General features: G+C 34.5%; 4 protein-coding genes and 2 non-coding genes across 10 annotated transcripts; 4 read left to right on the top strand and 2 right to left on the bottom strand.

Moving 5' to 3' along the window:
- Window positions 1-241: 241 nt before the first annotated feature.
- On the bottom strand, window positions 242-10238 carry LOC102628636 (signal peptide peptidase-like 5). 2 transcript variants are annotated; one of them, XM_006478822.4, is made up of 14 exons: window positions 9945-10236; window positions 8317-8472; window positions 7811-7922; window positions 7600-7719; window positions 6833-6987; window positions 5467-5646; window positions 4717-4751; window positions 4423-4579; window positions 3288-3341; window positions 3120-3212; window positions 2137-2279; window positions 1557-1627; window positions 745-828; window positions 242-639 (listed from the first exon to the last, which is right to left on the bottom strand). In XM_006478822.4, exons 1-14 carry the CDS (start codon window positions 10080-10082, stop codon window positions 539-541), a joined length of 1599 nt encoding a protein of 532 aa, XP_006478885.2. In that variant the 5' UTR covers window positions 10083-10236; the 3' UTR covers window positions 242-538. The 2 variants fall into 2 exon arrangements, with proteins under 2 accessions (XP_006478885.2, XP_024954181.2); XM_025098413.2 differs by lacking the exons at window positions 4423-4579; window positions 4717-4751 and having other exon boundaries at window positions 9945-10238.
- Window positions 10239-11809: 1571 nt separating this feature from the next.
- LOC102628340 (prolyl 4-hydroxylase 1) lies at window positions 11810-18195 on the top strand. The gene is made up of 12 exons (XM_006478821.4): window positions 11810-12018; window positions 12212-12259; window positions 12702-12761; window positions 12926-12978; window positions 13709-13774; window positions 13928-14002; window positions 15158-15232; window positions 15844-15914; window positions 16006-16057; window positions 16179-16268; window positions 17033-17125; window positions 17757-18195. Exons 1-12 carry the CDS (start codon window positions 11949-11951, stop codon window positions 17862-17864), a joined length of 861 nt encoding a protein of 286 aa, XP_006478884.2. The 5' UTR covers window positions 11810-11948; the 3' UTR covers window positions 17865-18195.
- Window positions 18196-19257: 1062 nt separating this feature from the next.
- Window positions 19258-21106, bottom strand: LOC102628054 (UDP-glycosyltransferase 76B1-like). The gene is made up of 2 exons (XM_015530586.3): window positions 20341-21106; window positions 19258-20262 (listed from the first exon to the last, which is right to left on the bottom strand). The coding sequence occupies exons 1-2, from the start codon at window positions 20864-20866 to the stop codon at window positions 19376-19378; spliced, it is 1413 nt and encodes a 470-aa protein (XP_015386072.2). The 5' UTR covers window positions 20867-21106; the 3' UTR covers window positions 19258-19375.
- A 1857-nt stretch (window positions 21107-22963) lies between these two features.
- Window positions 22964-33180, top strand: LOC102627760 (uncharacterized). Of its 4 annotated transcripts, none has more exons than XM_025099095.2 (7): window positions 22964-23356; window positions 23577-23772; window positions 23952-24024; window positions 26198-26247; window positions 27462-27575; window positions 27983-28074; window positions 30399-31780. In XM_025099095.2, exons 1-7 carry the CDS (start codon window positions 23065-23067, stop codon window positions 30548-30550), a joined length of 969 nt encoding a protein of 322 aa, XP_024954863.2. In that variant the 5' UTR covers window positions 22964-23064; the 3' UTR covers window positions 30551-31780. The 4 variants fall into 4 exon arrangements, with proteins under 4 accessions (XP_024954863.2, XP_024954859.2, XP_024954861.2 ...); XM_025099091.2 differs by lacking the exon at window positions 30399-31780 and adding an exon at window positions 32830-33180 and having other exon boundaries at window positions 22965-23356; XM_025099093.2 differs by lacking the exon at window positions 30399-31780 and adding an exon at window positions 28182-28638 and having other exon boundaries at window positions 22966-23356.
- On the top strand, window positions 24947-25030 carry LOC112498435 (small nucleolar RNA Z122). Its single transcript, XR_003065751.1, has one exon. It is a non-coding gene; the product is annotated as a small nucleolar RNA Z122 (small nucleolar RNA).
- Window positions 25265-25348, top strand: LOC112498438 (small nucleolar RNA Z122). Its single transcript, XR_003065754.2, has one exon. It is a non-coding gene; the product is annotated as a small nucleolar RNA Z122 (small nucleolar RNA).
- Window positions 33181-60948: the final 27768 nt, after the last annotated feature.

Raw genomic sequence — 60948 nt, 5'->3', positions numbered from 1 at the left:
ATTTTCCAGATCTGGTAATTATTGAAAATGGATAATAGGCCTATAGTCTATAGTAGTTTTAGATGAAGCCTGGTTTTAAGAAAAAAACTATTTTCTTAAATTTACTCCACAGAAATCACATATATCGTTCCAGCCTATCATGATCTAGGCAGGCACAAAAAATGCATAAACATCAGAATCATGCAGTTTCAGCCACAATGTCTGATTAACAATGCAAAAAAATGAAATTAAAAAAAGAAAAGAAAAGAACTTGCACATGTTGCAATATATTCCAAGAATATAATGCTGTGACAAGAATTGAGCTACAGTCAATAGATATAAGCAACGAGAATATACACAGGCATAAAATAAATCCTAATGGCAAATTGTCTGTAGACCTTATATGGCTACCACTTCTTTTATCACTGTATCCTTCATCCCAAGTTGACCCAAAAGAAAACCTTGAGTCAACAGCAAACCCCATTGCATGCCCAGCTTTTTGCAGTGCGGGCTGGGTTTTGATTTCTGTTAAGAGTGATTAAAAACCAATTCTGATTCTTCATGCTTCTACTGGACGATTCATATCTGAAGATGGTTCCCTACTATAATCCCAAAGATGTTTCAGCTCCCCTCTCGCCAAACCCAGTATTACAGTAAGTCCTGGTAATGCAAAATCAAGAGGTAAGTGAAAAGAACTTCCTTTTATTTATACAGGGATGATGTACTACTACTCCCTGTCCAACTAGAATCACACAACATTATTACCTAGCGTACAGGGAACAAGATATAGAAGTGCTGGCTGGCCGTGCCCGTTCATTAGATATAACCCTAGGTATGTAAGGAAGAGACCTGCAGTGCAAAAGAAATTTAAAGAAATACGACAGCAAGAAGACTTCTTCATGTACACTTGCAACTAATTGCCACCAGGGCACGTACAGTAAGATAAAAAATGAATAGAAAATTGAGCTTCAGTGTGCCACATGCCAAATTATTAAAAGGAGAGGAAATGGAAGTGGTGATATCTAACATAATCTTTTGAGAACTTCACAGATATGCGCATGAGTTCTATCCCTGATTGCAGCTACCTTGAATAGAAGCTAAACAACTACTATGAAAAGAAACAAAAATTTGGACCTCCATTTTGACATACAGATAATAAAAATACGCTTCCAGGTTACCAAGAATTTTATATTGCAGCAGGACAAGATGATAAAAGTTTGTCATCATTACTTGTCTGGGACATTTAATAGATTCTAATATTTGTCATATGTAATAAGCTCATCAATCAAAAGACAATGAAGTGAAGGTGATAATCAAATGTGACCCAAGCAAATTTTGAGAACATACACATTTGCGTTAGAATTCAAAGCACAAGTTATGGATCAAAACAAAAGATCATTACAAGAAACATTTAAAACAAGTATAATTGAGTTAACTTGGGTTAACATTCATTTAAAACAGCCTATATATCCTAAAGTTAAAAAGCTTGTGATTGAGCACAAAATAAGTAAGAAATAACAATGAAGTAATATATAAAGGAATAATAATAATGTAAACCACTATGCTAAGGTACTTACCAAAACCATAGCCAATTATCAACCAGAGAAAATATCCTTTTACCACACCTGTCTTGTTTTCCTTGTCATATCTGAGACAATCAAACACAGAAAGAGAAACAGGAAAAAAAAAACCCAAAGTCAAAACAAGGGCAACATCCTTCTGACACCAGCCTAATCAAAAACTCAAAAGCCAAGAAATAAAACCCAGACACAATGTGAACCCAAAAAAAAAAAAACCCACAAATAAAGTCAAATTTTTCTGCCTTGAATCTGGTGCCAATTCATATAAGATCTTGAAGCAACTTCTTGATCAAAGTCATTGCCCACAACTTCCAAATCCTAGCATTATGAGAGGGCACCAAAAAGTACTAGTAGTAATAATAATAATAATAATTTTAATAATACTAAGATAATAAAACTTTGATGCTGATGATAAAACTCTAAAGATAGGCTATTGGTTGAACTAAAAGGATCCCTGTTCTCCCAGATTACACGGCAAACTATACACAAAAAATTTATGGATATCTCCTGTAATTCCACTCTTTTCAGGAAGAAGGCATCATATCATGGATCCTGAATGCATTTTAACATTGAGTACCTGAATGCAAAACAAATTAGCAAACCAGGAAAGAGAATGTCCCCGAAGCCAATCATATCATAACCACCCCAAGGGTCAAAAAGTCGAGGGATTCTTAAAAGCATGGGAATAGATTCTCCACCACTGTTGTCACCTCGAGCAACCTACATCAATAGAATAAACCCATAAGAAAATTTCTTACAGCACTTTCACTCAGCTAAAGTTTTTTATCCTTTGTTGATATGTAAATACAATCTACCAGTCTAATAGGATGTAAATAATACAAAAAACTAAAAGCATACAAATAAAGCAAGTCTAGACATTTAAAAAAAAAAAAAAAGAAATTCAGATGAATCAATTTACTAATATCAACTCAATTGTTTTTACTCGTGCAGAAAGCTTGCTGTCACCCAAAAAATAAGACTATTAGTTGAGACTACATATCCATCCTTATATCCTTCGGATTAACCCAGTTTCTATGTGTGGGACTGTGCCATTCCCCTAACCCAATCATATGGGACTGTGCCATTCCCCTAACCCAATCATATGACAACCTCATCATGTCTGGCCCACCCTGATGGGTCACACCTTCCCTATGGTCAATAGAGATGGGAATAGGGCACCCATAGTAAATAAAAACCTAGGTCTTCTCTGATGCATCACAAATCAAACACTTGTCATCAACCCAAAACAGTCTACTGGCAGGATTTCCTACATAGACACCATTATAGGCCCTAGATCCAATTTCTAACCCTCAATGCTGTAATCAGCAAATAAAATAATATAACAAAATAGGCACTAGATCCAATTTCAAACCAACGTAACCATTTTTTTTTTCCCTTTTCATGCCTGGTATAAAAGGAAGTGTGTTTTAGTAATGACAACAAGATAATTAATGTAATCTTATTTGCAGGTAGGAAAAAGAAGCAGGAATTAGCATGATTCCTTTTTTTTTCTCGTGAAGGGGGAAAAAAAGGAGAAGCAAAATTAATGTTAAAACTTACTGCAATCATAACGCTTTCATGGAAAATTAGTGGTGAGACGAAGACCCAAAAGATGTCATAAACAAATGCGCAGCACAAAAGCACCGAAGCAACCTGAATTATGATTCTCAATCAGGGCATAGGTACAGGAGATGAGTCCTTATTAGAAAACCAACAGTACTAAGGTACCTTGATATTAGGTAATCGAGCCATTTGCAAAACTGTTATCATCAAACAGATGCCCTGTCAACAAAAGTTCCATTATTAGGGTAGTCAATGGGAGGGAAGTGGAAGATTTTTGATAATATTTCAACCAGGCCATGAAACAGCCAATAGAAAGAAAATGTAATAAAAGCAACACTAGCAGCAAAAGTATTAATTTTAATAATCATTTCAAATTAAGGTTATGGAAGACAAACTGAATGATCCAAACTATGAGACAAGACAGTTTCAGGACTGTTTCCCTGCATCCCCGCAGATGCGTGTACAAGTGACACATTAAAAGAGAAAGAAGATGATAGAATTTTTTTGACTTTTCACTTCAAGGGTCTCCCTAGATTAAAACTTTTTTCTTGCTTAGAAGGGCAAAAGCTCAAGAACACGGGTCTTAACAGACAACCTTACCCCAAAAGGAAATCAAGAAGGGACAGTTTAGAAGGGACAGACTTAAAAACCTGAAAAGTTCGAAAGGGCAAATGGACAAGAAATTCCCTCTACAGGAGAAAAAGACCCGCATAATTTTGTGAATCCATTTTTGTGCTTTCATTGTAGGAAAAACGTGCTTGAAGTACCAAATACCTCATAATGCATGAAGATATTAAGTTTTTAATTCAACTCTAGTATCACAATGAGTATGATTGCCAACCAAAACCATTCGTGTTTTTAGTGTAATAACACAGTGGTATAATTAGAATGTGACAATGTTAAAATCTTCTCCTCCACCCCTTCTGCATATATACCCCAGCAAATATATCAAAAAGCAGAAGAAAACCTTTTTAATGCCCTATATCATTTCAGATTGGACCATGATCACTAAAGAAATTGCTCTCATGTTTCGGGAAAGATGTGTAAACATGAACATTATGGTTTGATACTGTATTGCTATGACTCAAATGAGACCACTAGAGGGGAAAACAACTTGTTTTCAAACTCCTGTCAATTTCCAAAGTTGATGAGCATCATTTAAAAAGCTAGTTTTTTAAAAAGGAAAAATTATATTCAAAGATGTTTTAAATAAAGCTATTATATGGTTAATTGGCATATATCTCTGCAACAATAGACAATACCTAAAAATCTAATGAGCAGACACATAGCCAAGACTTACAAGAATATCTTGACCAACCCAAGAATATGATGCCTGCCTCCGTACAGCCCAGACAACAGCAAACACAACACAGAAGAGCAACACCACAAGCGAAAGAACAGAAACCTCATCCAAGAGAGGCAAATGCACAGTCTTCCGCCCACAATTTCTACATTTACTGAACAGCAAATAAAATGTTTACGTATAAATAAGAATGACAAGAAAACTTGTTTTCTTTTCAATGGTCGGAGCAAAAGAGAACTACTAATACGAATCAGCAACTTGATGGATCAAAAGCAAAAAAACTGCACATACCTCAACACTAGTGTTACAATAATATTATGCATTCCCTGAAAAGTAATTAATAAGCATAACAAGTTAATTGGTACAACATATCATCAGCAAAAAGAAAATTGCAACAATGAGAAAAAATAAACAATGTTATTCTATAATGTTTAGATGCGCGTTTCACAAAAATGGACCACAAGCTAGATATTACAACAGCAAAAAATGCTTGCTAGTGCCCTCATATAATTATCGTCTAGAAAATAATTACATCCCACCAGTAAATTTTCAAATAAAGGTACTCACATTTTCAACAATACACATAAAAAAAAATGTAGCACACTCATATCATACTTTGGAAAGAAATTTAAAATAATTTGTAGGCCCGCCACAAACTGAATATCCAAAATCCACACAGCTTGTTTGACAAGTACATATACCAATGAAGAAAGTTATCTTTTCATATAAATTTAGCGTTGCTAACAAAAATTTTGAATTAGCTATTCTAGAACCAAGGAAAAAGAAATGAATGATAACATTCAAAAACCTGAAAGGTCAAGAACTGTACCAATGACCAAAAAACAAAAGGCTGCAGGACAAGATTATTTTATCACTTCTCCTCAAATAAGCTATTCTACATGCTAAAAACAAAATAACACATGTTTTTGACTACAGATGAGATCATGCATTTAATAATGTTCATTCAGACTATCATGCAGTCATTATCTTATTCTGGCAGCACAAAAGTAAAAAAGATATACTACAAAACAAGTGTGCTACCTCAATGCCGCCAATACAGAAGAGAACAACCAGTAGCCACACAAACCAAGATGACATGAAGAAGTAAAGCAGCACCAGAAAAGTGGATGCTACTATAACAAAAACTATAGCACCCTTTGCAGTGATATCAAGGACTTCCTTCTCAGAATCATCTTTGACTGCTTCAAGATTGGAAGATTCCTAGACAAAGAAAAAAGAAAGCCTAAACTTAGAAATTGCTTCTTATGATCAAAGTGCATATATAACAATTGAGGGGGGGGGGGGGGATTCAAAAAAATTCCAAGTTAATCAGTAAATGAAAAGAGTCAGCATGTGACACCTAAGAAAGCAAGCATATCAAATTGAAATGTAAATACAAGCACAGGTGGTTTTACAGGTTATGGACATCTATATATTTCCAACAATAGTCCAGTGATAGCAGCCCTTATTTCTTAGTGAACCATTACTGATTCCTGATATCACGAACATAAATGGTATCAATGCCCTCCAAGCTCTGGGCATGGTTGAACAAATCTTAGAGCAAGGTCAACTAAGTCTCAATTCTGGCAAAATCTAGAATGCAACATTACCATCTACAACATGCCTAAACTGATTTCAGGAGGTGGCACCACGTCTTCAATCCTTTTACCTAAACAAGTCCTAAGTGGTTCCTCAAATTATAATGTTGATCTTGATGTGAAATATGGTTATAACCCCCACAGTTTCCTACTGCAAGACCCTACAACCTTGATAGAAACTGGTTGGATACTACCAGGTAGGTGATTCAAAGGGTTTTAACCCTGAGCTCTTGGTTGAATCCAAAGATCTTAACAAACATTTCAGGTTAACAGTCACCCACAACTTACAATCACAAGAATGAATCAAGAGAGCAATTAGACAGTGCATCAACAAAAGTGTCAAGTAAGGAAATGGTAGGTGAGGCAATGTTCATCAGGGCAGTTTGAAACCAAATACGAACAGTGCAATCAACAATTTCATTTATACTAAAGCCCCTACAGGTTATTCATTCATATCAAGATATAATTGCTCTCTTTCATCCCCACCACGTCATTTTAGGCTGCCATTATTCACTGGGCGGTGCTCTAAAGGTCTTTAGGAGCTGGTGAAGTGTACTAGGCAAAGGTTAGCCTGGGTCCATTTGTTCTCATTTGCAGGTCAGATCTAACTACTGCACAACCAAATAAGTGTTTTGCACACAAGAAATATCGCTGTAGCTTATGTCAACATATCAATGAGATAGGCAATCCAACCAAAGAACTGGATTATCCACATGTACACACACACCCCCCAACAACAACAACAACAACAAGAAATAAATAAGAAAGTAAGAAAAAATAGAAGGAAGGTGGAGAGATGTGTTATAAACCTTTGGTGATAATTCATTATAGCGCTCATCAGTCTGCTCACTAGTTAAAAGTGACCAAAGTGCAGCAGCGATAATTGTTCCGACAGCCATCATCCAGAGGAATATAACTGCAAAGTCCACATCTGGACGATTTGGCGCATATAGTAAAAGTTCCACTGCATTGGAAAATTATATGCTCAGCCATAAAAGATCACAAAAGAAAAATAAACCCAACAATTTAAGAGTACAATCACGCTAGGGATAAATGCAAATGTTGTTAGAAACCAAGTTTATTATGACAACTATGAGCATGATATACAAAGTGCACATACGCAGACACTATTTGATAACCTTTGTATCAGACATACTCATGATCAAGTATGTACGGGATGCATACTAGCTGAAATTTGGCTTATCTGACTGCCTGATTTCTACTGCTGAAAATGCAGAAATACCAGACATCTATGAAACTTCTAAGACTAAGATAACAACTAAGAGTCCCGAGCTTAAAATATAAAGCAGAACTATAGTTTGTACAAGTTCGAATTCATACCAGATTTTCTATTACGTGATCCTGCCCTTTGAACAAAACGATAACATTTTTTCACCTTTAATAACTAATATATTGACTGCATACAGCAAGATATTACTGATAAGACATTTACAAAATTCTTCAATTGTTTTAAATTTAAGAAGAAGGAAATGTGATCTGAAAAATGATACAGTAGATTTGTTTGAAAAAAAATGAAATCAAAGTTTGACATTGTAGAAAAAATCGAGGACCTCACCTCTCTGTTTATCTGCAATAGATTTGTTAAGAGCATCTCCTCTTGACTTTGGAATCATCAATACAGGTATCGAGATGTTTAAAGCAGTATCATTTTCAGAACAAACCATCTTGTAAAGATCTGAAAAAGTGCAGAAAAATGCCAGAAAAGTCAACAATTTAGTTTTATCAAAAAATTTATTCATATTCACATGATAACTAAAAGTTTAAACCTTCTTCGTCATTTATCACAACCAGAGCTGCAGCACCTGCAGCTTGAGCTACTTCTGCCTTAGTCGTGAAGGCACAATCACCACGCATAGACAAAGCAATAGAGCCAGATAGCTACACAACGGCAAGAGAGCACATGATTCAGAAATTGAATTTGAAATACTATTAAGGTGAATTTTCTTGTTGTCCATTTTTTAAACAGAAATTCGAAGTACGATGTTTCTCATAATTTTCCACGTTCTCAAAATTATCCACCAAGTTCAGGAAACTGAGGAAGGAAATGGTCTTTCAGTCTCCACCAACTTTAAATTTTAAAACAATGGTTTATAATCCAAATTCCAGACAACGGATAAGAGTCTCTTTTTTTTCTGAAAGGAGGGAAAAAGATTCTTTGAAACAAGAAAACAGAGAGAAGGAGAGAAGCTATAGAAGAAAACTTAATGTTGGATGGTTATATGCTAAGTAAATGTGGCAAGTTCAATCAAGTAAAACAAATGCCAAGCCAAACCTTCGAAGCAGTGGAACAGCAGTTTAAAGGATTTGATAAAACAGCAGGCAGTTTAAAAGCCTTTGCAGCATCAGAAGGCAAAGGCAATCCAAATCTTGCAGTTAACCCTGCAAAGCTTTCACCTTCAACATTATCAACCCAATTCTTAACCTTGACCTGTCAATTAGGAAATTTAGATTCTGTCCAACCAAACGGATGTTTTATTTCAAAAACAAAATAAAGAAACTGCGAAAAGGAGTTTGTGCAGGAAGTTCAGATGTAAAATGCATGACAAACTATATGTAAAGCACAAAAGTGGACATAATTTTATTTTCTCAAGTAAATATAATGTTTCCTCACATACGCGATTGAGAGGGAGTCACTGAATGACCCTTTAAATTGCTTCACACATGCACGCACACCCACACTCCTCGCCTGTTAATACTTCATTACCTTGATTTATTTATATTTGTCCTTGTCTTTCTAAAATTCACCTTTTTATTTCCTCATTAATCCTTGTCTCTCTAAAAGTCACCTTTTTATTTCCTCATTAATTTATTCCCCTATCTCAATTTGGATTGGCTTGATTTTGATAAAAACTCCACCACATTAATGGAAGAAATCAAAGAGAAAGATTTAGAGATTTTTGCTTTTACATGTTTATTATCTTATTGGCGTTACATCTTTAGCCCAAAGTTTAACCTCTTGGTTATCATTTAACAAAAAGTATTTAAGATCCATAACCACAAACATATCAAAAAAATCACATACAACTAATTGTGAACTAAGTAATACAAAAAGGGAATTCTGGCACATGACCACTTGGTCAAATAAGCTATATTACCACGTTGGGTAATCACTTCACTGACAAGTTTTAATCTCATAGGTAAGTACCAACAATATGGTTTAAACTCCCTCCTCAAATAGGATTTGAGCTCTAATAAACACAATCATGATACTGTAACTTTATTCTACTCTGATGTTCCCCCCCCCTAATTTACTACAAACTAAGAAATATGAATTCTCAAGATATCTGATGAAGTGCTTTGCTAGTTTACAACTGTTGTCTGTGGATAGATGTATTATTGATTGGTTTAAACTGAAAAAAAAAAAGGGAAAGAAAAGAAACCTTAAAGTCTTATATGCAATTATGTATCATTGCCGAACTCTAATATAAATACTAACTTTTTGAAAAATGCTCCAAGTTACCATTATTTTATATGCATTTCCCATATTTACAATTTAAAAAGTAAATAATTTCTATGTTTGAACTCAAGATTCAATTCGAAATATACATCTTCTATTCATTGACAAGAAGAAAGAAAAGAGAACTCTCAACAAGCTTGTTGATATTTCAACAATGCAGTAGTCATCAAACACAGTCTTGAGTTGTTAAGCTAACTTCTTAGTATTTTTCAATCAGTGAGAGACTGTTTAAGCAAGCATTTTGCCTTTTTGTTATTCTCGAAGTCAATCATCAAATTGGTGCGTAAAAAACTAATAATACGGTCCCTTTGTACCAAAAATCACAGTAAACAAGAGCAGTTTTTCAACTCAATTTGAACAAATTTTGTAATTCACAATCAGATCGGCAATTCATTAAGCACAATTGAAATTGACTGCCCTGATTTGAGGAAAAGGAAGGTTACCAATTGGAGCTTATTGTTACAGCCAGGGATATTAGGAGAGGAATCGTCATCGTCAAGTGTCACATCGCCGGCAGCCGCAAACGACAGACCAACCACAAACAAGCAAATGAAAGTCGCCATGCGACGCGCCATCGCCATCCCGATCAAATGATTTTTTTCTTTTTCCGACGAACAAATCTGATAAATACTCGATGAGTGATCTAATTTAATTCGTCAGGACACGTCGGAAGTTGGAGGTTGGAACTGAACAAAAAATAAAAAAGTTAAAAGACTGCTATTGGATAGAGCGAGATGCTGGCTTGGCTGCTTCGACGTTGTCAGTAATTTTATTTTTTTATCTTATTTTATTTTATTTTATTTTTTAGAAGAACAATTTTATTTTTATTAATTTCAAAGAAAATAATTTTATTTTAATTTAGTTGGTCTTAAAAATTAGGTTAATTTCATTTTACTCCGGATGAAATGCAGTATCTATAATATTTCGAACTTCTGGGTGACACTCAGGTCAATTTCAATCCATTTGATCATTGCATAGACAAATTTCAACTCAGTTGAGTGTTGGGATGGCATGGGTTAGTACTACTTAATGACACGTGGGGACATGGCAAAAGTTTAGGGCGGGATGTTTCGAAGTGTAATCATAATTCCATCTCAATTATCCAAATGATTTGAATACACCAATGTGAGCCCTAATTTGCAAGATGTTACGATGTTACGAGTACAGTAAAAATCACGGATTAGCATTCAGTATTGGGATAAGTTTTTATTGAAGACTGAATTAATAATTAAAATTATTTTAAATTTTAAATTTTTATTTATTTTAACAAATAACTATTTATTTAATTTTAATAAAAAATTTAGCACAACACCGAATTCTTATCTGAAACTTATTTTTAAAAATTAATTTTTATCTAAAAAAATGTCTGAAGATTATTAATCCATGTGTCAAATTTTAACTTTATGATTAGAACTATTACAATCCACTAATCTTGAGGTTTTAGATTGCTATATAATAAAATTATACTCCCTTGAATTATCCAAAGTATTCTTATTAATTAGGAAACAAAATCATTAATTTTAAAGATATTATTATTATTATTTATTCTATTAAAATAACAAAATATTTATTTTAGTAATAAATTATTATTTATTTACAATAAAAAATATTTTATATACATGTGTTAAAAATGTGTAAATAAAATTCATTTAATAATCAAAATGACCCTTAAGATAAGATGATTTTGTTAAAATTATTTTAAAAAAAAATTTACAAAATACTCACATTAGCTTTTCACTTTTCAAAATTATTTCTAAACTCTTAAAAGTAATTTCAAATGAACTCTTACTGTTATACTATTTAATAGATGAATATCATATTAGTCATGACTCAAGTTGATCTAATATTACTTATATTATAACAATAATTTTTTTAGGGACTCCAATAATTGATTCTAATTACTAAGTATCACCCATTATTTTTTAAACATACAAAATGATTAAAAATTTGACACTGTGGTAAAACGAAAAATAAAATAAATATATCTATCTTAGTTATCAATTATATTATAAACACAATAAAAAATATTATATATATTTATAAATATGTAAATAAATTTTATTTATAATTTTTCTAATTATTTACATTCCAATGCCAATTTAACCATAAGATTTGCTGAACAAAAACTTTTTTTTTTAAATTCACAATATTTTTAAGAATAAATTTTTATTAAATATTTAATTATTTTAACAGCATAAAAAACAACAATTATTTTAAAAATTTACAATATTAACAAGCTGCCCAAATTTTACAACTCGAAATTCTATTTATTAGTATAAGAAATAAAGATACCAAATCCAGTGAACAATCAACGGAAAGGGCAGTAAATTGACTAAAATTGTGGGCTTCCACTTTCGTCAACTGTTGTCTGTTAAAAATAAATAAATTTAAAGAAAATCGTATCTTCGACTTAGAGTTGGGTAGATTCTTGCAGAAATTCCGAGGGCATGGTCATGGCTCCCTCCATGAAAATCGTCTTCGGTCTCCTTACATTTGTCACTTTTGGAATGATCATCGGTACGCATCGTTTCTTGTCTATTACTTTTGCTATATTATTATTATTGTGACTATCATCATTTTTTTTATTCTAATCATAATTATTATGATCAATATTTAACAATTAAAACTCATTATAATTATAATATATTTGATAGATTTTAAGTGAAATCTTTAGATTGAACGAGAAATGGTGATCTTTTTCAAACTGCAGGTGCTTTGTTTCAGTTAGCATTTATACGAAAGCTCGAAGACTCGTACGGTAATTGATTGATCTTTCGTATTCGATAAACTCTAAAATAAGTGAGCTAAACGAATCAGTGGAGTCCAATCAATTCTTTCTGTTCTGCCGTTAAAGTTTACATTTTGCTAATATTATTTGTTTTTCTTGGAATATTTCTATCAGGCATCTGTAAATCCAGAATTGTAGATTTTGTACTCGAATAAAGTCATCAATATAGTGTTATTGTATTGCTGCTTTGTCGATGTTAATTTGAATTGTTAGCTTTTTTGCTTCTCTAAAATGTGGACGGTACTAAAAGACCAAAAACATTCATACTTCAATACATTTTTTTTTTTAGTGCATTGAAGTTTGTGGTTTTAGTCTTTCAGCTCTGTTTGGATGTTGAAAAGATGCAGACATTTGCTCATATATGCTCTTCTTTCATATTAGATGGATTACTTAAGAAACATGTCCATTACAGGCACCGATTTTCCGTCATTTATGAGACGTCAGAAAAATGGATATCTTCAGTTGCCTAGAGGTTAGTAAGGGAATTCAGAAAAATCCTTCAACTGTGTAGTGGGCAGATGTGGTTTGTGTTTATTCATAGTGCATATTCCTACTCTTCAAGTTTGTCCTGCCTTATCGGCTTTTCAGTTGACATATTCTGAAAATGTCATTTTATTCTCCATTTTCTTTTTCCAGGTGTTACTTTTTGGGATAATGATAAAGAAGCTGAATTATTACGTCTTGGATATGTATGTATGCCTTTTTTTTAAAAAAAATTTAAATCAGAATGTTTTATTGTTTTCTGTCAAGAAGTTGTACCTCAGCATTTGAGATTGTAGATTAAAAAGAAAGAGGATCAGTGGATAAGAAAAATCTTGTGGTATTTTGAATAGTGTTTGAAGATATATTGGCCAGTATACTTAATTTTTCATTCTTACAATTTAAAATCAGAATCATGAAGCGGAGTTGCAAGTAATTCTATATGTCCTATACTTTTTTTTTTCATTTTTAAAGGAATTTATTGTTACCAATCAAAATTGTGATAGTTGCTGAATGCAATATGTTTCAATCTAATATTTCACAGTTACGCAATGTAGTAATTCACAGGCAGCGGATTAGTATGGTAGGATTTTGATAATACATAGGATGCTCATAGTATAAGCTTGTAGATTGTGTTCTACGATACGTTGTCCTTGCATGCTGATGATTGTTTGTTTCATTATTCTTTTTTATTCTCTTCTCGGGGCTTAGGTGGGATCGGGTGGGGCGTTATCTTTATTTTATAATATATTGTTTATGCTGGTGTTATGGGATTGATGCTGTTGTTACAAGATTGCAGTGAGGCATAAGTGCTTTATTTCTGGAATTGCCACCCATAAGATTGTACTAATGCTTTTTTTCCCCCCCCCCCCCCCCTCTTCCTTTTGTTCTCGATCAGGCTGGTGAAATTTGATATTTCCTCTTATTGTGTTGATGTAGGTCAAACCTGAAGTAATTAGCTGGTCGCCCAGAATTTTAGTCCTTCATAACTTTTTGAGCATGGAGGTATGCATTGATGACACTTACACTTATCCCTATATGCACTTAGGGCAGGGTCAATATTATTTGTTTGCTTAATAAACTATTGAGCAATACCATATGGCAGATGGGCTTTATGCATGCTGTAGGTCTAAGTTCATAACTTGGTGGCCTCTGCAGGAATGCGACTATCTTAGTGCCATTGCCCGTCCTCATCTTCAAGTCTCCACTGTTGTGGATACAAAAACAGGGAAGGTATATCTATCAGACTTCCATCCGCCATTTAAGTTAAAATCTGATGGCCTATTGTTTTATATCTATGGTAAAGAGCTTTACTATCTATTTTTGATTCCATAGGATCGTAGTTCATTATCAAATCATTGCTTATTTTCTATTTACTAGTTCATGGAGGACTATGATTTTGATTTAAAGAAACGTTCTTTTGTGAGTACAAGATATGAATAATTGCTTCACAGTTATTGAGTGCATATTGAATTAAGCATGATAGTAACTCAAAATATATATTAAAGTATCTCATTTTATCTATGGTCATCTTCTGTCAAAATGATATAGATTGTCAAAGAGACATCCAAACCAAAATTAAGGCTAATTGCCCATGGGGCTACTAACCTCATTCTAGGAAATATTAAATTTAGTAAACTACTTGAAACAAATAATACCAAGGAGAACCAGCAGTTTGTTAAATTGCTATCTAAAATTTTTAGCCGATTTATAAACTACTTAAAACTGCAGTTAGCCCCTATACTGAAACTTGACAATGTTTTTGAATTTCATTGGTGTTTGGTTTGATTTTGCTCAAGTTTCTTATTGCTTGCGCCAATTTAATTTTGTCTTCTTTGCAAATAACATAAACTGTCTAATATCTTACCTGTTGAGTATCTTTCCTCATAACTGACTAACAAATGGTCATTATTCTTGGACTATGGATGCTAAATGAATGCCTGAATCCAACTTGGTTGAACATTCAAAATTAAACCAAAAGAAAACATGTGTATTGACTCACAAGCCAACTACGTATAATGATCATGTGTAACTTCTTTTCAGCAAGTTCTATTCCCATGCAGGATTGGTTTTATTGAAATTCCATTTAAACCTTGCTTGATATAACAAACCTTGTCACTTTTGTTATTTCCTTGTTTAAAGACTTCAAATACCCGCTGCAATTTTACTTTAAACTTGCATTCTGTCAAACATGAGGCAAAATATAGAATCTACAGAATGAAGTAATGGTTGTTAGTTATGCCCGGTTGTTAACTTTTTATGTAAATTCGGAATTCAGTATCTAGCTTGGAGGTTCAGTGATGAAACATATTTGTATCCTTTTGAATTTATTTGTTTATTATACTTGCATTGATTGATAAATTGAATTTCTTACATTTTCCTTTTCAGGGAATCAAGAGTAATGTAAGGACAAGTTCTGGTATGTTTTTGAGTCCGGAAGAGAAAAAGTACCCAATGATACAGGTTTAGTTCATTTCTGAGTTACTTCTCATCAACTTCTATCACTGTAGAATTGGTCCTCATTCTTGTATGAGCTGCTTTATAAGATCCAAATGCTTTTTATTGATCTTTATGTGCAATTTCTGCAATACTGATGCATGGTTTATTGGTTTAAATAATTAATCCTCATTCTTGTCTGAGCTGCTTTATAAAATCCAAATCCTAGTTACTTTTAGCTTCATTGATCATGTGACAATCTGTCTAGCATTGACTTTTTCCTAGATGCCAGTCTCATTACAGTTGCCTCAAATTCAATAGCTGGACCTTCAGTTGTAAGAGGATGCAACGTAATGGTATACAAAAGTGTTGATCAGCCTATGTACTCTCTCTTTCACTGAAGAGATTTATAGTACATCATGTCCTTTTCTATTTTGTGTGTGTTAACTACTTGTACTTGGCTCATCTAAATATTCCTTGAAGCTACTGGCCTTGGTTTGTGTGATAGTTTCTTGTAGTTGGTTTGGTTCATATTACTTAAAAACTGTTGCACTTGATTTTGTAACAATGGCAAAAATGCCACTGCTCTAAACCTTTTCCCTTTTCTTTTCCACTTTTCATTTTTTTGTCATTAACAGGCAATTGAAAAAAGGATTTCTGTCTTTTCTCAAGTACCAGTAGAAAATGGGGAGCTCATCCAAGTTTTAAGGTAGGAATCTGATTTTTTTAATAAAACTATTATGTATATACAGAAAAACTGATACATCTTAGTATCAAGGCTAACATCTGCAGCAGCACAGGTATGAAAAAGATCAGTATTACAAGCCCCATCACGATTACTTTTCAGACACTGTAAGTTATTTTCCTTTATGACTTCTGTTAGCCTATTTCTCTTGTCAATATATGCTCTGTTCTTGTGATATCTGAGACTCAGTTCTTCATCTTCTTTCTGTTCTTTTTTCCCTTTTGACAGTTCAACTTGAAGCGTGGCGGTCAGCGGATAGCAACAATGCTTATGTATTTAAGTGATAATGTTGAAGGGGGAGAAACATATTTTCCTATGGTAATGACTGATTAGAATCTGATGCCTAACGTCTGTTGTATTATTTTCGGGTTATTGAACTTTTGTTTCATGTAACGCCTAAACCTTTCCGGCTTTCCCATTGCACATAATTTATGCGCAACCTATCCATCCCTTATACGTCCCTATGGTTATTGAACTACGTTTATTAATAATTTATCAAAATATATTTACATATTATTTCATCATGTATTTCAGTAGAATATAGCGAGAGTGATCTGCATTATCTGAATAAGTTTCTACATCAGTTTTCTGGAGACAATAGTACCTGTTAGTATGTTTGTCAAGTATGGTAGTAAGATTTGATGAGGTACTGAGTATTGACCCAGTTAATGGATGTCTTTGGCAATGAAAGATGATCATCTTAGTCATATTAACATTATCGACTTCTGTTATTGGAAAGCATCTAAAACATGAAATATGTTTGCTCTTCACATGATATAAATTAGATTCCATGACTTGTTCTCAATCCATAATTCTAATTATGCCATCTTGCTCTTGAACATCCTGTTGCTAGTTTCCTTTGAGCTCATTTTGGTTACCAAAGTAATCATATAAAAGATAAAATGTCATTGAATGCCAATGTAATTGATGTTATGATTGGTTTTCCAAAATTATTTTGCTTGCACATCGTAAATTTAAAGTTCAGAAACATGAATTCTATGAATTTAATTTTGCCAGTGATATTTTTCTTCTTTTTTCAATAAATTTTCATTTTCTTGGTTCTATGCATATGTCAATCTTAGGCTGGTTCGGGTGAATGTAGCTGTGGTGGGAAGGTTGTGAAAGGGCTGTCTGTAAAACCAGTTCAAGGAGATGCGGTGCTTTTTTGGAGCATGGTTTGTCTTTCAATACTTCTCATTAAATAGTCTGCCCATAAAATTGTCCTCCACTGCTGTGGCACTTTTATGTCTTCAAAAATTAAGTAGATACCTTGGAAGCACCTTGTTCACTGCAATTAGCTGCTGATTACTCCAGTTCATAATTGGCTCGCTCTGTTTGTCCATAAAATTGATCATTTTTTTATGTTGTCATTGCAATCTCTGAGGAGGCAACAAGTGATCACTTGTCCTACCTGTTTCCTTTGTGCTCGCCACAATTTCTGCATTAAATGATTTCTATTTTTTACTCGGAAAATATTAAAGGATCATTTTTCGATTTCATTCAAGGACCAAAACTTACGACCATGTTGGGTTTCTTGGCCTTATATTCTAGGCCCTGAAATTTATACCTCTTGAAAGTGACTACTACCGTAGCATGTTGTCCTGCTAAATTGAAAGTTCTCTTCTACTGAATTTATTCCTGTGACCTTTTGCGTTTATTAAAAAAAAAAATGAATGGGTTTTGTAAGTTTATGAAAAGGATACCCTTTTTATTAAAAAGGAATATGAGTAAAACTGGCCCTTTTTATTGAATTTTGTTGATTCATCATTCCAAACTTCATTCGGTCGTTTTTATTGGTACTCTCAGGGGCTAGACGGGCAGTCAGATCCAAGTAGCTTGCATGGAGGATGTGAGGTTCTTTCAGGAGAGAAGTGGTCAGCTACAAAATGGATGAGGCAAAGAGCTACCTCTTGATTTTTATCAGTTTGGCCATTTTTTCAACTACTGAATGGCTCCCCGGGTATACATCTGGATTAGAGAATATGAATTATATTTTAACCATAGATAATAAATAAGTTTAACATAGAATTTATAAGTTATATTGGTGTCTAAATTGCCAAACCCACATGATGAACCATACTATCTTCATGCCAGATTAGTGGTTTGCCGCAATTCTGATATCAATGCATACCGTGTCATGACTGTTAGCAAACTTTTTGTGATTGCTTTAGTAATCTTAGGCTGCGAAACCTCTTTTAGAGGTTTAATTCAATATGATGATAAATAGAGCCTTGTCTCAGACCCAGCCAATCGCCTGCAGCTTTATTATTTAACAAAGACGAAGGAGATATTTATAAGCAGTTTATGATCCATGTTCTATGGAACCCATTTATATTTTAATGCTTATTAATGTCAAATTTGAATGTTGTTGGGTATTCGTCTTCGAGCTTACCAAACTTTTTGAACCAGGATATGACTTACCCAATGGATGGATGAATTAAGTTTTAGTGCCTATTTGATACGGCTTATTTAATGGTTATAAATGTTTATTTAATCTCATAAACTCTTATCATAATTTTTATTTTTGTTTGGTTGTTTTTTTAATAGAGCTTTTGAAGCTTAAATAAGTTATTTTGTCTTTATTAATAAAATCTTAAATTTTGGGCTTTTGGGAGTAGAGGTTAAAAAATTAATTTTAAATGTTAAAATATCTAAAATACCCTTTATTTATTTAACAGTTTTATTTTATTCTTTTCATAATATAACTTTAAAAAGTTTGTCTATTAAAGTAATTTCATAAATTTTTAATAAAAATTCTTATTGACAACTAAACAACTAAAGTTTTTTGGGTAAAAACTTTATTTATAAAAGTTCTACTAATAAAAACTCTACGTAAATAAGTTGGACTTGAAAAACTGTATCAAACAGAGTCTTAGTAAATTTTAGGCACCGATGGTGGCTATTCTTCTTCAACCATATATGGTATCATACTATCATATGTTCAAACCCTCACTCACCAACGGTTCCAATACCATTTGTCCATCCATTACATTTTTCCACCCGTCAATTTCAGATTCCCATTTCAGTTTCATGTACTGCATCTGAAATTTGTTGAATGACAATATTGTTATTAAAAAAAAAAACTACAAATGAAACTTGTCAATCTTGGTGCGCGCATGAAATTAGGGGGAAAAAAAAACGTGTTTGACGGAAGTGTTAAGGCATTCAATAAAATAATTGAGTATAGACTGGGTGATAACGAACCAAAGGAAGATGTTTAAAAATCATTTGATAAAGCTCTTATGGGCTAATATTTTAATAAAATTATATGCTTGGAAATATGCATGCGTTAGTAGGCAAGGGAAGATTAGTAAAACCTGACTGAAGCTATATTATTGAGTAACTTCATGTAACTTCATGAGAACATGGACTGCACGATAATTTATTTTATTACACAATGAGTGAAGATAGATTTGGAAAATTAACTAGAAGGACAGTATGTGATCAATCAATCTCTCCAGAGATTGATGCGAGGAACCTCCTTTCCTTAGACAAAAATCCACTTTCTCCTTCAAGTGCATAATCCTCGCTCTCATTTCCTGGCCCTCAGCTTCAACCATTACTCTTCTGATTGCTCTTTCAATCTCCATTCTCTCCAACTTCCACTCTGAGTGCAATCCAACTCTCCAAAAATGACTTACATATCTAGCATTCACCATTTGGTCCGGAAGATAAGGCTGGCAAATCATGGGGACTCCTTCGCACATACTCTCCAATGTTGAATTCCAACCACTGTGTGTCCAAAACCCTCCAACAGCAGGATGAGCCAGCACTTCTTGCTGAGGAGCCCATTTCACTATACACCCCCTTCCATCTAGCATTTCCAAGAACCCTTTCGGTAATGGTTCGACCCATTCTGCTCCGCTGACTAATCCTGGTCGAACCACCCAGAGAAAGGGCATCCTGCTATTGGCCACCCCCCAGGCTATCTCCAAAAAACCATCCTTGTTAATAGCAATAACACTACCAAAGCTTATATAAACTACAGACTTAGGTGTTTGTTTGTCTAGCCAGGAAATGGATCTTTGGTAATCTTGAGATGATAAGCTGACTGAAGAAGCCGGAGAGCACTTGTGGAGTGGACCTATTGGGAAAATTGGGATGGAAAGATACTTTTGGTGTGCCAATCCCAGTCCAGCTTGTTCAAGGTCTCGATAGGAGTTCCATATCACTCCTGAAGAGGCCATTATCTGAGTATCAATAGCTGATACAAATCTATAAACATTTTCTTGATCCATTGTTTCAAGAACTTGAATATCTTTGACTCTCAGCGGTGGAAACTCTGTCACAGGAGTTTCTAATGATTGGTGATCTGAGGGGAAAAACAAATGGAAAATTAGTAACATTCCTGAGAATTTATCAATCAAAAGAAAAGCTTATTGATGTACACCTTGTACCGGAAGGTAAGCCCTTTCCCTTAGAATTGGATAGGCAGTAAAAGCAAGAAAGCCAGAGACACCGCAAGTTTGTAGCACGATCGTGGGGAGCTTAAAGTCAGCAGCAACGGTATGTGTGAAGAACCAGAACGCATCCGTAATTAAGCAGCAGGGCGAAGAATCATTATTCTGATCAGCCTTTGACTTCATCAATATCTCAGCCAAACAATCCCGAAATGGCACGATGCACTTGTCATTGATGGCCGTAAAGAAAACAGCAACATCCTCAGCGGAGGCTTCAGTTTCCGAGAAGCCATCAGGGAATGAATGGAAATCAAAATGAGGGTAGTTACAAGAGAAATAATTAGTCGAAGATAAGTTGAATTCGGTGTGAATTATGGTGACTGAAAATCCTTTGCTATAGAGGATGCTTGCAAGATGAAGCATTGGGTTTATGTGGCCTTGGAATGGCAGTGGGAAAAGTATCACTCCCCTTCCATTTCTTGGCACCATTCTGCAGGAATCATTTCGGCCCTCCATATGGTCTCGTGCTTCTTGCTCCTCACATCCCACTCTCTATGTGTATATATATTTAATCATAGAATACGATACTAATCGAAACACATACATTTATCTCGTACACTACGAGGTTATTTTATGCAGTCTACATCACAGTTTGAAAATCATCGATCGTTTTAAAATAATGAAGATTTAAAAATTTTGACGATTGGTCTCACTCTAGGAACCACTGCTCTGTCACAAGACATGAAGACAAACCTCACAGTTTGAAAATAATCAATGCATACATGTCTATATAGATTTAATCGTAGAATACGATCCTAATCAAAATGCATACATTCATCTCATACACTATGGGATTATTTTTATGCGTTTTACTTCATAGTTTGAAAATCATCGAATCGTCGTAAAATAATGAAAATTTAAAAAAATTTGACCACCAGTCTCATTTTAAGAATCACTATTCTGTCACAAAACAAATCTCACAATTTGAAAATCGTCAAATCATCATAAAATTAATAAAAATTTAAAAAAATTAACCATCGTTCTCACTTTAAGAACCGCTGTTCTATCACAGAATAAAATACTATTATTGAGATGATAGACTCATCCTTAGATTCTCGTAATAAGTTAATATATAGTCATAATCGAAAATCAAAGGCGTCGACAATTAAAACAATTCCAGCCGGAGACTGATTTTTCATAATTGGTATTTTCAAAAACTACTATATGATTGAGAGGTATTGTGTACAAACAATTCGGTCCAGTTGTCATCCTTCTTGGCTTTTTCCGTCGAGCGTCCAAATTGGGATGGGCCACCCAACTCCCAAGTGGCCTTTCTTTCTCCTGCCTTGTGGCAGACAATGTTAACTTACAGATTTTATATTAGCGTCTGATCGTGAATTTTTTTCGTGCCTTGTGTTTTGACTTCACGTACCTGTCTTCAGAGTTGGTGGCGGCGGCTCTACTACTTCTGTAGTTTTAGCATATAATCTTTCAAATTAACATTTTTATTCTTTGCAAATTTTTGTGAATATTTTATATTATAATAAAATATTATTTTATTCGTATTCATTGTCTTTGAGATGTTTATTGTTTATTTAACATATAAAAATTGTAGGAGCACAAATATAACAATATTAGATTAGATTTCAGATTAAATCGGTTAAGAATAAAAAAAAAGTTGTAAAATGAGAACAATAATATCATAGATCACAATAATTGAGTTTTACCTTCAGTTATAATATTATTTGTTACTCATATATTGAATGATGAATATAAAATTATTCATTATTATATTTTATCATCTAATAAATAAATATCGCATCGAATGAGACTAGACCATTACTTTTTTTTAAATAAAAAAAAAACAACGATTGGCATAAAATTAAAGGTCTTGGCTCATTAATTGATGCTCCTTTGGAAAAGAGAAACACATATACTTAATTATAAATTTATGAAATTAAAAAATAAAAATAAAAGAGTTGGACTATTGGCACCCCTTGATTAATCTCATAAAACTCATGTTATACTACAATTACTTTTAAGGACAAATTTAATTAGAATTAAACCATTTATATTTTCTCTCTCTCCTCATTTTTATTTTGCTTACACAATATAAACTTTTTTATTATCGTTAAAATAATTTGAATTTAAGAAGTAATCCTCTAAGACAAAACAAAATTCTTGTAATAAACATAACAACTTAATTAAGATATAACACAAAGGAAAAATAAATTAAATAAATTGTTATCCCATTGCAACTAATTTTTTAAAGATTCTCAAACTAATAGCTAAACTCAATGAACCCAAAATTTATAGGTAGAATAAAATTGTATTAAACCCATAAAATATTCATTATTTTCTAAGTATAATGTTTTTCTTACTTTTTCTTTTAGATTTTTTTTAGAAATTAAATAATAATAAAAATTTGAAGAGAAGAATATAGATATTAAGATTGAAAGAGTGAGAAAATTATTAGCAATAAAAAAATTTATAAATGAAAAAAGTGTTGATTAAAAAAGAATATTTTTAGTATTAAATGAAATATAATTAAAAAAAGAATTTTAATAGAATTCTGGAGGGTGCTAATAGTCCGACTCAAAATATAAAAGCACAAGAAGGTAAACCGGCTGGCGGCTCAGGCCGAGTAAAGACCGCCAAAACACAAACCCTAGCATTTAAACCTAAGCTTGACAGCAAGCATGAGCCAATAGAAAATGGGAAGTCTAGACGCAGAGAAGCTCTCAAAGAAGAAAGCCTCTCTCAAAGCTAAGCCGAAGTCCGTCGCTCCCAAAGCAGCCGCCATCCCGACCAAGTACAAGAAAAAGAAGGGGCAGAAGAATACTACCAGGAAAGCCAAAAATGAAAACGGCAACGACGAGGTACAAGCACCATCTGCATCGGCATCGGCATCGGCATCGGCATCGGAGCAGCTCAGCTTCTTTCTAAACGAGTTTCAGTCAGCCAATGGCATTCAGCTCTCTTCCCTCGAGTTAGAATCAATTAAAGGTCGTATCTCTACTCTATTTACTCCTTTACGATAGTGGTTTCGATGATGTCACGGTGAGGGCCATAATGTAAAAGCCATAGACTTGTGTAGGCTATAACATAAAACCTGCAAAAAATAACGGGCCAATAGTAAAATATGCATATGAATAATTAAATTTTCAATTCAGTCCCTTATTTTTTTTTTCTTTTTTTGGTAATTGTTGTCCGTTAAATTGTGCAGAGTCGTGCATTCTGGAACTGTCTAGAAGCTTGGATCAAGATTCAAAGTCACTGGGGATGCATATGAAGGCAGCTTTTGGGTCATTATGGAAAGAAGTGCTAACTGAAGGACAGCTATTGGAAGGGAAAATTGATCCAGGGTCTCCGGCAGTTCTCATTATTAGCTCCTCTGCCTTGAGATCTATAGAGCTTTTAAAGTATATCTTTTTTTGTTTTTTCATTTGAAATATACTTTAACATAGCAAAGTAGAATATTAACTAGTGGCTGACACAGTATGATTGCATATTATAAGACATCTTGATTCGCATGTTACTATAAATTTTGTTTGTAATGCTACTCACGCTTTTGCTTTTAACATTTTTTGTGCTACTCTAGGGGTTTGCGCTCGCTGACTAAGGAGTGCCATGCTGTGAAGCTATTCTCAAAGCACATGAAAGTTGAAGAGCAGGTTTTTATCCCTCTTTTCACTAAATTTCTAAGTTTTTTTTTTTAATTTTAAATTATTATTAGAGTAATGCAATTTCTACTTATACAAAGCCAGATGCATGAATTTAACCCATGTGTGATTAATACAAAACCTGCCAATGATGTCAACGAATTATGATCTTTGATTATTAGACTATTTAGATTGGTGAATCTGAAGAATGTGTTAGATCATATTTGTAATGGAAATCTAGATAGAACAAACAGGTTTGTAAGTTAATGAGTGGTTACACTCAGATCCATTTTTTTTCCTTATTCCTTTTTTTTTTTTTTTGGGGGTCATCTCCTGTTAGTTTGTTATGTAGATATTATGCATCTTATATTTTCCTGTCTTGTATTGGTTGTTAGCTCACAAGGAAGAGTTGAGATGAATTACATTGGTGTAAGTGTCCTTATTTGTTGCATGTGTCGATAAGTGTTGTTGGATCCTTTTTTTTTTTTTTAATCTCACTGTTGAAGTAACCTTCAAACACTTGCAATGCTCCAAAGTATGTACTTCGCTTGTTATGAAGTTTAAATTTGGGGAGCTTTTGATGGAAGTCTTTAATCTGTGATAAACTTGTATAAGTTTGGGACAGTGACAGTTTTGCTTATATTGTAGGATTTAGTGCTTAAACTTCTATAAGTTGTTAAGTGGGCCTTCATTAAATAAATGGTTTAAATGTCAAAATAATAAAACTTAATTCATATAGCTTTCATTTTGTGAAATTTTGCTTAGTGACATTGCTTGTTGTTGTCAGCCTTCGTGTTGTCCTGGAATCAATGACTTCAGACATCGCAGGCCAAGTGGTAGATTCCTTTTGCTGTTACAGAGCCTCTTCATTCCATCTTTCTGTCCTTGTCTACCAATTTGAAATTATTTTCTTGCATTGTTCTTTCATGTCAAGCTTGGGAAATGATGATACAACACTATCACAAAAGGAAACAACGGTGCTGAATATATATTATTTGCACGTCAGTCTGATCCCAAACTCTCAAATGACCATAGTTATCTTCTAACCATCTTGCAAAAATTTAGTTTCTTACACTGTTCTTTATTGTCATGCTTGGGCAGTGATGATACAAACATATTATCATAAGGTGGCAATGGTGTTGAATTTATACTATTTACACACCTGTCTGATGATCCCTATCTCTCAGTGATTGTGGTTGTCTTCTAACCATCAGGCATAGATTATTTTCTCACTTTGTTCTTTCACGTCAAGCTTGGGAAATGATGATACAAACATATTATTTAAGCTAGCAGCGGTGTTGAATGTATATTATTTGCACGTCAGTCTGATCCCAACTCTGAAAGATTGTGGTTTTCTAAAGCATATAACGAAAATTGAAGCTTTTTGTTATTTTCTTTCTAAAGGAGGATTTTTCATTTTTCTCTCTTTTGTTTATCAAGAGTATCTATGTTTCTTTTTTGTGAATCCTTGTCCATTTTTGTACTGTTCAATTTTTGTTATTAATTGACATTTCAGATGGGGCATGTGAAGAAAATGATTAGTCTTGAAAATCTTTTATAACGAAAGCCTATACGAAGGCAACAAGATGAAATCTGTTCCATAAACTATCTATGCCTTTTCTTTAATACCCAATTGTAATGTCACTTATTTCATTTTTTCCCCCTTCGACAAACTGTTTGATATTGTCTCTCGAAGGCCATTTTCTATTTCGGGAAACAAAATGGTAAAAACATGTTCAGTAAATTGTTTTGTGAAGATGATTTGTATGTGTAAGCAATTATTTCACATGAGCTTTTTGACATCTGTCATTTTCTGTGCAAGGGCTATATATTTTTTATGAATTGCTTGTTCCTTGTTCAACATACGGGAGTAAAAGTTATTTTGTTTCATCTTAATAAAACGAGCATAAATTTTGTCATCATGAACTTTATGTCTTGTGGTATCTACTTCTTTTATTAACTGGCTTTGAAATTCAGAATTGGATGATAATTGCAAGATCTGTCAAAAATGTTCTGATAACACGTTGGATGATCATTCATACTTAAATTATAGGACCCAAAAATAATAGTTAAACTGCTAGAGTGCCATGCAATTCCAAATGTCTTGCCTACTTCATCTATTTTCTGTTGTTATTCTTGGATTTATGAAGGTATGCTTATTGTTTATCCTTTATGGCTGATGCAGGTATCCTTGTTAAAGAACCGGGTTAATTTTGCTGGTGGTACACCAAGCAGGTTAGTTATCAACTGTTAAATACATTCAGCACCTTCTAAGGGATGTCAGTTTCTCATTCATGTTAACATTATCCTTTCAAATTTTTTTATTCAAATTTCAAATTTTATCCTGGAAAATATGGGACTGTTTTGGAGAATGTTTTAACCCTTGGGAGTAAGGAAAACTGAGATGCTTAGGAAGTGTATGGTTTTAGCTCAATTGTGGGTTATTTGGAAAGAGAGGAATTGCTCCATTTTTGAAAGGAGTAGAGAGAAACAAGCTAATTGCTTGTGGTAGAAAGCCCATATTTTGTGGGGGTGGCAAATAACCTGATCCGATCTGAAAAAATTCTGGTTTGGGATGCGGATGAACCCCTCAACCAGGAATTTATCCAACCCGATCCTATCCAAAATTCCGATTGGGCTACACAAAATTTTAAAAAAAAATTGTTTGAAATAAAAATGTGAAACCTATAACCACACGCACACACAACACACCACTCATCACACAAACACACAATCATATCCAATCACCACATATACACAACGCACCTCTCACCACACACACACACACAGCCAGTCAGCAGTCACCACACGGCAGCACACACAGCACCGCCATCTGACATGACCCACATGCGCACACAGAGCCAGTCACTGTCTCACGGACGCAAGCTCTGCTGCAGCACCAACCCAGGCTGTCGTGATGCGCTGACATGATCTGCTGCAGCTTGCTCCATTGGCTACCAGGACTGCTGCTGCAGCTTGCTCCACTGAACTCAATCCAAAATTTTTGATCCGATCCGATCCGAATATAATTCGGATTTGATTACAAGTTCAGATTGAGTTCAGATTTTTCCCAACCTGATTAACCCAAAACCTGATTGGATTGATCTGAACCCAAATTTGTCCACCCCTAATATTTTGCATCACTGGATCCCCTAAGGCCGAATTGCCTGAATAGGATTAACAAAATTATTGAAATGGCTAATGTTCTCAAAAATAAAGAATAGTAGAAAGTGATAGAATTAGAAATGAAATGAATTATTGGGTTATTTGTAACACTTTGTTTGATATTCTTTATTGTACTTTGTCTTCACTTTGTTTGATATTCTTTATTGTACTTTGTCTTCACTTTGTTTGATAGCAGTCTTTATGTTTTGTCAATTATGTATTTAAGTTTGTCAACCATCTTGTTAAATGATATGGTTTTTGTTTCTTTCTTATTTCATTTCCAGGATAAAGAAGTTAATCGACATTGAGGCATTGGGGCTTTCAAGGTTATCTGTGATTGTACTTGACATGCACACAGATGTTAAGGGCTATTCCTTGTTTACACTGCCTCAAGTCAGGTCTGATTATGGGTTTACCTGTTTGCATTATTGTTTGTCTGTTGGTAGTTCTTTTATCTTGCCTTTGTTTTAATTATTTTTCATGTTCTATATTGTAAACTGTAAACACTTATTTTGCGTAATTCGTAACAGCTTTTTGCAAGGTTTATGTTTTACTAAATTCACCAAGGAATTTTAAGTTCTTTCTGTGAATGCACAACAAATTTTAAGAATTGAGAATGAGATTCTTGTCGTTTGAAAGGTAGTGAAAACTTAGGTACTAAGGTTCCATTGTATGAGAAAATATGCATTTATAAATTTAGAAGTGTACATCTCTTATCAATATGACTTTTGCATATATTGTAGTTTTTCAAGGGTGTGCTGTTTTCAACTTATTATTAATTTTACATTCAACTTTTTTTTGGCAGAGATGAATTTTGGGACTTGTACAAAACCTACTTTCACCATCGGCTGCTGCAACGTGATCTACGAATATCTCTATATGGTCCAATTCCGAATGGTAATGAGTTTAAGGGTAGGAGGAAAAATCTTGAGGAATAAAATTTTGTTGGTTTAATGTAAATTTTGTTTGATGCTTATCTTTCAATCAATTTAAAAATTTTCCAGGGGCTACTTTTGTCACAATCCATGTGAAACTTCTCCATTAGCTAACTGTTAGGCCCCATGACATCTAGTTTTCCCCATTGGAGAAGGAAGACTCGGTCAATTATGGTCGTACTACATTAATGTCGCATTACATTATTATCACACGAGCAATAGGTTGGTGCCAAAAAAAATAAAAGGGACCACAATGAGCTTGGCTTTAGTTCCTATTTGTCAGCTTCAATTCATCGGTCTTTATGGTCTTGGAATGTTAATCCTTAATAGAGGGGGTATATTTTAGATTAAGTGATGTGGCTTTTAATTTCTAGGTCTAGGGTTGGTTCATAAATATGAGCTTACGGAGTAAAATTTTGATGTGTTCCAAAACTCTAGCTTGGCTTTAGCACCTATTTTGAAGCTTGATGTGAGTTAGTTTTGCTGGAGAATAATACTATACTTTAAGCTATCTTGCTTGGCTTTAGCACCTCTTAGTTTTTCTCTAGAATAGTACTATGCTTTCCGGCAAGCTCCTGTTGCTTGAAGACTTTAGTTTAAATTTTGATATGACTCTTATCAAGGTTGTTCATATTTACACACGCACACACAGGCACAAGCATACGCACATGCACACACATGCATATATATGTTTTAAAGGAAGATGAGCTTTAATTGGTGATTATTTTGGAATTCGAAGGGCTGTGCAAGTAAAAGGTAATTTTCAAAATTCATTATATGAGTGTGCAAAATAATAGATAAAATTCATAACTCAGCAAATAAGTGTGCATAGTGAAATGGGGAAATTTACACCAATAACCATAAAAGTTTTTGCTTTTTCCATCTTAACCCCCCAAACAAATTTCTATCAACATTAGCCATAAAAAAACCTTTGAGACCAAAATACCCCTCTCATCTCTCCCCCAACAATCTCTCTTTCATTCATCTCTCCCAAATTGAAGAAAGTCCCATAGTCGGCAGCAACATCAACCCTCGTCGGCGGTGGCTCCATCACTTATCGGCGTCCGATCTATCATCTACAGCCTTCAACAAAACTTAGGTTACCCGTTTTATTTATATTTCATTAATTTAAAATGAAGTTTTAGAATAATAGTGGTTGTAGTTTGAGAATAATGGTGGTGGTGGTGGTAGCGGTGGTGGTGTTTGTGGTGGTTGTTTTGGGAGTGTAGAACTGCTGCCCAGCGAAGGGCACTAAAGCGCGTGCCCGTGCTGTTGCACCAGTTTTAGTGCGACAGCACGCCTGTCGCACCAATTTTTGGTGCCACAAATTGGCTGTCGCACCAAATTACAGTGGGTTTAATATTTTTTTTTCCGTCAAGTCAATTTATTTTATTTTTGTTGTAAATGCAATGTAATAATGTTATAAATATTACAGATGCATGTTGAAATCATAATCATCGGATATCGAAATAGGCAGGATGTATTTTCATTATGTTGATCACTTTTCGGGTCGAACTTCGAGCATGTGTAATTTATCTTCGGTCGTAAAAGCCATTGAAGAAAATTAACAAAGCGGCAGTTGAATCTGTTCAAAAAAGAAATATTTGGGCATTTTTTGGAGTGTCGAAATTTTTCATTTAGTGGGGTAATTTTGCACAATCTTTTATTGTGACAAGTGGTCCATAAAGAAGATAGTCGTGAAAATCAGTTATGGTTTTAAATTCGTGAGCATTTAATTCGCTTGCCAATTGTAGAATGATGCCTGATTATTAGATTTTCATATGGTGTTGATACCGAATTAAGAAATAACAAAACGGTGCATAGGCTACGGAATATGTATTTTGGTGATGTGCATCGCAAGATCAATCTTAAGGAATTCGATGCATTATTTAAGAAGTTGAAATTCGAGGAAATGGACGATACGGACGCATTAAAGATTGCGATATTTTATTTTGCGAACAGAGTACTGAATGCAAGAAAAAATTACTTTCAAATCAATTTCGATTGGCTTAACGAAGTAGATGATATAGAGTACTTCCGAAATCATCCATGAGGTCTTTTGTCGTGGGAAATGATATACGAGAGTGTTGACGATGCATTGTTCGAGAAAGACGAGAAATTTAAGACGACTCGGTTGAAAAATTCAAATCATAACATTGAAAAGTATAATGTTTACAGCTTTATGTCTGGGGTTCAGGTGCGTTGTTTTTTTTATTTATTAATAAGTTTTATATTATTAAATATTTGATAGTTGTTTTAATAGGTTTTTCACTTTGGTTGTTGCAGGTTTGGATTTACGAAGCGATCGGAGGATTGCCGTCAACATGGGTCGTGAAAACGAAGAACGCATCGTGCAATGGAAGCCCATACCGTCGTATTTTTATAACAACCCTTACATGATTCCTCCACTCAAGCGAGGAAAGAACGTCCGGCCTTAACGTCGACCCCAAGTCATGGACCATGTTCGTTATATAAACGTTACAATCAATGACGACGGTATGTACGCGCAACCGAACTTATTAACGCATGGAGGCACCTCAGTGAACACCTGCACGCTCTCTCTACTAACATCCCCGTGGAAACTATACAATGACGTGGGCGTATAAAAATTTTGATTGCCCACGTCAGTATACACTCTATAGTCATCCGGGGCCTGTCCATTCACCAAGATGAACATATTAAACAACTATCAAATTAAAAGTTAAATGAACATAATTATTAAATTTAATTTGCTCACCGCATATGAGCGTCCAGTAGGAGAATTCTTATTTGGACGTTTAGAAAATGTGTCGATAAATCCAATCACGGTTTTTTTAAAATCTTTTAATTCTGACTTTATCATAAACGTTACGATCAATCTTATCCAGCCGTCGTTGCATGTAATCATTAAACTGTTTTGTCCTCGACTATTACAAAAGAAAATAAGTAAAATTTTAGAATAACAGTAAAACAATAATCATTTATAAAGGAAGAATATCGTATATTATTTATAACTTCAGAATCATGTGCGTCATCAGAGTTGTCTGTCTTTTCTTGGTGGTCATCAACAGTCACTTCATCTTCAGAAGTGTCAAGACGCTGCTCTGGTGTTGGGTTTGGTATGTCGTCATGCTCGTCTGATTGCCTTGTAATGGACGGCATCGCGTTGATTGAGGGTTGATGCTGTATAAAGTATCATTTAAAATTAGTAAATGAAAAGTCAAAAATTTTGATTAAAAAATTTATAGTACTTAGAGGATACCGACCTTATGAACCCAGTCTGGAATGCTTGGCATGTAATCCTTCACAGTGAGTCAATATTTTCTGCTACTCCTTTGAATTCGGCTCAAGGGTTTATAAAACGTCCTCATGCCATAAATTCAATTCAAAATTTTAAGTATACATAACTTAAATTTAGTAAAGTTAAAAAAATAACTAATACATATTACTTACAAGACGAGATTCGTCGTTGAAGAACAAATAAACCTCAGCAAAGTTGATTACATACGACGGTATGGGCTTCCATTGCACGATGCGGGGAATCGCCTTTTTCGTTTTCACGACCCATGTTGACGGCAAACCTCTAATCGCTTCGTAAATCCAAGTCTGCAACAACCAAAGTGAAAAACTTATTAAAACAACTATCAAATATTTAATACTATAAAACTTATTAATAAAAAAAAAAACAACGCACTTGAACCCCGGATGTAAAGCTGTAAACATTGCATTTTTCAATGTTATGATTTGGGTTTTTCAACCGAGTCGTTTTAAATTTCTCGTTTTTCTCGAACAGTGCATCGTCAACACTCTCGTATATCATTTCCCACTACAAAAGACTCCATGGACGGTTTTGGAAGTACTCTATATCATCTACTTCGTTAAGCAAATCGAAATTGATTTGACAGTGATTTTTTCTTGCATTTAGTACTCTATCCGCAGAATAAAAGAGTGCAATCTTTAATTTGTTCATATCGTCCATTTCCTCGAATTTCAACTTCTTAAATAATGCATCGAATTCTTTAAGATTGATTTTGCGATGCACACCACCAAAATACTTATTCCGTAGCCTATGCACTGTTTTGTTATTTCTTAGTTTGGTATCAACACCATATGAAAGTCTAGTAACCATGCACCATTCTACAATTGACAAGCGAATCAAATGCTCACCAATTTGAAACCATAACTAATCCTCACGGTTATCTTCTTCATGGGCCACTTGCCTCAGTAAAAGATTGTGCAAAATTACCCTACTAAATGAAAAGCTTCGACACTCCAAAAAATGCCCAAATATATCCTTCTTCAACAGATTCAACTGCCACTTTGTTAATTTTTCCTCGATGGCTTTTACGACCGAAGATAAATTACACATGCTCGAAATTCGACCCGAAAAGTGATCGGCATAACGAAAATACATCCTACCTACTTCGATATCCGATGATTCTGATTTCACCATGTATCTGTAATATTTATAACATTATTGCATTGCATTTACAACAAAAATAAAATAAATTGACTTGACGGAAAAAAAAAATATTAAACCCACTGTAATTTGGTGCGACAGCATAGGCGTGCGCACTCTAGCGCCCTTCGCTGGGCAGCGGTTCTACACTCCCAAAACAACAACAAACACCACCACCACCATTATTCTCAAACTACAACCACTATTATTCTAAACGTTCATTTTAAATTAATGAAATATAAATAAAATGGCTAACCTAGGTTTTGTTGAAGGCTGTAGATGGTAGATCGGACGCCGATGAGGGATGGAGCCACCGCCGATGCCGACGAGGGTTGATGTTGCCGCCGACTATGGGAGTTTCTTTGGTTTGGGAGAGATGAGTGAAATAGAGATTGTTGGGGAGAGATGAGAGAGGGGTATTTTGGTCTCAAATATTTTTTTGTGGCTAATATTGATAGAAATTTATTTGGGGGGTTAAGATGGAAAAAGCAAAAATTTTTATGGTTATTGGTGTAAATTTCCCAGTGAAATGCTCTTGAAGAGTTTTTTTTTAAGGTGCAAATAGCGCAAAATAGATAAATGCTTTTATTTTTATTTATAATTTTTTTGTTCACGGGAAAGATATGTGTAAAACACTTGAAAAGAATACAGATAAAATGATTCCTCAGAAGCACTTCAATTCTTAGTGTGTTAAAAAAAACTCTTCGCAATCTCTCCATCAATAAGCAATTAGAATACTTGAGATTTAAAAAAAAATGTTTAAGTTTAATTTAACCAGTACATAATTTCCTTTTTGTTAATTTCAGTGTTATATATCTCTGTCTCTCATACAAGGTCTTCAATTTGGCATTCCCACAAATTTTATGTTAGATTTCCCCCTCTTTTGTTGTATATTTTCAAGTTTTTTTTAATCGTTTTTTTTTTTGGGGTTTTGGTTGTTTGTATAACAATGATAAATATATATAAAATATATATATATATATATATAAAATATATATATATATATTTCCTTCTGGTATCAGAGCCAAGGGGAGGATAGTGTAAAGCAGTTTATAGTTCTGTGTTTAAAGACTTGTGTTTTATTTTGAAGTTTTGTTGTGTGGTGAATCCTTACTGGTAGTAAGTCCCGCCATAGGATAAAGACATCCGTTTAGGGCTGTAAAACCATACCTGTAGCCATTCTGACAAGACCATAGATAGACCATAGGTTTCTATTCATGGATCCTATACACTGTAGAACATCATCCTTTTCTAGCTCTTCTTCCGGGAAGACTAGTGAGTCAAAGCATGTAGTGAGTTCAGAAGAATTCTTTATTGAGAACTTTGATAAAGCAATTGATTGTTGGGAACTTCCAAAAATTTCTAAAGAAAAGATTTACAAGACAAAAAAGCTTGATTTTTTAAAGAGTGATTATATTATAAAGACTGAAGAACGTGACATAACCCTTTCAAATCCTTTTGAAACAATTCAATTGTTTTCTGAGCATTCTTTAAAGAAATTAAAAGAAAAGAATTTCAATTATGTTCACATCGGTCTTATTCAGGTCGGAATAAAACCCTTAACCAAAGAAGGCTTGGACACTTCTATCCTTGCTGTCCTAAGAGATGGGCGATTCATCTCTTTTGATGATTCCTTGCTAAGTAGCATCGAATCCAGTCTGTGTAAAGGTCCAATTTCATTTGATTGTTATCCAAACATAACAATTTCACTTAAAGACAAAAATATTTTGAAAAGCATGATTTTACAAATCAAAACCCACAATTATAATATGATTGAGGGTTCCATCCCAGTTGCCTTAATTTTTAAAATCTCGTATAAGGCAATGATCACTGCATTCAGTACACAACATAAATTCCAGTCAAAGAGAGATGAGACTCTTCTCTTGCAGACTGATTTGTCTAGAGCCAACACTGTAATTCCAAAACCTATTCAATGGAAAGATGTCCATCTTCCAGAAGAATGGATTCTTGAAGGAGCCGCTCCACCAGCGATTCCAAAACAACTTGAGCCTAATACAGAGTTGCAAAATGTGACTCAATATTCCGATGGCAAAGTCAAACTGTCTTTCAGAAGATCTACCTCATCCAGATTTTCTGACAAAGCTTCGTGCTCAAGCATTCCTTCATTAGAAAGGAAATTTACAAAAGTACCCTCTGTTATAAATCTTCCTTTTCAAAGTCAACCTAGGTTTTCAACTTCTGATATACCTAGCACTTCTATACGATCAGTCGATTACACCACTAGTGTTCCACATCCAATCTATACTAGTAGTCAACATATTCAAAGTCAGGAAGAGAAGGAACCTTCTCCTCCAACATCCCCTACATTTTCTGCAGTCACAGAAAATGTCATTAATGTCATCGAAAAAGAATTTGAATTGGATAAAACTCTTTTACATAATGATTTTTATTCTGATTTAAACAAAGAAAAAAGACTTTGGTTTTTCAAACACTTTTTAAACCAAAGAAAAGAAATCCAACAATTTTATTATAAATTTGTGAATCTTCATAAAGTTCATATATTGTTTTTTGATTGGTTCGAAATATATTCTTCTGATAACAACATCGCTTACCCCTTCAAAGAGTCAAACCCTATTACTATTAGGAAAAAGACCACTGAATGGAAACTCTCCGATAGTAATAGAACTGTCGATTCTGAGCATCCACCCCTCCGGAGTGTAACCGTTGACCACGGCGAACCTCCTATAGAAATTAGAGCTTCACCTTACAAAATCCCCAAACCAAATGATACTGATAGTAATTTAAGTAGTATTATCCAGCAGAATAATTTCTGCAGTACTAACTTAAATACTATAGGAAAACAGTTGACTAGAATAGAAAACCAATTTCAACAGTCAACCATATCTATTTCTCCTAGTCAAAAGCCTATACCTTCAAAATCAGATTCTGATAAAAAGCTTAAGGAACCTATTTTCAAACCCTTCCAGGTTTCGAAAACTAGCCAAAAGCTTGCCCATGAATCAAAATCGGATTTTGCAAAAGCCATCAGAGAACAACTAGATAGGATAGAAGCTGCTTCTTCCTCATCTAGCAAAGTTCAGATTGCCCTTGATACTCCTCAATCTAGCAAGATTGGAGTATTAGAAAAAGATGACCAAACTTCTATTGCCTCTTCTGACTTAGAAGCCTTTATTGATGAACCAATTTCTAAAGCCAATAAAATCCATTGGGAACTTGCTATCCCTACTTCTAAATCTCCACCTGATTTAACTATAGACAACAGGCCTAGTGCATTAAATCAAGCTCGTTATAATGCATCCTCTGTCTATGAGTGGAATATAGATGGAATGTCTGAATACAACATTCTAGGTGTATTGCAGCAAATGACCATGGCAGCCAATGCCTATAAAACCCAATCAGGAACTTCTGACAAAGCCATTGCAGAAATCCTAATTGCCGGTTTTACTGGTCAACTCAAAGGATGGTGGGATCATCTTCTCACTAAATTGCAGCAATTAGACATCTTTAATGCCATCCAAACTGATGAGAATGGTGCTCCCATTCTTGATGAGTTTAATAACCCTATTCAGGATGCAGTTGCTACCCTGATTTTAACCATTTCCCTTCACTTCATAGGTGACCCTTCTCACCTTAGAGACAAAAACGCCGAGTTACTACACAACTTAAGATGTAGGAAACTCAGTGATTTCCAAGAATACAAAACCACTTTCTTTACTAGACTCTTCCTTAGGGATGATGCAAATCATGTAACTTGGAAGGAAAAATTCCTTGCAGGTTTACCTACCCTATTGGGAGAAAAGGTTAGAAATTCCATCAAAGCTCTCTATGACAATCGTATTCCTTATGACGAGCTCACTTATGGTGAACTAGTCAGTTTTGTCAATAAAGAAGGTTTAAAGATCTGTCAAGATTTGAAATTACAGAAACGTCTGAAGCAGGAGCTTAGGAGATCTAAGCAAGAATTAGGCGGTTTTTGTAAACAATTCAATTATGACCCCTTTAAAGCTTCTACTTCCAAAGATTGTAATGGTAAGTGTTCTACAAAACCTTACAAGAAATATTACAAATCTAAAAACCATAGGAAACCCTTTCACGAGTTTAGAAAACTTCCTTATAAGAAACCCTCGAGGCCTTATAAGAAACATAGTTTCTCTAAAAAGAAAGAGTTTAAAGCCAAACCTAAAACCCCATTCAACTTCAAAGATGCCACTTGTTTCAAATGTGGTATGAAAGGTCATACTGCAAAGTTTTGCAGAATGAACAAGAGACTCCAAGAGCTTGACCTCAATGAGGACATCCTTTCCAAAATAGCCCCCCTCCTTATAGAGTCCTCAGACTCTGAGTCTTCCATGTCGGGAGATAATGACCCCCTCCAAGTTGATGAGTTATTTGATTCAGACACCTCTGCATCTAGCAGCAGCAATTCTGATTCGAATTCCTATTTAAAGAAAATCAATGTTTTGACTAAAGACCAAGAAATTTTTCTTGAACTTGTAAAGCATATTTCAGATCCAAATCTTCAAAAAGAATATCTTGATAAACTTTTGAAAACCATGGATTCTGACAAAGCCGGAACCTCAACTGAGATTTCTAAGGTTCCAATTATTAAGAAGAATTCTTATGATCTTACTCAAATTTTGGATAAAAAGAAAACAAATAAGGCAGTTCCTAATATCCAAGATCTTCAGAAAGAGATAAAAGAAATCAAATGTGAAATCAGAGATTTAAAAGAAAAACAAAAAAGTGATTCTGAGACTATCCAACTTCTTTTACAAAAACAATTGCAAGATAATTCAGACAATGAATCCAATCCTGATGATGGTGAGGATATTAAAGTAGAAAACATAGAGTCTGTGCCCAATGATTTTCTATTTGTTTTAAAGCAAATCACCACAAGAAAGTATTTGATTAAAGTCACTCTCATCTTTTCTGATGATTTTGCTATGGACGCCACTGCCCTTTTTGACACTGGCGCTGATTTAAATTGCATCAGGGAAGATATCGTCCCCAAAAGATTTCATGAAAAAACAAAAGAAAGACTTTCTGCCGCTAATAATTCAAAATTGAATGTTAGTTCCAAAGTTGAAGCCTCGATTTATAATAATAAAATTGAATTTAAAACTTCTTTTGTTCTTACAAATGATATACACCATGCTATCATTTTAGGAACCCCTTTTATAAATCTTATAACCCCGTATGCTGTCAATTATGATGGTATATATTTCAAAGCAAAATCCAAAGACCTTGTTTTCTCGTTTATTGAAAAACCCAAAACAAGGAATTTGAATATTGTCAAAGCTTGTTCTGTTTACCAAAACAAGATTAATGCCATTCTTAAGTCCAAACAGGATGATTTATTTTGCTTACAAAAAGATTTAAATTTCCAAAGAATTGAGAATCAACTTCAAAATGATTCTATACAAAGAAAAATTCTTGATTTCAAAAGCCTCATTGAAAAAGAAATATGTGCTGATTTACCATCTGCTTTTTGGAAAAGGAAACAACATTTGGTAGATCTGCCTTATGAAAATTCTTTTGATGAAAAACAAATACCCACCAAAGCACGTCCAATCCAAATGAACATGGAATTGGAACAACATTGTAAAGATGAGATTAATGATCTTGAAAATAAAGGACTTATTGTAAAATCAAGATCACCTTGGTCTTGTGCCGCTTTTTATGTCAACAAAAATTCTGAAATTGAAAGAGGCGTTCCTAGACTTGTGATAAATTATAAGCCCTTAAATAAAGCCTTAAAATGGATTAGGTACCCCATACCTAATAAAAAGGATTTGCTCCAAAAATTGTGTTCTGCTCTTATTTTTTCAAAATTTGACATGAAGTCTGGTTTTTGGCAAATTCAAATTCATCCAAAAGACCGTTATAAAACTGCTTTTACTGTTCCATTTGGACAGTACGAATGGACTGTTATGCCCTTTGGTTTGAAGAATGCACCCTCGGAATTTCAAAGAATCATGAATGACATTTATAACCCCTACTCCGAGTTTTGTATTGTTTATATTGATGATGTGTTGATTTTTTCTCATAGTATTGATCAACACTTCAAACATTTAAAGACTTTTCATCTTGTTACAAAAAAGGCTGGCCTGGCTCTTTCAAGTACAAAGATTTCATTATTTCAAACAAAAGTCAGGTTCCTTGGTCACCATATTTCCAAAGGCACTATTACCCCTATTGAGAGATCACTTTTGTTTGCGGATAAATTCCCAGACAAAATTCTTGACAAAACCCAATTACAAAGATTTCTTGGTAGTTTAAATTATGTTCTTGATTTCTGCCCTAATATCAATAGGATGTCTAAACCTTTGCATGATAGGTTAAAAAAGAATCCTGTTGCATGGACAGAAGAGCATACCAAAGTGGTTAGATTAATAAAGCAATCTGTAAAAAACATTCCTTGTTTATTTCTTGCAAATCCTGCATTACCTAAAATTGTTGAAACCGATGCATCTGACATAGGTTATGGAGGAATTTTGAAACAAAGGGATAATGATAAAGAACAGATAGTTCAATATGTTTCTGCTCATTGGAATGACTGCCAGAAAAACTATTCTACTATCAAAAAAGAAATCCTTTCCATTGTTTTATGCATTACAAAATTTCAAAGTGATTTATTAAATCAAAAATTTTTACTTAGAATTGACTGCAAAGCTGCAAAACATGTTTTAGAAAAAGATGTTCAAAACATTGCATCAAAACAGATTTTTGCACGATGGCAAGCTATTTTAAGTGTTTTTGATTTTGATATTGAGTTTATTAAAGGTGATAAAAATTCTGTTCCTGATTTTCTAACCAGAGAATTTCTTCAAAACAGATAATGCCGCCAAAGAAGAATAAAGGTAAAGCAGTTCTCAAAGACACTGGTTCCCAAGAACCTTCCAAAGAACCCCTTTCAACCCCTTCCAAAGAAAAATTACTTTCTTCAGCCTTACCCATTAAATCTTGGATTGAAATGGTTGAAGAACATGGAGCCCAATACAAATCGGTCTCTTCTGACGACCAAGTAAAGCAATGGATGAGTTCCATTACAAAATCTCCTGAGCTCATGCTCGCCCTCCAAAACCTTTCTCAAAGCCAAATTTCTCCTAAAAAAGAAATTGAAATTACAAAACCCTCTTCCCAAAATGTTGTTGTCTCTGCTGAAAGCTCATCTTCTCAAATTGTGCTTTCTCAGCCAACACCTTCAAAGAAAACCTCCGATTGGTTTGATAAAACCCATTTTCAAAACATTCTTTCTCTAGAAGATGGATTTTACCATTCTGATCCTTTTCAAAGCATTTCAAAGTTTTTTCCCAAAGGCTGGTTTTTCAAACCATGGGATTTGACAAAACCCCAGTCTTATTATCAAAGCATTTTGGAAATAACTGAATCTGTTAAATTCAAACATTTCTTTCTTGACAAAGCCCATCCAGAACCGGCTTATTCAACGGCCACAATCCTCAAAGTATTGAGCCCAAATCAGTGGGGTGACCTACTCCACAATTGTAAAACCTTCCCTCTAAATTTTGAAACCCGTTTACCACATTGTCGGACTTTTTCCTACTGGGATTACCAACAAGCATGGTATAACACCTTCTTTATCCAAAACCCTAAAAAATCCCACTCTTGGTTATTTTTCTTCAACACAAAGATAACCGTTCAAAGCCTTCCAAATTGGTTTCAACATTGGTGGAATCATTTTGGCCCAATTCCACAAATCTTATCACCAAACGCTACAAATTGCCTAAACCTCTTCAAAGCCCATTATTTACCCTCTGTCTCAGAAAAAAGATTTCCCCCCTTTCTTTGCTTTTGTGCAAATTTCTTTCTTCCTTGGGTTTGTTCGTGGAACCTACGTTTCCACAACCAAGATTCCCAAGTCATCCTTCAAAGAACCTTTAAAGTCAAATGGTGGTCAAAATTTGATGAACAGTCCAAATTGACTGTCAACATGATCAAAGATTGGCTCTCCTCTAAAAACCTCCTACAACCAACCTTGGAAGCCTCTAAAGCCCAACAGACCTTCCTAACCCAAAAATCCAAAGCCCAGTCTCTTTTGGCAAGCGCCAAAACGGAAGATGAGTATTTCAAAGCCATGGAACAGCTCCTCGCCTCTCGATCAAAGTCCTCAGCTGCAGATTCCTCTGAAGATGAAGATGAAGATGTTGATGATGATGAAGAGCCTTTCATTTCTCTCGGAGACGATAATGAAGATGACTGTTTCGGCATTTTCTCTCCAATAAAGCATTGTAAATAATTATTTGATTATTTACTAAAAAAAAAAAAAAAAAAAAAAAAAAAAAAAAAAAAGAAGAAGAAAAAAGAAAAGAAAAGAGATGTATTTTCGGGTGGTCCCCTGGACACAAGTGAGAGCGCACATGTCTCTTCACCCGTATTGTATTTTTCTACAAAGAGTCTACTATTCAAAGCTACGATCCAATTGTTACTGTGCACTTAAAATCCCGCTACAGTGAACAGTGCAACTTTCCAGAGTTTACTGTGCACTTAAAATCCCGCTACAGTGAACAGTTTAAAGATTTTGTATATAAACCGAGAGGAAGACTTAGACTCCTCAGGTTTTTCATTTCTCTCTTCAAAGCTTCTCTCTCTTCTTCTCTTCCTTCTCTCTAAAACCTCTCTCCCTCTCCGAAGGGTTCCAAAGAAGTTTTCTGCTTACACAATAGTTCTATCACAAGAGCTTTGGGTGATCAGACTAGTTCTTTACCTTCAATCTTCCCGTCTTTCAATCTTCCCTTCTGGAAAGATTTGAAAATTTGTAAAGCCAGAAAGCAAAGATGTATGTTTAAATCCAGTCCTTTAAATTTTTAAAGTTTAATGTAATTTAAATTTTCGCAATTTACTTTAAAGCATTTACTTTTCTGCAATTTAATTTTATGCACATTTAAATTCCAGCAATTTATTTTCAAAGCACTTTTCTTTTCAAAGCATGCTTGCAGACTGATCTGTATCAGATCTGCCATATAAATTCTACATTCCTCTGAGGCAAAGAGACCGGATCTCGATCCTCAGTTGTAAATCTTCTCTTCTCCCTCCATTCCTTCAGAGCACCATTTCCGGGAACCGGATCTGGTACTGTGTATGTACCCAAGCCCTTAAAAGAACTTAATCTAAATCTGATAATAGCCAAATAAAAAGAATCAACCACGTTTAAAGCAACTTAACTCTATTTGGTAAACTAAAACTGATTTGGTATATCGGCTGGAAACCCGAACGTGCGGGCTATTGATCTGTTCTAAGTCAGATCTGGGTCCAAAGGCTTCACTCTGTGTAGCATCGATCTGGTCTAACAACGCCACGTATCAATTAGTTATTAAAATTGACTAACCGCGTTCAAATTTGTTTGAACATTGTATGATCCAAAGCAAATCTACTTAATTTCAAAGCTGGTAACTTATTTTAAAATTTGGAAAAGCCGATCCGTTAATTGGTTTATTTAAAGTTTTAATATTGAGATCTAACGAAAGCACATCCATCCTTCGATCCTATTTCCTTCTGGGCTATTGATCTGTTTTGAAGAAATTCTCTGGTTAGAAAATCAGGAACATAATTTTTATCACCTTTAATAAACTCAATATCAAAATCAAAAACACTTAAAATAGCTTGCCATCGTGCAAAAATCTGTTTTGATGCAATGTTTTGAACATCTTTTTCTAAAACATGTTTTGCAGCTTTGCAGTCAATTCTAAGTAAAAATTTTTGATTTAATAAATCACTTTGAAATTTTGTAATGCATAAAACAATGGAAAGGATTTCTTTTTTGATAGTAGAATAGTTTTTCTGGCAGTCATTCCAATGAGCAGAAACATATTGAACTATCTGTTCTTTATCATTATCCCTTTGTTTCAAAATTCCTCCATAACCTATGTCAGATGCATCGGTTTCAACAATTTTAGGTAATGCAGGATTTGCAAGAAATAAACAAGGAATGTTTTTTACAGATTGCTTTATTAATCTAACCACTTTGGTATGCTCTTCTGTCCATGCAACAGGATTCTTTTTTAACCTATCATGCAAAGGTTTAGACATCCTATTGATATTAGGGCAGAAATCAAGAACATAATTTAAACTACCAAGAAATCTTTGTAATTGGGTTTTGTCAAGAATTTTGTCTGGGAATTTATCCGCAAACAAAAGTGATCTCTCAATAGGGGTAATAGTGCCTTTGGAAATATGGTGACCAAGGAACCTGACTTTTGTTTGAAATAATGAAATCTTTGTACTTGAAAGAGCCAGGCCAGCCTTTTTTGTAACAAGATGAAAAGTCTTTAAATGTTTGAAGTGTTGATCAATACTATGAGAAAAAATCAACACATCATCAATATAAACAATACAAAACTCGGAGTAGGGGTTATAAATGTCATTCATGATTCTTTGAAATTCCGAGGGTGCATTCTTCAAACCAAAGGGCATAACAGTCCATTCGTACTGTCCAAATGGAACAGTAAAAGCAGTTTTATAACGGTCTTTTGGATGAATTTGAATTTGCCAAAAACCAGACTTCATGTCAAATTTTGAAAAAATAAGAGCAGAACACAATTTTTGGAGCAAATCCTTTTTATTAGGTATGGGGTACCTAATCCATTTTAAGGCTTTATTTAAGGGCTTATAATTTATCACAAGTCTAGGAACGCCTCTTTCAATTTCAGAATTTTTGTTGACATAAAAAGCGGCACAAGACCAAGGTGATCTTGATTTTACAATAAGTCCTTTATTTTCAAGATCATTAATCTCATCTTTACAATGTTGTTCCAATTCCATGTTCATTTGGATTGGACGTGCTTTGGTGGGTATTTGTTTTTCATCAAAAGAATTTTCATAAGGCAGATCTACCAAATGTTGTTTCCTTTTCCAAAAAGCAGATGGTAAATCAGCACATATTTCTTTTTCAATGAGGCTTTTGAAATCAAGAATTTTTCTTTGTATAGAATCATTTTGAAGTTGATTCTCAATTCTTTGGAAATTTAAATCTTTTTGTAAGCAAAATAAATCATCCTGTTTGGACTTAAGAATGGCATTAATCTTGTTTTGGTAAACAGAACAAGCTTTGACAATATTCAAATTCCTTGTTTTGGGTTTTTCAATAAACGAGAAAACAAGGTCTTTGGATTTTGCTTTGAAATATATACCATCATAATTGACAGCATACGGGGTTATAAGATTTATAAAAGGGGTTCCTAAAATGATAGCATGGTGTATATCATTTGTAAGAACAAAAGAAGTTTTAAATTCAATTTTATTATTATAAATCGAGGCTTCAACTTTGGAACTAACATTCAATTTTGAATTATTAGCGGCAGAAAGTCTTTCTTTTGTTTTTTCATGAAATCTTTTGGGGACGATATCTTCCCTGATGCAATTTAAATCAGCGCCAGTGTCAAAAAGGGCAATGGCGTCCATAGCAAAATCATCAGAAAAGATGAGAGTGACTTTAATCAAATACTTTCTTGTGGTGATTTGCTTTAAAACAAATAGAAAATCATTGGGCACAGACTCTATGTTTTCTACTTTAATATCCTCACCATCATCAGGATTGGATTCATTGTCTGAATTATCTTGCAATTGTTTTTGTAAAAGAAGTTGGATAGTCTCAGAATCACTTTTTTGTTTTTCTTTTAAATCTCTGATTTCACATTTGATTTCTTTTATCTCTTTCTGAAGATCTTGGATATTAGGAACTGCCTTATTTGTTTTCTTTTTATCCAAAATTTGAGTAAGATCATAAGAATTCTTCTTAATAATTGGAACCTTAGAAATCTCAGTTGAGGTTCCGGCTTTGTCAGAATCCATGGTTTTCAAAAGTTTATCAAGATATTCTTTTTGAAGATTTGGATCTGAAATATGCTTTACAAGTTCAAGAAAAATTTCTTGGTCTTTAGTCAAAACATTGATTTTCTTTAAATAGGAATTCGAATCAGAATTGCTGCTGCTAGATGCAGAGGTGTCTGAATCAAATAACTCATCAACTTGGAGGGGGTCATTATCTCCCGACATGGAAGACTCAGAGTCTGAGGACTCTATAAGGAGGGGGGCTATTTTGGAAAGGATGTCCTCATTGAGGTCAAGCTCTTGGAGTCTCTTGTTCATTCTGCAAAACTTTGCAGTATGACCTTTCATACCACATTTGAAACAAGTGGCATCTTTGAAGTTGAATGGGGTTTTAGGTTTGGCTTTAAACTCTTTCTTTTTAGAGAAACTATGTTTCTTATAAGGCCTCGAGGGTTTCTTATAAGGAAGTTTTCTAAACTCGTGAAAGGGTTTCCTATGGTTTTTAGATTTGTAATATTTCTTGTAAGGTTTTGTAGAACACTTACCATTACAATCTTTGGAAGTAGAAGCTTTAAAGGGGTCATAATTGAATTGTTTACAAAAACCGCCTAATTCTTGCTTAGATCTCCTAAGCTCCTGCTTCAGACGTTTCTGTAATTTCAAATCTTGACAGATCTTTAAACCTTCTTTATTGACAAAACTGACTAGTTCACCATAAGTGAGCTCGTCATAAGGAATACGATTGTCATAGAGAGCTTTGATGGAATTTCTAACCTTTTCTCCCAATAGGGTAGGTAAACCTGCAAGGAATTTTTCCTTCCAAGTTACATGATTTGCATCATCCCTAAGGAAGAGTCTAGTAAAGAAAGTGGTTTTGTATTCTTGGAAATCACTGAGTTTCCTACATCTTAAGTTGTGTAGTAACTCGGCGTTTTTGTCTCTAAGGTGAGAAGGGTCACCTATGAAGTGAAGGGAAATGGTTAAAATCAGGGTAGCAACTGCATCCTGAATAGGGTTATTAAACTCATCAAGAATGGGAGCACCATTCTCATCAGTTTGGATGGCATTAAAGATGTCTAATTGCTGCAATTTAGTGAGAAGATGATCCCACCATCCTTTGAGTTGACCAGTAAAACCGGCAATTAGGATTTCTGCAATGGCTTTGTCAGAAGTTCCTGATTGGGTTTTATAGGCATTGGCTGCCATGGTCATTTGCTGCAATACACCTAGAATGTTGTATTCAGACATTCCATCTATATTCCACTCATAGACAGAGGATGCATTATAACGAGCTTGATTTAATGCACTAGGCCTGTTGTCTATAGTTAAATCAGGTGGAGATTTAGAAGTAGGGATAGCAAGTTCCCAATGGATTTTATTGGCTTTAGAAATTGGTTCATCAATAAAGGCTTCTAAGTCAGAAGAGGCAATAGAAGTTTGGTCATCTTTTTCTAATACTCCAATCTTGCTAGATTGAGGAGTATCAAGGGCAATCTGAACTTTGCTAGATGAGGAAGAAGCAGCTTCTATCCTATCTAGTTGTTCTCTGATGGCTTTTGCAAAATCCGATTTTGATTCATGGGCAAGCTTTTGGCTAGTTTTCGAAACCTGGAAGGGTTTGAAAATAGGTTCCTTAAGCTTTTTATCAGAATCTGATTTTGAAGGTATAGGCTTTTGACTAGGAGAAACAGATATGGTTGACTGTTGAAATTGGTTTTCTATTCTAGTCAACTGTTTTCCTATAGTATTTAAGTTAGTACTGCAGAAATTATTCTGCTGGATAATACTACTTAAATTACTATCAGTATCATTTGGTTTGGGGATTTTGTAAGGTGAAGCTCTAATTTCTATAGGAGGTTCGCCGTGGTCAACGGTTACACTCCGGAGGGGTGGATGCTCAGAATCGACAGTTCTATTACTATCGGAGAGTTTCCATTCAGTGGTCTTTTTCCTAATAGTAATAGGGTTTGACTCTTTGAAGGGGTAAGCGATGTTGTTATCAGAAGAATATATTTCGAACCAATCAAAAAACAATATATGAACTTTATGAAGATTCACAAATTTATAATAAAATTGTTGGATTTCTTTTCTTTGGTTTAAAAAGTGTTTGAAAAACCAAAGTCTTTTTTCTTTGTTTAAATCAGAATAAAAATCATTATGTAAAAGAGTTTTATCCAATTCAAATTCTTTTTCGATGACATTAATGACATTTTCTGTGACTGCAGAAAATGTAGGGGATGTTGGAGGAGAAGGTTCCTTCTCTTCCTGACTTTGAATATGTTGACTACTAGTGTAGATTGGATGTGGAACACTAGTGGTGTAATCGACTGATCGTATAGAAGTGCTAGGTATATCAGAAGTTGAAAACCTAGGTTGACTTTGAAAAGGAAGATTTATAACAGAGGGTACTTTTGTAAATTTCCTTTCTAATGAAGGAATGCTTGAGCACGAAGCTTTGTCAGAAAATCTGGATGAGGTAGATCTTCTGAAAGACAGTTTGACTTTGCCATCGGAATATTGAGTCACATTTTGCAACTCTGTATTAGGCTCAAGTTGTTTTGGAATCGCTGGTGGAGCGGCTCCTTCAAGAATCCATTCTTCTGGAAGATGGACATCTTTCCATTGAATAGGTTTTGGAATTACAGTGTTGGCTCTAGACAAATCAGTCTGCAAGAGAAGAGTCTCATCTCTCTTTGACTGGAATTTATGTTGTGTACTGAATGCAGTGATCATTGCCTTATACGAGATTTTAAAAATTAAGGCAACTGGGATGGAACCCTCAATCATATTATAATTGTGGGTTTTGATTTGTAAAATCATGCTTTTCAAAATATTTTTGTCTTTAAGTGAAATTGTTATGTTTGGATAACAATCAAATGAAATTGGACCTTTACACAGACTGGATTCGATGCTACTTAGCAAGGAATCATCAAAAGAGATGAATCGCCCATCTCTTAGGACAGCAAGGATAGAAGTGTCCAAGCCTTCTTTGGTTAAGGGTTTTATTCCGACCTGAATAAGACCGATGTGAACATAATTGAAATTCTTTTCTTTTAATTTCTTTAAAGAATGCTCAGAAAACAATTGAATTGTTTCAAAAGGATTTGAAAGGGTTATGTCACGTTCTTCAGTCTTTATAATATAATCACTCTTTAAAAAATCAAGCTTTTTTGTCTTGTAAATCTTTTCTTTAGAAATTTTTGGAAGTTCCCAACAATCAATTGCTTTATCAAAGTTCTCAATAAAGAATTCTTCTGAACTCACTACATGCTTTGACTCACTAGTCTTCCCGGAAGAAGAGCTAGAAAAGGATGATGTTCTACAGTGTATAGGATCCATGAATAGAAACCTATGGTCTATCTATGGTCTTGTCAGAATGGCTACAGGTATGGTTTTACAGCCCTAAACGGATGTCTTTATCCTATGGCGGGACTTACTACCAGTAAGGATTCACCACACAACAAAACTTCAAAATAAAACACAAGTCTTTAAACACAGAACTATAAACTGCTTTACACTATCCTCCCCTTGGCTCTGATACCAGAAGGAAATAGGTTTTTCATTTCTCTCTTCAAAGCTTCTCTCTCTTCTTCTCTTCCTTCTCTCTAAAACCTCTCTCCCTCTCCGAAGGGTTCCAAAGAAGTTTTCTGCTTACACAATAGTTCTATCACAAGAGCTTTGGGTGATCAGACTAGTTCTTTTCCTTCAATCTTCCCGTCTTTCAATCTTCCCTTCTGGAAAGATTTGAAAATTTGTAAAGCCAGAAAGCAAAGATGTATGTTTAAATCCAGTCCTTTAAATTTTTAAAGTTTAATGTAATTTAAATTTTCGCAATTTACTTTAAAGCATTTACTTTTCTGCAATTTAATTTTATGCACATTTAAATTCCAGCAATTTATTTTCAAAGCACTTTTCTTTTCAAAGCATGCTTGCAGACTGATCTGTATCAGATCTGCCATATAAATTCTACATTCCTCTGAGGCAAAGAGACCGGATCTCGATCCTCAGTTGTAAATCTTCTCTTCTCCCTCCATTCCTTCAGAGCACCATTTCCGGGAACCGGATCTGGTACTGTGTATGTACCCAAGCCCTTAAAAGAACTTAATCTAAATCTGATAATAGCCAAATAAAAAGAATCAACCACGTTTAAAGCAACTTAACTCTATTTGGTAAACTAAAACTGATTTGGTATATCGGCTGGAAACCCGAACGTGCGGGCTATTGATCTGTTCTAAGTCAGATCTGGGTCCAAAGGCTTCACTCTGTGTAGCATCGATCTGGTCTAACAACGCCACGTATCAATTAGTTATTAAAATTGACTAACCGCGTTCAAATTTGTTTGAACATTGTATGATCCAAAGCAAATCTACTTAATTTCAAAGCTGGTAACTTATTTTAAAATTTGGAAAAGCCGATCCGTTAATTGGTTTATTTAAAGTTTTAATATTGAGATCTAACGAAAGCACATCCATCCTTCGATCCTATTTCCTTCTGGTATCAGAGCCAAGGGGAGGATAGTGTAAAGCAGTTTATAGTTCTGTGTTTAAAGACTTGTGTTTTATTTTGAAGTTTTGTTGTGTGGTGAATCCTTACTGGTAGTAAGTCCCGCCATAGGATAAAGACATCCGTTTAGGGCTGTAAAACCATACCTGTAGCCATTCTGACAAGACCATAGATAGACCATAGGTTTCTATTCATGGATCCTATACACTGTAGAACATCATCCTTTTCTAGCTCTTCTTCCGGGAAGACTAGTGAGTCAAAGCATGTAGTGAGTTCAGAAGAATTCTTTATTGAGAACTTTGATAAAGCAATTGATTGTTGGGAACTTCCAAAAATTTCTAAAGAAAAGATTTACAAAACAAAAAAGCTTGATTTTTTAAAGAGTGATTATATTATAAAGACTGAAGAACGTGACATAACCCTTTCAAATCCTTTTGAAACAATTCAATTGTTTTCTGAGCATTCTTTAAAGAAATTAAAAGAAAAGAATTTCAATTATGTTCACATCGGTCTTATTCAGGTCGGAATAAAACCCTTAACCAAAGAAGGCTTGGACACTTCTATCCTTGCTGTCCTAAGAGATGGGCGATTCATCTCTTTTGATGATTCCTTGCTAAGTAGCATCGAATCCAGTCTGTGTAAAGGTCCAATTTCATTTGATTGTTATCCAAACATAACAATTTCACTTAAAGACAAAAATATTTTGAAAAGCATGATTTTACAAATCAAAACCCACAATTATAATATGATTGAGGGTTCCATCCCAGTTGCCTTAATTTTTAAAATCTCGTATAAGGCAATGATCACTGCATTCAGTACACAACATAAATTCCAGTCAAAGAGAGATGAGACTCTTCTCTTGCAGACTGATTTGTCTAGAGCCAACACTGTAATTCCAAAACCTATTCAATGGAAAGATGTCCATCTTCCAGAAGAATGGATTCTTGAAGGAGCCGCTCCACCAGCGATTCCAAAACAACTTGAGCCTAATACAGAGTTGCAAAATGTGACTCAATATTCCGATGGCAAAGTCAAACTGTCTTTCAGAAGATCTACCTCATCCAGATTTTCTGACAAAGCTTCGTGCTCAAGCATTCCTTCATTAGAAAGGAAATTTACAAAAGTACCCTCTGTTATAAATCTTCCTTTTCAAAGTCAACCTAGGTTTTCAACTTCTGATATACCTAGCACTTCTATACGATCAGTCGATTACACCACTAGTGTTCCACATCCAATCTACACTAGTAGTCAACATATTCAAAGTCAGGAAGAGAAGGAACCTTCTCCTCCAACATCCCCTACATTTTCTGCAGTCACAGAAAATGTCATTAATGTCATCGAAAAAGAATTTGAATTGGATAAAACTCTTTTACATAATGATTTTTATTCTGATTTAAACAAAGAAAAAAGACTTTGGTTTTTCAAACACTTTTTAAACCAAAGAAAAGAAATCCAACAATTTTATTATAAATTTGTGAATCTTCATAAAGTTCATATATTGTTTTTTGATTGGTTCGAAATATATTCTTCTGATAACAACATCGCTTACCCCTTCAAAGAGTCAAACCCTATTACTATTAGGAAAAAGACCACTGAATGGAAACTCTCCGATAGTAATAGAACTGTCGATTCTGAGCATCCACCCCTCCGGAGTGTAACCGTTGACCACGGCGAACCTCCTATAGAAATTAGAGCTTCACCTTACAAAATCCCCAAACCAAATGATACTGATAGTAATTTAAGTAGTATTATCCAGCAGAATAATTTCTGCAGTACTAACTTAAATACTATAGGAAAACAGTTGACTAGAATAGAAAACCAATTTCAACAGTCAACCATATCTATTTCTCCTAGTCAAAAGCCTATACCTTCAAAATCAGATTCTGATAAAAAGCTTAAGGAACCTATTTTCAAACCCTTCCAGGTTTCGAAAACTAGCCAAAAGCTTGCCCATGAATCAAAATCGGATTTTGCAAAAGCCATCAGAGAACAACTAGATAGGATAGAAGCTGCTTCTTCCTCATCTAGCAAAGTTCAGATTGCCCTTGATACTCCTCAATCTAGCAAGATTGGAGTATTAGAAAAAGATGACCAAACTTCTATTGCCTCTTCTGACTTAGAAGCCTTTATTGATGAACCAATTTCTAAAGCCAATAAAATCCATTGGGAACTTGCTATCCCTACTTCTAAATCTCCACCTGATTTAACTATAGACAACAGGCCTAGTGCATTAAATCAAGCTCGTTATAATGCATCCTCTGTCTATGAGTGGAATATAGATGGAATGTCTGAATACAACATTCTAGGTGTATTGCAGCAAATGACCATGGCAGCCAATGCCTATAAAACCCAATCAGGAACTTCTGACAAAGCCATTGCAGAAATCCTAATTGCCGGTTTTACTGGTCAACTCAAAGGATGGTGGGATCATCTTCTCACTAAATTGCAGCAATTAGACATCTTTAATGCCATCCAAACTGATGAGAATGGTGCTCCCATTCTTGATGAGTTTAATAACCCTATTCAGGATGCAGTTGCTACCCTGATTTTAACCATTTCCCTTCACTTCATAGGTGACCCTTCTCACCTTAGAGACAAAAACGCCGAGTTACTACACAACTTAAGATGTAGGAAACTCAGTGATTTCCAAGAATACAAAACCACTTTCTTTACTAGACTCTTCCTTAGGGATGATGCAAATCATGTAACTTGGAAGGAAAAATTCCTTGCAGGTTTACCTACCCTATTGGGAGAAAAGGTTAGAAATTCCATCAAAGCTCTCTATGACAATCGTATTCCTTATGACGAGCTCACTTATGGTGAACTAGTCAGTTTTGTCAATAAAGAAGGTTTAAAGATCTGTCAAGATTTGAAATTACAGAAACGTCTGAAGCAGGAGCTTAGGAGATCTAAGCAAGAATTAGGCGGTTTTTGTAAACAATTCAATTATGACCCCTTTAAAGCTTCTACTTCCAAAGATTGTAATGGTAAGTGTTCTACAAAACCTTACAAGAAATATTACAAATCTAAAAACCATAGGAAACCCTTTCACGAGTTTAGAAAACTTCCTTATAAGAAACCCTCGAGGCCTTATAAGAAACATAGTTTCTCTAAAAAGAAAGAGTTTAAAGCCAAACCTAAAACCCCATTCAACTTCAAAGATGCCACTTGTTTCAAATGTGGTATGAAAGGTCATACTGCAAAGTTTTGCAGAATGAACAAGAGACTCCAAGAGCTTGACCTCAATGAGGACATCCTTTCCAAAATAGCCCCCCTCCTTATAGAGTCCTCAGACTCTGAGTCTTCCATGTCGGGAGATAATGACCCCCTCCAAGTTGATGAGTTATTTGATTCAGACACCTCTGCATCTAGCAGCAGCAATTCTGATTCGAATTCCTATTTAAAGAAAATCAATGTTTTGACTAAAGACCAAGAAATTTTTCTTGAACTTGTAAAGCATATTTCAGATCCAAATCTTCAAAAAGAATATCTTGATAAACTTTTGAAAACCATGGATTCTGACAAAGCCGGAACCTCAACTGAGATTTCTAAGGTTCCAATTATTAAGAAGAATTCTTATGATCTTACTCAAATTTTGGATAAAAAGAAAACAAATAAGGCAGTTCCTAATATCCAAGATCTTCAGAAAGAGATAAAAGAAATCAAATGTGAAATCAGAGATTTAAAAGAAAAACAAAAAAGTGATTCTGAGACTATCCAACTTCTTTTACAAAAACAATTGCAAGATAATTCAGACAATGAATCCAATCCTGATGATGGTGAGGATATTAAAGTAGAAAACATAGAGTCTGTGCCCAATGATTTTCTATTTGTTTTAAAGCAAATCACCACAAGAAAGTATTTGATTAAAGTCACTCTCATCTTTTCTGATGATTTTGCTATGGACGCCATTGCCCTTTTTGACACTGGCGCTGATTTAAATTGCATCAGGGAAGATATCGTCCCCAAAAGATTTCATGAAAAAACAAAAGAAAGACTTTCTGCCGCTAATAATTCAAAATTGAATGTTAGTTCCAAAGTTGAAGCCTCGATTTATAATAATAAAATTGAATTTAAAACTTCTTTTGTTCTTACAAATGATATACACCATGCTATCATTTTAGGAACCCCTTTTATAAATCTTATAACCCCGTATGCTGTCAATTATGATGGTATATATTTCAAAGCAAAATCCAAAGACCTTGTTTTCTCGTTTATTGAAAAACCCAAAACAAGGAATTTGAATATTGTCAAAGCTTGTTCTGTTTACCAAAACAAGATTAATGCCATTCTTAAGTCCAAACAGGATGATTTATTTTGCTTACAAAAAGATTTAAATTTCCAAAGAATTGAGAATCAACTTCAAAATGATTCTATACAAAGAAAAATTCTTGATTTCAAAAGCCTCATTGAAAAAGAAATATGTGCTGATTTACCATCTGCTTTTTGGAAAAGGAAACAACATTTGGTAGATCTGCCTTATGAAAATTCTTTTGATGAAAAACAAATACCCACCAAAGCACGTCCAATCCAAATGAACATGGAATTGGAACAACATTGTAAAGATGAGATTAATGATCTTGAAAATAAAGGACTTATTGTAAAATCAAGATCACCTTGGTCTTGTGCCGCTTTTTATGTCAACAAAAATTCTGAAATTGAAAGAGGCGTTCCTAGACTTGTGATAAATTATAAGCCCTTAAATAAAGCCTTAAAATGGATTAGGTACCCCATACCTAATAAAAAGGATTTGCTCCAAAAATTGTGTTCTGCTCTTATTTTTTCAAAATTTGACATGAAGTCTGGTTTTTGGCAAATTCAAATTCATCCAAAAGACCGTTATAAAACTGCTTTTACTGTTCCATTTGGACAGTACGAATGGACTGTTATGCCCTTTGGTTTGAAGAATGCACCCTCGGAATTTCAAAGAATCATGAATGACATTTATAACCCCTACTCCGAGTTTTGTATTGTTTATATTGATGATGTGTTGATTTTTTCTCATAGTATTGATCAACACTTCAAACATTTAAAGACTTTTCATCTTGTTACAAAAAAGGCTGGCCTGGCTCTTTCAAGTACAAAGATTTCATTATTTCAAACAAAAGTCAGGTTCCTTGGTCACCATATTTCCAAAGGCACTATTACCCCTATTGAGAGATCACTTTTGTTTGCGGATAAATTCCCAGACAAAATTCTTGACAAAACCCAATTACAAAGATTTCTTGGTAGTTTAAATTATGTTCTTGATTTCTGCCCTAATATCAATAGGATGTCTAAACCTTTGCATGATAGGTTAAAAAAGAATCCTGTTGCATGGACAGAAGAGCATACCAAAGTGGTTAGATTAATAAAGCAATCTGTAAAAAACATTCCTTGTTTATTTCTTGCAAATCCTGCATTACCTAAAATTGTTGAAACCGATGCATCTGACATAGGTTATGGAGGAATTTTGAAACAAAGGGATAATGATAAAGAACAGATAGTTCAATATGTTTCTGCTCATTGGAATGACTGCCAGAAAAACTATTCTACTATCAAAAAAGAAATCCTTTCCATTGTTTTATGCATTACAAAATTTCAAAGTGATTTATTAAATCAAAAATTTTTACTTAGAATTGACTGCAAAGCTGCAAAACATGTTTTAGAAAAAGATGTTCAAAACATTGCATCAAAACAGATTTTTGCACGATGGCAAGCTATTTTAAGTGTTTTTGATTTTGATATTGAGTTTATTAAAGGTGATAAAAATTCTGTTCCTGATTTTCTAACCAGAGAATTTCTTCAAAACAGATAATGCCGCCAAAGAAGAATAAAGGTAAAGCAGTTCTCAAAGACACTGGTTCCCAAGAACCTTCCAAAGAACCCCTTTCAACCCCTTCCAAAGAAAAATTACTTTCTTCAGCCTTACCCATTAAATCTTGGATTGAAATGGTTGAAGAACATGGAGCCCAATACAAATCGGTCTCTTCTGACGACCAAGTAAAGCAATGGATGAGTTCCATTACAAAATCTCCTGAGCTCATGCTCGCCCTCCAAAACCTTTCTCAAAGCCAAATTTCTCCTAAAAAAGAAATTGAAATTACAAAACCCTCTTCCCAAAATGTTGTTGTCTCTGCTGAAAGCTCATCTTCTCAAATTGTGCTTTCTCAGCCAACACCTTCAAAGAAAACCTCCGATTGGTTTGATAAAACCCATTTTCAAAACATTCTTTCTCTAGAAGATGGATTTTACCATTCTGATCCTTTTCAAAGCATTTCAAAGTTTTTTCCCAAAGGCTGGTTTTTCAAACCATGGGATTTGACAAAACCCCAGTCTTATTATCAAAGCATTTTGGAAATAACTGAATCTGTTAAATTCAAACATTTCTTTCTTGACAAAGCCCATCCAGAACCGGCTTATTCAACGGCCACAATCCTCAAAGTATTGAGCCCAAATCAGTGGGGTGACCTACTCCACAATTGTAAAACCTTCCCTCTAAATTTTGAAACCCGTTTACCACATTGTCGGACTTTTTCCTACTGGGATTACCAACAAGCATGGTATAACACCTTCTTTATCCAAAACCCTAAAAAATCCCACTCTTGGTTATTTTTCTTCAACACAAAGATAACCGTTCAAAGCCTTCCAAATTGGTTTCAACATTGGTGGAATCATTTTGGCCCAATTCCACAAATCTTATCACCAAACGCTACAAATTGCCTAAACCTCTTCAAAGCCCATTATTTACCCTCTGTCTCAGAAAAAAGATTTCCCCCCTTTCTTTGCTTTTGTGCAAATTTCTTTCTTCCTTGGGTTTGTTCGTGGAACCTACGTTTCCACAACCAAGATTCCCAAGTCATCCTTCAAAGAACCTTTAAAGTCAAATGGTGGTCAAAATTTGATGAACAGTCCAAATTGACTGTCAACATGATCAAAGATTGGCTCTCCTCTAAAAACCTCCTACAACCAACCTTGGAAGCCTCTAAAGCCCAACAGACCTTCCTAACCCAAAAATCCAAAGCCCAGTCTCTTTTGGCAAGCGCCAAAACGGAAGATGAGTATTTCAAAGCCATGGAACAGCTCCTCGCCTCTCGATCAAAGTCCTCAGCTGCAGATTCCTCTGAAGATGAAGATGAAGATGTTGATGATGATGAAGAGCCTTTCATTTCTCTCGGAGACGATAATGAAGATGACTGTTTCGGCATTTTCTCTCCAATAAAGCATTGTAAATAATTATTTGATTATTTACTAAAAAAAAAAAAAAAAAAAAAAAAAAAAAAAAAAGAAGAAGAAAAAAGAAAAGAAAAGAGATGTATTTTCGGGTGGTCCCCTGGACACAAGTGAGAGCGCACATGTCTCTTCACCCGTATTGTATTTTTCTACAAAGAGTCTACTATTCAAAGCTACGATCCAATTGTTACTGTGCACTTAAAATCCCGCTACAGTGAACAGTGCAACTTTCCAGAGTTTACTGTGCACTTAAAATCCCGCTACAGTGAACAGTTTAAAGATTTTGTATATAAACCGAGAGGAAGACTTAGACTCCTCAGGTTTTTCATTTCTCTCTTCAAAGCTTCTCTCTCTTCTTCTCTTCCTTCTCTCTAAAACCTCTCTCCCTCTCCGAAGGGTTCCAAAGAAGTTTTCTGCTTACACAATAGTTCTATCACAAGAGCTTTGGGTGATCAGACTAGTTCTTTACCTTCAATCTTCCCGTCTTTCAATCTTCCCTTCTGGAAAGATTTGAAAATTTGTAAAGCCAGAAAGCAAAGATGTATGTTTAAATCCAGTCCTTTAAATTTTTAAAGTTTAATGTAATTTAAATTTTCGCAATTTACTTTAAAGCATTTACTTTTCTGCAATTTAATTTTATGCACATTTAAATTCCAGCAATTTATTTTCAAAGCACTTTTCTTTTCAAAGCATGCTTGCAGACTGATCTGTATCAGATCTGCCATATAAATTCTACATTCCTCTGAGGCAAAGAGACCGGATCTCGATCCTCAGTTGTAAATCTTCTCTTCTCCCTCCATTCCTTCAGAGCACCATTTCCGGGAACCGGATCTGGTACTGTGTATGTACCCAAGCCCTTAAAAGAACTTAATCTAAATCTGATAATAGCCAAATAAAAAGAATCAACCACGTTTAAAGCAACTTAACTCTATTTGGTAAACTAAAACTGATTTGGTATATCGGCTGGAAACCCGAACGTGCGGGCTATTGATCTGTTCTAAGTCAGATCTGGGTCCAAAGGCTTCACTCTGTGTAGCATCGATCTGGTCTAACAACGCCACGTATCAATTAGTTATTAAAATTGACTAACCGCGTTCAAATTTGTTTGAACATTGTATGATCCAAAGCAAATCTACTTAATTTCAAAGCTGGTAACTTATTTTAAAATTTGGAAAAGCCGATCCGTTAATTGGTTTATTTAAAGTTTTAATATTGAGATCTAACGAAAGCACATCCATCCTTCGATCCTATTTCCTTCTGAATTGGTTTATTTAAAGTTTTAATATTGAGATCTAACGAAAGCACATCCATCCTTCGATCCTATTTCCTTCTGGTATCACTGTGCACTTAAAATCCCGCTACAGTGAACAGTGCAACTTTCCAGAGTTTACTGTGCACTTAAAATCCCGCTACAGTGAACAGTTTAAAGATTTTGTATATAAACCGAGAGGAAGACTTAGACTCCTCAGGGTTTTTCATTTCTCTCTTCAAAGCTTCTCTCTCTTCTTCTCTTCCTTCTCTCTAAAACCTCTCTCCCTCTCCGAAGGGTTCCAAAGAAGTTTTCTGCTTACACAATAGTTCTATCACAAGAGCTTTGGGTGATCAGACTAGTTCTTTACCTTCAATCTTCCCGTCTTTCAATCTTCCCTTCTGGAAAGATTTGAAAATTTGTAAAGCCAGAAAGCAAAGATGTATGTTTAAATCCAGTCCTTTAAATTTTTAAAGTTTAATGTAATTTAAATTTTCGCAATTTACTTTAAAGCATTTACTTTTCTGCAATTTAATTTTATGCACATTTAAATTCCAGCAATTTATTTTCAAAGCACTTTTCTTTTCAAAGCATGCTTGCAGACTGATCTGTATCAGATCTGCCATATAAATTCTACATTCCTCTGAGGCAAAGAGACCGGATCTCGATCCTCAGTTGTAAATCTTCTCTTCTCCCTCCATTCCTTCAGAGCACCATTTCCGGGAACCGGATCTGGTACTGTGTATGTACCCAAGCCCTTAAAAGAACTTAATCTAAATCTGATAATAGCCAAATAAAAAGAATCAACCACGTTTAAAGCAACTTAACTCTATTTGGTAAACTAAAACTGATTTGGTATATCGGCTGGAAACCCGAACGTGCGGGCTATTGATCTGTTCTAAGTCAGATCTAGGTCCAAAGGCTTCACTCTGTGTAGCATCGATCTGGTCTAACAACGCCACGTATCAATTAGTTATTAAAATTGACTAACCGCGTTCAAATTTGTTTGAACATTGTATGATCCAAAGCAAATCTACTTAATTTCAAAGCTGGTAACTTATTTTAAAATTTGGAAAAGCCGATCCGTTAATTGGTTTATTTAAAGTTTTAATATTGAGATCTAACGAAAGCACATCCATCCTTCGATCCTATTTCCTTCTGGTAACGAAAGCACATCCATCCTTCGATCCTATTTCCTTCTGGTATCAGAGCCAAGGGGAGGATAGTGTAAAGCAGTTTATAGTTCTGTGTTTAAAGACTTGTGTTTTATTTTGAAGTTTTGTTGTGTGGTGAATCCTTACTGGTAGTAAGTCCCGCCATAGGATAAAGACATCCGTTTAGGGCTGTAAAACCATACCTGTAGCCATTCTGACAAGACCATAGATAGACCATAGGTTTCTATTCATGGATCCTATACACTGTAGAACATCATCCTTTTCTAGCTCTTCTTCCGGGAAGACTAGTGAGTCAAAGCATGTAGTGAGTTCAGAAGAATTCTTTATTGAGAACTTTGATAAAGCAATTGATTGTTGGGAACTTCCAAAAATTTCTAAAGAAAAGATTTACAAAACAAAAAAGCTTGATTTTTTAAAGAGTGATTATATTATAAAGACTGAAGAACGTGACATAACCCTTTCAAATCCTTTTGAAACAATTCAATTGTTTTCTGAGCATTCTTTAAAGAAATTAAAAGAAAAGAATTTCAATTATGTTCACATCGGTCTTATTCAGGTCGGAATAAAACCCTTAACCAAAGAAGGCTTGGACACTTCTATCCTTGCTGTCCTAAGAGATGGGCGATTCATCTCTTTTGATGATTCCTTGCTAAGTAGCATCGAATCCAGTCTGTGTAAAGGTCCAATTTCATTTGATTGTTATCCAAACATAACAATTTCACTTAAAGACAAAAATATTTTGAAAAGCATGATTTTACAAATCAAAACCCACAATTATAATATGATTGAGGGTTCCATCCCAGTTGCCTTAATTTTTAAAATCTCGTATAAGGCAATGATCACTGCATTCAGTACACAACATAAATTCCAGTCAAAGAGAGATGAGACTCTTCTCTTGCAGACTGATTTGTCTAGAGCCAACACTGTAATTCCAAAACCTATTCAATGGAAAGATGTCCATCTTCCAGAAGAATGGATTCTTGAAGGAGCCGCTCCACCAGCGATTCCAAAACAACTTGAGCCTAATACAGAGTTGCAAAATGTGACTCAATATTCCGATGGCAAAGTCAAACTGTCTTTCAGAAGATCTACCTCATCCAGATTTTCTGACAAAGCTTCGTGCTCAAGCATTCCTTCATTAGAAAGGAAATTTACAAAAGTACCCTCTGTTATAAATCTTCCTTTTCAAAGTCAACCTAGGTTTTCAACTTCTGATATACCTAGCACTTCTATACGATCAGTCGATTACACCACTAGTGTTCCACATCCAATCTACACTAGTAGTCAACATATTCAAAGTCAGGAAGAGAAGGAACCTTCTCCTCCAACATCCCCTACATTTTCTGCAGTCACAGAAAATGTCATTAATGTCATCGAAAAAGAATTTGAATTGGATAAAACTCTTTTACATAATGATTTTTATTCTGATTTAAACAAAGAAAAAAGACTTTGGTTTTTCAAACACTTTTTAAACCAAAGAAAAGAAATCCAACAATTTTATTATAAATTTGTGAATCTTCATAAAGTTCATATATTGTTTTTTGATTGGTTCGAAATATATTCTTCTGATAACAACATCGCTTACCCCTTCAAAGAGTCAAACCCTATTACTATTAGGAAAAAGACCACTGAATGGAAACTCTCCGATAGTAATAGAACTGTCGATTCTGAGCATCCACCCCTCCGGAGTGTAACCGTTGACCACGGCGAACCTCCTATAGAAATTAGAGCTTCACCTTACAAAATCCCCAAACCAAATGATACTGATAGTAATTTAAGTAGTATTATCCAGCAGAATAATTTCTGCAGTACTAACTTAAATACTATAGGAAAACAGTTGACTAGAATAGAAAACCAATTTCAACAGTCAACCATATCTGTTTCTCCTAGTCAAAAGCCTATACCTTCAAAATCAGATTCTGATAAAAAGCTTAAGGAACCTATTTTCAAACCCTTCCAGGTTTCGAAAACTAGCCAAAAGCTTGCCCATGAATCAAAATCGGATTTTGCAAAAGCCATCAGAGAACAACTAGATAGGATAGAAGCTGCTTCTTCCTCATCTAGCAAAGTTCAGATTGCCCTTGATACTCCTCAATCTAGCAAGATTGGAGTATTAGAAAAAGATGACCAAACTTCTATTGCCTCTTCTGACTTAGAAGCCTTTATTGATGAACCAATTTCTAAAGCCAATAAAATCCATTGGGAACTTGCTATCCCTACTTCTAAATCTCCACCTGATTTAACTATAGACAACAGGCCTAGTGCATTAAATCAAGCTCGTTATAATGCATCCTCTGTCTATGAGTGGAATATAGATGGAATGTCTGAATACAACATTCTAGGTGTATTGCAGCAAATGACCATGGCAGCCAATGCCTATAAAACCCAATCAGGAACTTCTGACAAAGCCATTGCAGAAATCCTAATTGCCGGTTTTACTGGTCAACTCAAAGGATGGTGGGATCATCTTCTCACTAAATTGCAGCAATT

This window comes from Citrus sinensis, chromosome 3 (assembly GCF_022201045.2).
Source record: "Citrus sinensis cultivar Valencia sweet orange chromosome 3, DVS_A1.0, whole genome shotgun sequence".
Lineage (NCBI taxonomy): Eukaryota > Viridiplantae > Streptophyta > Magnoliopsida > Sapindales > Rutaceae > Citrus > Citrus sinensis.
Note: the sequence above shows the minus strand (reverse complement) of the source record. Positions and strands in the feature narration are given on the sequence as shown.

What these genes read in the sequence shown, in the direction of transcription:
- LOC102628636 (XM_006478822.4), bottom strand. Translation starts at nt 10,082, where the DNA reads ATGGCGATGGCGCGTCGCATGGCGACTTTCATTTGCTTGTTTGTGGTT. An exon ending in ATTGTAACACTAGTGTTGAG is followed by an intron (nt 4,580 to 4,716) that starts GTATGTGCAGTT and finishes TTTGCTGTTCAG; the next exon opens with TAAATGTAGAAATTGTGGGC. An exon ending in CTAATTTGTTTTGCATTCAG is followed by an intron (nt 1,628 to 2,136) that starts GTACTCAATGTT and finishes TGATTGTCTCAG; the next exon opens with ATATGACAAGGAAAACAAGA.
- LOC102628340 (XM_006478821.4), top strand. Translation starts at nt 11,949, where the DNA reads ATGGTCATGGCTCCCTCCATGAAAATCGTCTTCGGTCTCCTTACATTT. An exon ending in AAAGCTCGAAGACTCGTACG is followed by an intron (nt 12,260 to 12,701) that starts GTAATTGATTGA and finishes TGTCCATTACAG; the next exon opens with GCACCGATTTTCCGTCATTT. An exon ending in ATAACTTTTTGAGCATGGAG is followed by an intron (nt 13,775 to 13,927) that starts GTATGCATTGAT and finishes TGGCCTCTGCAG; the next exon opens with GAATGCGACTATCTTAGTGC.
- LOC102628054 (XM_015530586.3), bottom strand. Translation starts at nt 20,866, where the DNA reads ATGGAGGGCCGAAATGATTCCTGCAGAATGGTGCCAAGAAATGGAAGG. An exon ending in GGCTTACCTTCCGGTACAAG is followed by an intron (nt 20,263 to 20,340) that starts GTGTACATCAAT and finishes TTTTCCCCTCAG; the next exon opens with ATCACCAATCATTAGAAACT.
- LOC102627760 (XM_025099095.2), top strand. Translation starts at nt 23,065, where the DNA reads ATGGGAAGTCTAGACGCAGAGAAGCTCTCAAAGAAGAAAGCCTCTCTC. An exon ending in CGAGTTAGAATCAATTAAAG is followed by an intron (nt 23,357 to 23,576) that starts GTCGTATCTCTA and finishes TAAATTGTGCAG; the next exon opens with AGTCGTGCATTCTGGAACTG. An exon ending in ATATGGTCCAATTCCGAATG is followed by an intron (nt 28,075 to 30,398) that starts GTAATGAGTTTA and finishes TGGTTGTTGCAG; the next exon opens with GTTTGGATTTACGAAGCGAT.